A 72,089-nucleotide genomic window follows, 5' to 3' on the forward strand; every position below is an offset into this window, starting at 1 on the left:
GGGCTACACAGAGAAACCCTGTCTCGGGATAAAAAAAAACATTAGGGATTTTTTTTGTTCCTTCCTTCTCAACCTCCTGAACAGGTCGCTAAACTTTAGCACAACTGACTCCATGGTGGAAGTACAATTCATGCCACAAAATCAGCTTGTACACAGCACATCACCCAAGCATACAAGAAGTCCTTGTTTTCACCAGTATCTCAGTTCATTCTTTCCTGCAATGAGATCTTATCAACATAAGCACAGTCTATTTACATACATATCTACATGGACTGGAGGATTACTGAGGCCCAACTGTACTTTCTACTCATCATGGCAATGATTCCATTAAAAGCCAACATGGTACAGAAATGCAAGGGGGTGGCCAGGCATTGGTGGCACATGCCTTTAATCCCAGTACTTGGGAGGCAGAGGCAGGTGGATTTCTGAGTTCAAGGCCAGTCTGGTCTACAAAGTGAGTTCCAGGACAGTCAGGGCTACACAGAGAAACCCTGTCTCGGGGAAAAATGAAAGAAGAAAGAAAGAAAGAAAGAAAGAAAGAAAGAAAGAAAGAAAGAAAGAAAGAAAGAAAGAAAGAAAGAAAGAAAGAAAGAAAGAAAGAAAGAAAGAAAGAAAGAAAGAAAGAAATGGGTAGAGGAAATAAAATAAGGAAGGAAGGAAGGAAGGAAGGAAGGAAGAAAGGAAGGAAGGAAGGAAGGAAGGAAGGAAGGAAGGGAAGAAAAAAAGAGAAAGAAAGAAAGAACCCCTAATGTTTTCTCAGAGACTTGAAGAATGCATAATGAGGGCCGGGCGTTGGTGGCACACGCCTGTAATCCCAGTACACTGGGAGGCAGAGGCAGGTGGATTACTGAGTTCAAGGCCAGCCTGGTCTACAGAGTGAGTTCCAGGACAGCCAGGGCTATAGAGAGAAACCCTGACTCAGAAAAAAAAATGCATAATGAGTTCAGGAGAGGCCTAAGTTATAGAGGTTTAATGTAGACAAAAAAAAAAAAAAATAGAAAATCTGAGAGCTCAAACTTTGAGGCAAGGTTTAATGAATACGCTTGAGATTTTGCCAGAACTTCAGATTAGCATTTTACTGATGGAGATATCAGGTTTTAGCAAGAATATATGAAGCTGGTTGTGCTCTCTCTATAGGGTGCATATCATGACACTCTATGAACCTCTGATTCAAAAAGTGTACCAGAATACTGAGAGAGCTCTGGAAATAAATGTATAACTAGATTTCACTCCAAAGTATAAACAGCTTCACCTCTCTCCCTCATGAGAAATTGACTGGTAATGACTTATTTGAAGTGCCTCTCACACTAGACCATGATGAATGGTAGATTCATATTCATACTTGATGCCCCAGTATAAGTGAATACCAGAACAGGGAAGTGGGAGTGGGGTAGCTGGTGAGCAGGGGGAATGGGAGGATGGGATAGAGTGGTTTTGGAGGGAAAACCAGAAAAGGTATAACATTTGAAATGTAAATAAAGAGAATATCTAATAAAAAACCTGGCTGTCTGTGCATGACTCAATCTAAAAAGTCTTTTTTTTCCTGTTTGTTTGGGGTGTTTTGTTTTGGTTTGCTTTTCTTTGCTTTTCATTGTTGTAGTCAAGACAGTTTCTCTGTGTGACCCTGACTGTCCTGGAATTTACTCTGTAGACAAGATTGCCTTGGAACTCATAGATCCAACTGCATCTGCTTAAGGAGTGCCTAAATTAAAGGCACAACCAAACGACTTCAATAAATCAGTTCTTGACATAAGTCTGCCTTAAGTTTCTCCCTGATTATGGATCTGATCCAACAACCTATACCATCAAAATGTGAAAATGGGCAAGTGGGTGGATTCTCAATTATTTAACCAGAGGCCGATTTTGGGTGGGAGGGTGTGACTACAAAGGGAGGGTTCAATGGAAAGGTATATAAGGAGTCAAAGCATCCAGTTGAAAAGTGTACAAAAAGTCTAAGACTCCAGAGAATATCCCAGAGTCCTGGTGCCTGCAGTCAGAGTCTTTCCCTGCCTGGGTTCAGAGACCTATCACCAGTATCCAGATCAGGTAAGTCCCTTAGCTCCATCAGGACACCTCTTCTCATGTAAGCTCATGTATATGGTTACTGATTTGTCTTTTTCTAGATGAGATATTTCTATATAACCTTGCCTGGCCTGGAACTCACAGAGATTCTCCCATCTCAGAAAACTGAGGTTTGGCTAACCATAATATTAATTGGATCAGTATGGTTTCTGTGGGGTTTTTTACACTCACATTAAGATTGTCAGTGTGACCCTGAATTCAAGGCAATCCATGCTGGAATGAGAGCTGACAGTTACCCAAGCGCCTTGACTGCTGATCTTGATGTCACTTTATTTCTGCCATTCTTGGGTGTGCCTTTAATCCCAGCAACAGGGGTGCAGAGGCAAATTGATCTTTGAGTTTGAAGCCAATCTGACCTATGTAGTGAGTTTCAAAACATCCAGTGATAAGACATGTCTCAAAAAATCAAAACAAGCAAGCAAACAAACAAAAACAGTGTTTGTAAGTGCTGAGTGACAATAGAATCTTGTCTGTTCTAATCGAGAGGGCTGGGAAAACTAAGCATAGTTTATCATCAAAATATAGACTGAGGTCTCTGGGTGATCCCTTCCCACTGGGATAAATTCACCCAAGATTAGTTAGAATAAGATAGAGTCTTTGGGAAACAGGATATTTTGGACAGACTTCACAAGATGATAGGAGAATTATAACTTTCATACCAAGACAAAACTTTAAAACTGGACAAAACATTTCTGAATTGGACATGCTGTGGTGGCATTGCTGACCAGTGATAGAACATAACTTTAATCCCAGCACATGGGAGGTAATGGCAAGAAGATTTGTGTGAGTTCAAGGCAAGTAGGGTCTAGAAAGTGAGTTCCAGGGAAGCCAATAATGCAGTGCTTTCTGTAAAACCCATGTTTCAAGAAACAAATCAAAAGAAAAAAAATTCTGGGTTGGAATGATGGCTCAGCCATTAAGAGCACTGAGCATTCCAGAGGTCCTAAGATCAATTCCCAGGAACCACATGGTGGCGCATAACCTCTTCTGTTATGTCTGAAGACATACTGAAGGTGTATACTGTACACAGTATACAGCTACAATATATAAAAATAAATAAATTTTAAAAAACTTCAATTATTAAATGAAACTGAAAAATTATGAGACAAAGAACTGTGACATTCAGAAAAAGTGGCAGCTAAAGAATGGAAAATTGTGTTACCAATTCCCCATCTGATAGAGGACTAATATCCAAAATATAGAAAGAACTCAAAACTAGATAACTAAAATCTAAATAATCCAACTAAAAATAGAGTATAGATCTTTCTTTTTTTTTTTTTTTTTTTGGTTTTTTGGATTTTGCTTTTTTCAAGACAGTGCTTCTCTGTATAGTCCTGGCTGTCCTGGAACTCACTCTGTAGACCAGGCTGGCCTCGAACTCAGAAATCCGCCTGCCTCTGCCTCCCAGAGTGCTGGGATTACAGGCGTGCACCACCACCGCCCGGCCAAAGAAATTCTTAAGAGATAAATCTGAAGAATAAGCAGGCATCTTCTGAATTATTTCTTACTATTTCAATATGCCTAGGTAAAACAAAATGAAACTTACTTTCCCAAGGCAGGGGTTTTTGTATAGCTCTTGCTGTCTAGAAATAGCTATGTAGACCAGAATCAAAACCACAGAGATCTGCCTGCCTCTGGCTCTATGATACTAGAGTTAAATGCATGTTCCTCTACCATTCCACTTAATCATAATTAGTCATTAATTACCAGCATTTTATTCCAGATATGGTCTAGCTTCATTGATTAATTACCTGTGACCTCTTTATGTAGATCAGGATGGCCGCTAACAATTGCCTCTGCTTCCTATGTGCTGGAACAATAAATGAGAATCAATATGCCTGGTTGTTTCTATATTTTTGGTTTAAAAACAAAACAAAAATCCCAGAGTTCCATATAACTAACTTTATTCACAAGGCAAGCCATGAACTTGCAATGGTCTTTCTTTAGCCTTCCTCATACAACACTGAGACTGGATCAATAAAAGATGCTTAATATGCTCATCTGGGGAAGAAAGGAATCTCTCTGAGCCATTTTGGCTACTTGCAATTCTGAGAGACTCTGTGACTGAGATCTGGGTCCTATCTCACTTTGTCAATGACTGAAGATGTAGATCAGCTTGGTAGGATTCTGAGACCCACAGGTGTTCAGAACATGACACCACTATGGACACCTGGGCCTTGGCAGATCCTTTGTGGCTTTTTGTTGCTGTCACCCAGATGTACCCCGCTCTGATACATTACCACTATGTAACCAGACTGCAGTGAAGTTCTTCTGTTCAGCCCTGTGCCTCCCAGAGGCAGGTGTACACCTCCAAGCCTGCCCTCTCCTGAAATAACTAAGGACCTTTGAGGTGACTTATCTGATTTTCAACAATGACTTCGGTACTAGGGCACAAGGCTAGATTACTGAATCCAGGCCCAGCTCATAACCTACTCCATATGCATCCAGCAGATTGAGAGGTGGAGGATAGAAGATGTGGATGTTCATGGCCATTCCTTTTTATATTCTATATGAAACGAGCCTGGAATACAGGTCATCCTGTTTAGGAATATGCAATATTCCTTTTGAAAATGTTCTGTGAGGATTAGTTTAATTGGTTGATATAACTGCAGTGGAAGGTTTAGAAGCCTAGGCCTCAGATGAGTCGGCAAAAATTAGACCCCTGAGAAACCTGTATAGAATCCACTCAAGCTCAGAATACCACAAGTATCCATACACAGTGGTATCAAGATTACCACTCATTGGCCATTGCAGGAATTAGTGGGAAAAGAAGGAGCAGGCTCTAGAATCACCTCCCCATGGAGGTAAGAAATCGGCTAGTCAACAATGTGTAGCCAGACCCAGGGCTCAAAGCACTTTATAAACTGTGAACTGAGACAAATGATAGGGACAACCTGAACCTGCCCCATTCTAACTCCAGTCAAAAGCCAGAAAAAGGTGAAATGACTGTTCTTCATCCATTCACTTGTGATTGCTTCTCAACAATCACTCATATGTAATCTTGTGTGCCTTGATGTCATTCATGCTTCTCCTAAGTACTGCTGCTTCACGAAAAGGCCCTTTCTGATCAGCACAGTAAGTCTCCCATGATGCAATGTGGGAAAGTAGAGCAAAAGAGAATCCAGGTGTTATGGCTCAAACCCACCTAATACTTCAGTTATAAGGAAAGATGATGCAGGGTCTATATAATGAGTTTAAACCAGCCCAGATTGTATGGTGAGTTCCATCTAAGACAGCCACAGTTACACAGGAAAACTCTGTCTCAAACAGAGAAGAAGCTTCCAAAATATGTAGTTCATTATGGTAAGTAATCTCAGAGCTCAGAGTTTGAGGAGAAACATCTTGTAAGCTTTGAGACCTTAACCAGAATCTCTGATTTTAAACATTCCCACATAGAAATGTGATTAAATCTAGCTAAAGATGTAAATGTCAAAATAATTAAATGAGTGGAGGCTTTATGACCCAATCAGGTGGTAGCTTGTTTCTGAGAGGTGGGCCTAAAAAGGTAAGGTGTGAGGAAATGTGCATATAAGGTTCAGTATGGCTGCACAAGACAGTCTGAGGCTTGGAGCCTGGAGTGACTGCCTGTTCCTGCTAGAATGGGAAAACCTGAAAGAAGTGTGAAGGTCAGGTAAGTCATTCAATCCATCAGGATGCCCCATCTCACCCAGCCAGCCAGCCTCCCATTTCATCTTAGTATTTTTAATATTTGGTTATTGTAATTTTTGATTCGTTGTATGGTGTGATTGTTTTGAAGTAGAAAATGTGATTTAACTCAGGTTAGCTTAGAACTCCATATATAGCTGTCATGAAAGACTGATTCTGCTGCCTCCCCTCCTAAGTTCTGAGACCTCAAGTTGTGCCATTTATAGAGAGCCAAGTATGTAATATTCAAGGACTTGGCCCATTGAGGAAGTACCTTATTTTCTTACCAATATCTTCAGTACACCTTAAAATTTCCTAATTCACAATGATTATAGATTTAGAGAGAAAATGAAAATTGTGAAACCCATGGAAGCATTAAATTGACAATTTCCACAGTTCAGTCTTCTAAACAACACACTACAGCTCAGTGTGGCTACAGGGTCTAAAACTTAAGGAAGTCAAAGTAACAAAATCCATATCACAGCTTCTACCAAACTGTTCCATTGATTTAATTCATATATAGATTGGGTATGGGACCTTTAAGTTTGCTTCTTAGGGTTATCAGAGATAATGTAGAGGGGTTCACAAAAAAGTGTGGAGTTCAGATCAACTGTCTTGATACCAGCTTCCCAGCAAGGGAGCTATAGAATGATTGGGTTGAAATGGGTGCTTTTGAATCTCAAGAAGGCCCTTAAGGGAAACGTGGCTCTTAGAAAAATAGATATTGTCTAATGGGAAATACAGGTTTATGATATTGCCTGAACAGTGACTGAGTTTGATTTGAATAATTAGTAGGGAAAGATGCAAGCTAAAATGTGTTTTACCTGAAATCTCCCTATTTCCATAGTATCTCCCCACAAGAAAGTCATAATGAACTTCAAGACCCCTCCCACGATCCAGCAGCTGGCAAAACAAAGCCTGCTGAAAGATGAAGCCTTGACAATCTATGCTCTAAAAGACATGAAAGAGGAGCTCTTCCCACCACTCTTCAAGGATGCATTTAGCAGCAAACAACATAACATCCTGAGGCAGATGGTGGCAGCCTGGCCCTTCCCATGCCTTCCTGTGGGAGCTCTGATGAAGACTCCTGACTTAGAGACCTTGAAGGCTATGCTGGATGGCCTGGATTTGCTGATGAGACAAAAAGTTCGACCCAGGTAAGAGACACCAAGGGAGCATGGGGATGAGAGGGAAGTGTATGGATTGAGGAAAGTATTCACAATGTGGTCCAAGTTGAATCTGAGACTTCTGATGTCACTATCTCTGAGGAGAGAAACTAAGAAAAGGGAAAGTGCTGTGTACAGCATAGCAGAGAAGAGATGCAGCAATATGCAATGAGTTTGTCCCAGTCTCTTCCCTCGAGGAATGGATTTAAGGGTCTTTGTGTTGTAGGTCAAATCTGTTTACACATTGTCTCTTCTGTCATCTGAATATTTTTCCCATTTGATCCACAGGAGGTGGAACCTACAAGTGCTTGATTTACGAGATGCCAACGATAATTTCTGGAATGTGTGGGATGGAATAGAGGATGGTGCCTGCCCTCCAGACTTTAGCGAGACACAATTATTGAGGAATCATCCCATACAATGGGGAACACAGGCTGTGACTGTGTGGATAAACCTTTATGTGAATCCCAGGCATACAATTGAATACAATGAATATTTTTATGAGTGGGCAAAGAAGAGAAAAGATGTACAGGTGAACTGTCAGAAGGTGATGTTTTTGCCCAACCCTCACTACAACCCCTGGCATCTTCTGGAAATAGTTGAGCCAAGTTCTATCCAGGAATTGGAAGTGTATAAACACTTCAACCTGGACACTCTTGCAATGATAGCCTCTGACCTGGGCCAGATGAGAAACCTTCAAAAATTCCTTCTCAATAATGTCCACATATCTTTGGAACAGTCTGGAAATAAAGACATGGAAGACCGGTGTATAAGAATGATCATTCCCCATTTCTCCAAACTCCACAAGCTCCAGCATCTCTATTTGAATGACGTCTGCTTTGTGAATGAACATCTGGATGAAGTGCTCAGGTGAGTAAGGATAGTGAGCTTTATCCAGGGGCCAGATCAAAGCCTATGTTACATGAAAGGTCAGTGCACACCTGTGGCTTCCCTGACAATCTTGGATTTACACAGATTTGACCTTGTGATACTCTACATCCTGAGTTCTCACTTCAGTAAACTCAGACTATCAGGTATGTGTCCATTATTTAGAAAAGTTCTTTGCTAGGATCCAGATGTAGCAAAAACAGATCTATGGAGGCTACAAAAGCTTAAACCACCTTCTGCCCCACGTCAGTTCTGTCCTGAGAACTGTATGAAGACTTTTGATCTGCTTCTGTCTCCCCATGAGTCTGAGGCCATCTAAGCACAGGAAGGGGCTGAGTAATGATTGAGGATCATTGGGGCTTCTGGGAACTCTGTTGACAGGACCAAGTCCATGCCATGGAGGTGGGCCTCATGCTCTCAAGTTTGTCACACACGGGAATGGTTCTAGGTCTTTCCAAGACAGTCCTACTGGGATTCACTTTCTGATATCATTTGTCCTCTGATGTAGTATTATGCTAGTAAGTGCAGAGGGCACTGTAGACCTTCAGGCAAAAGCAGTCATGATGGTGTTGTGTGTCCTCTGCTTATAGTGACAAGACTTATTGGGTACTCTCTATCAGGGAGCACTCTAATCTTGAGTTTCATTATGAGCACATAAAGACCTTAGACATAAATAGCCTCTTTTCTTGGAATCATTGCCCTCTGTGTACCTCTATTGAAGTTTAAGGAGATGATCTTCTTTGTCTCTCTTTAGGTGCTTAGAGAATCCCTTAGAGACCCTTGCAATCACTCGCTGCAAGCTGTCAGAATCAGATATGAGGTGTCTGTCCCAGTGTCCAAGAGTCTATCAGCTCAAACACCTGGATCTGAGTGGCATCGACTTTATAAATTTAAGTCATGAATTTCTAGGAAGACTTCTAAAACGACTGACAGCTACACTGCAGAAGCTAGAGTTGAAGGGCTGTATGATCACGGACTTCCAAATCGATGTCCTCCTGCCTGCTCTGAGCCAATGCACCCAGCTCACTGAGGTTGATTTTCAGATGAACTTCTTATCTAAGAACAGCCTGGAGAAGCTACTGCAGCACACTGCCAACCTGAGACAGCTGACCAAGGAAATGTACTCTGCACCCTATGAGGTCTATGATGAATTAGGTAATGTCCTCCCACAAAAATTTGCACAATATTGTTCTGAGCTAATGGTCACACTCAATGTTATACGTCAGCCAAAAGAGATCTGCTTTGTGAGTAACATTTGTGCAGGTTGTGGAGGACTCTGTGTCTACAACATGGAGGCCACACTATGTTTCTGTTGGCAACGAGAGTGGTCACTTCTGGACTCTGAGAAAGGAAAGCCAGAACTCAAGTGACTCATTCCAGATAAAGCATGTGTATTTCAGCATTTTTTGGAGGTACTTGGGAATGACGATTGTTTCATTGGGTCATAGTTGAAGGAGAAATACTGATCTGGAGAATGAGGGCTTAAATTCTGTCCAAGGTTAACATTACAGACCCACCTTGACACACTCATAGAGATTTGAATATGGTATTCACTGTTGGGTTTGCCCTTCACATATTCTTGTGTAATCTTCTCTCTGTCCCTTTCTTCCCAGAATTTTCAGAATAACATGCCCCATGTTTCAAGATTATATACACTTCAGCTTCCTGAAATCCTGATCAAAACACAACAAAGATTCTCTTGGAGAGATGGCTCAAAGTTTAAGATTGCTTGGTGCTCTTCCTGGGGAGGATTGTTTTATTTTTCATTCCCATGACCACCTGTAACTCTAGCTTCAGATGATCTGTCATTTTTTGGTCTCTGGGAAGACGTGTTCATTTCTGCACATAGACATACCATAAACATGATGAAAAAGAAATAAAAATTAATATATTTTAAATAATAAAATGAGTAACATTGTGGTGGTACATACCTTTGACTCCAGTACTAGGTTGGTATAGACCGCTGGCAGATATTTGAATTTTTGGCTGGCAGTGGAATTTGCTGGAAGATTTCAAGTGTTTTTGGTTGACAACTGTGGTTGCCTCTCAGGATATATACGTCCCTTGGGTTAGGGAATGTATGGATTCTTGCCATGACCTCAAAGAAAAAAGACTTAAAGTACCTTTGGACACAAGGTTCCTCCACTCTTGTTTTTTTCTTTTCTTTTTCTTTTTTATTAACTTATTTTTTAAACTTATTCACTTTACATCCCACTCACTGCCACCCTCCTGGTCATCCCTTCCCACAATCATTCCCCCATTCCCTTCTCATATGAATGGGTGCCCCCACGCCATTATTTGTCCACCCTGGCATTTGAAGTCTCTTCATGGCTAGGTGCCTCCAATCCTACTGAGTTCAGATCAGGAAGCCAAGCTAGAAGAACACATCCCAATACAGGCAACACATTTTGGGGTAGCCCCCATTCCAGTTTTGGGTATCACATGAAGACAAAGCTGCACATCTGCTCATATGGGGGTGGGGGGGGCTAGGTCCAGCCTATGTATGTTCTTTGGTTGATTGTTCAGAAACTGAGAACCTCAAAGGCCCAGTTAGTTGACTCTGCCCTTCATGTGCAGTTCCTATCCCCTTCTAGGCCCATAAGCCTTCATAATTTTCTTCCATAAGAGTCTCCAAGCTCCATCCACTATTTGGCTATGGGTGTCTGTATCTGTCTGAGTCAGCTGAAAGGTAGAGGCTCTCAGAGGACGAGAAGAACTTGTCTGAAAACCTAACAGTGTATCATTAATAGTGTTAGGGACTGGTGCTTCCCATGGAATGGGTCTCAAGATGGGAAGGGTATTGGTTGACCATTCCCTCAGTCTCTGCCCCATCCCCTGTGCCTGCATTCCTTTTTGTTGTTTTTGTTTGTTTGTTTGTTTGTTTGTTTTTGAGACAGGGTTTCTCTGAATAGCCCTATCTGACCTGGAACTCACTCTGCAGAACAGGCTGGCCTCGAACTCATAAATCTGCCTGCCTCTGCCTCCCAAGTGCTGGAATTAAAGGCGTGCACCACCACTGTCCAACACCTGCATTCCTTTTAGACAGGATACATTTTGGGTCAAATTTTTGCTGGGCAGTGGTGGTGCACACCTTTAATCCCAGCACAGGTAAGTGAGATGGATTTCATAGTTCAAGGCCAGCCTGGTCTACAGAGTAAGTTTAAGGACAGCCTATACCACACACACACACACACACACAAATCCCTGTCTCATAAAACCATAAAAATAAAATGGTTTTATTTCCTGGTGCTGCCGAAATGGCTCAGCAGGTAAGACTGCTCTTCCAAAGGTCCTGATTTCAAATGCCAGCAACCACATGGTGGCTCACAATGATCCACAATGAGATCTGATGCCCTCTGGTGGGGTGTTTGAGGACAACTACAGTATACTTACATATAATAAGTAAATCTTTTTAAAAAATGTTTTGTTGGTGGGTTGATGTCTCTATTGCTCCACTGGGGTTCCTGCCTGGCTACAGGAAATGCCCTCTTCAAGTTCCATCTCCCCAATGTAGTGAGTCTCAAATAAGGTCACCCCCATTGATTCTTGGGTGCCTCCATCATCTCAGAACTCTGTCTCCTCCTAGAGATGCCTCCCACCTGCTCACCCCTTTAGTTCAGTCCTCTACTCTTGAGGAACATCAGCACCTATTCAGAAAGCTCTTCCCAGTCTTTCTGGTCTTAAGACCTTCAGGAGAATAAATCTTCACAGCCATGTTTTCAGTATATGCTTTGATTTGTTATCATTCAGTGTATGACTTGTGTGACTCTGTGTGTGTGTTTCTCAGAGTATGTGAGTTTGAGTATGTATGTACTTATATAAGTCATGGTTCTTTAGAGTCACAGATTTTATGGAATATCTCTATATATTAAAGGAATTTATTGTGATGACTTACAGTCTGTAGTGCAACTAACCCAAAAATGGGCAGCCGTGAATGGGAACTCCAAGAATCTACTAGTTTCTCAGGCCCATGAGCTACTTGCTTGCACTAGTCTTCTGTAGAAGTATGTTTCTAGAGCTGTGCTGTCAAGTAAGTACAAGCAAACAAACAAGAGTGAATCTTCCTTCTTCTAATGTCCATATGTAGGCCTCCAATAGAAGGTGTGGCCCTGATTAAAGGTGTGTGTCACCACACCTGGATCTAGGACTTACTTTGCCCAGGGCTGCCTTGAGTTCAGAGACCTCTTTGCTTCAGTCTCCTGGGATTAAAGGTGTGATTTACCTTGCCTGCACCTAAGCTTTTCTTTCCCCCTCTCCCATACAGGGTTTCGCTGTGTAGCACTTGCTGTCCTGGAACTCACTCTGTAGACCAGGCTGGCCTCAAACCCAGAAATCCACCTGCCTTTGCCTCTCAAGTGCTGGGATTAAAGGTGTGTACCACCACTGCCTGACTACCTAGGCTTTACTTATTCACCATGCCTCTAGATCCAGGTCAGAAACTTCTGTCTTCCAGCCTCAAGATCTGGATCACAGGTGTTCCCTCAGAATCTTGATTGTAGTTTGTTCTAGATAAAATGAAGTTGCCAAACTGTAATAGCCATTACAGTGCTTATGTTAGTATGTGTGTGAGTATATATGAGGTTTAAGTGTGTGTGTTATGTATGTGAGCATTTCTCTGTGTGAGTTCATGTGTATGTGTTCTTATGTGTGGTTATATGTGAGCATTTGTGTGTGTGTGTGTGTGTGTGTGTGTTTGCATGTGCATGCCTTCCTGTGTGTCAGAAAAAGACTTGAGAGGGCCAGTTTTTCTTTCCATAGGAGGTTTCAGGGATCACACTATAGGCTATGAACTTGTGTGGCAAAGTCTCACTCACTGAGCCATCTTAGTGTTCCACAATCAGACTTTGTTGTCTAAGTGAAGAGCAGGTGAAAACTTTTCCCAGCAAATATTTTGGATGCTCTACCCACATGTCAGTAATACTCAGTCAGTGCTCAAGGAGTATGTGATCAAGGTGTTCCTGCATTTACCACATCCCTAATATCTGTAACCTAGTAATGGCACATTTGATGCTGTCAGTTTCATTAACCTTCTTGGACTAATGTGGGTGAGCATGGTGAGTGTATACAAATCTAATCTGTCACTCCTTGGGACAGTCAGTGTTTTATTAGAAGACCTGTGACTCCAACGGATCTTAAGAACCTTAAGGGTGGGGCAGTGGTGGCGCACACCTGTAATCCCAGCACTCTGGGAGGCAGAGGCAGGCAGATTTCTGAGTTCAAGGCCAGCCTGGTCTACAGAGTGAGCTCCAGGACAGCCAGTGCTATACAGAGAAACTCTGTCTCAAAAACCCAAAACCAAATCCAAAAAAAAAAAAAAAAGAACCTTAAGAGTCTTAGTCACAGTAGCCATCAGTCATGTAGAATGATGGATGCTGCAGTTTCTGGCTGATTTGAATGTTCTGACATCTGGTCCATATGTGATAATATATAATCTACAAAGAAATCCAGTACATTTTCAAGCAATATCCAGGAATGACTGTAGTCTAAAGTGGCACACAGAACATTAATTCCTTTTGTCTTTCCAGATAAAATATATTAACAATTGGTTTGAGTAAGTATAGAAAAATAAAAATAAAAACAAATGTTAAAATAAGGATTTGATGAGGGCAGGACTTGTGTATAAAAGGAACCTAGGACACCCAGTGCTGTTATACAGAGAAACCTTGACTTGAAAAACAAAAATTGAAAACAAAAATACATTGGATTTGAGAAGGGTATGGTTGTTTGGTATTGGAATCCAGAGTTAAGACAATGGAATCAGGTGTTCCAGAGCAACTGAAGCAAAATAGAGAGGTCCAAACAAAAGTTGATCGCATGTACCACTGTCTTAGGGAGTGTAGTGTCAAATGGCAGAAAGAAGCTTCTGGAAATAGACCACCAGCAAATCTTAGGCCATTAAGAGTTCATCTGGGAAAGGGCTTTTATGTGTGCAAGCTTGCTGAGGGGCCATACCGCAATGGTTAGAGGAGTCTCTCTAACTCCTCCTACAGGCTTGGGGAAAAGGTCCAATATGAACTGTAAGATGTAGGATGCTGACATTTTAACAACTTGACACAAAAGAGAGTCATCAGAGAGGAAGAAGCTCATTAGTGAAATGTCTTCATGAGACCCATGTATAAAGCACTTCTCAATTACTGATCAATTTGAAAGGGCCAAGTCTATTGTGGATGGTACTATCCTAACTTCTATAAGCAAGCAGGCTGTGCACGTTATGAGGAGCTAGCCAGTAAGCAACACTCCTCCATGGCCCCTGCATCAACTCCTGGTTATAGATTCCTGTCATATTTGAGTACCTGTCCTGATTTCCTTTGGTGATGAATAGTAAGTAATATGGAAGTGTAAGCCTAACAAAATCTTTCCTTTCCTACTTTGGTTTGGTGCCTAATATTTCTTCACACTAACAAAACCTCTAACTAAACAAGTTGATACCAGCATATTGGGGTACTGCTGAGATATACCTGACCATGTTTGGGGGAGAATTTTCGGTGGATTTTTTTAATATAGGGCTAGCAAAGCTATTGAGTGTTGAGAGCTCAATGGTAGGTTATTGAGGAGAATGAAAGACAAGATTAGGATGTTGAAACACTGCAGAAGACAGACAACTAGCATGTAAAGATTTAGAATAAAATATAAAGTTTCTATCAGGACTCCGTTATTTTGAATTGAGATTCTATGGTTCTAGTGAACTGAGGCAGAAGTGTTATTATTTGTGATTTAAAAGTTACCAGAACTACTAAAGTGAGTCTTTGCTTTGCTGGGATAATTGATGCTGGTCAGCTAGAGGTAAGAAATTTATGGTAAATGCCTAAAGAAATAGAAGGAGTCATAGAAAGTCTTCCAACCAAAAAAAGCACAGGATCAGATGGCTTCAGTGCAGAATTCTACCAGACCTTCAAAGAAGAGTTAACACCAATACTCTTCAAACTATTCCACAAAATAGAAACAGAAGGAACACTACCCAATTCCTTCTACGAAGCCACAATTACGCTGATACCAAAGCCACAAAATGATCCAACAAAGAAAGAGAACTTCAGACCAATTTCCCTTATGAACATCGATGCAAAAATACTCAATAAAATTCTTGCCAACCGAATCCAAGAACACATCAAAATGATCATCCACCATGATCAAGTAGGCTTTATCCCGGGAATGCAGGGTTGGTTCAATATACGGAAATCCATCAATACAATCCACTACATAAACAAACTCAAAGAACAAAACCACATGGTCATTTCATTGGATGCTGAAAAAGCATTTGACAAAAATTCAGGATCCCTTCATGCTTAAAGTCTTGGAGAGAACAGGAATTCAAGGCCCATACCTAAACATAGTAAAAGCAATATACAGCAAACCGGTAGCCAGCATCAAACTAAATGGAGAGAAACTTGAAGCAACCCCACTGAAATCAGGGACCAGACAAGGCTGCCCCCTTTCTCCTTATCTTTTCAATATTGTACTTGAGGTACTAGCTCGGGCAATTCGACAACATAAGGAGGTCAAAGGGATGCAAATTGGAAAGGAAGAAGTCAAACTATCATTATTTGCAGACGACATGATCGTCTACCTAAGTGACCCAAAGAGCTCCACTAGAGAGCTCCTACAGCTGATAAACAACTTCAGCAAAGTGGCAGGTTATAAAATCAACTCAAGCAAATCAGTGGCCTTCCTATACTCAAAGGATAAGCAGGCTGAGAAAGAAATTAGGGAAATGACCCCCTTCACAATAGCCTCAAACAGTATAAAGTATCTTGGGGTGACTCTTACCAAACATGTGAAAGAACTGTATGACAAGAACTTCAAGACTCTGAAGAAGGAAATGGAAGAAGACCTCAAAAAATGGGAAAACCTCCCATGCTCATGGATCGGTAGAATCAATATAGTTGAAATGGCCATTTTGCCTAAAGCGCTATACAGATTCAATGCAATACCCATCAAAATCCCAACTCAATTCTTCACAGAGTTAGAAAGAGCAATTATCAAATTCATCTGGAACAACAAAAAACCCAGGATAGCTAAAACTATTCTCAGCAACAAAAGAAAATCTGGGGGAATCAGTATCCCTGACCTCAAGCAATACTACAGAGCAATAGTGTTAAAAACTGCATGGTATTGGTACAGTGACAGACAGGAGGATCAATGGAACAGGATTGAAGATCCAGAAATGAACCCACACACCTATGGCCACTTGATCCTCGACAAAGAGGCTGAAAACATCCAATGGAAAAAAGATAGCCTTTTCAACAAATGGTGCTGGTTCAACTGGAGGTCAGCATGCAGAAGAATGCGAATTGATCCATCCTTGTCTCCTTGTACTAAGCTCAAATCCAAAAGGATCAAGGACCTCCACATAAAGCCAGACACTCTGAAGCTAATAGAAAAGAAACTGGGGAAGACCCTTGAGGACATCGGTACAGGGAGAAAGTTTCTGAACAGAACACCAATAGTGTATGCTCTAAGATCAAGAATTGACAAATGGGACCTCATAAAATTACAAAGTTTCTGTAAGGCAAAGGACACCATCAAGAGGACAAATCGGCAACCAACAAATTGGGAAAAGATCTTCACCAATCCTACATCAGATAGAGGGCTAATATCCAATATATATAAAGAACTCAAGAAGTTAGACTCCAGAAAACCAAACAACCCTATTAAAAAATGGGGTACAGAGTTAAACAAAGAATTCTCACCTGAAGAACTTCGGATGGCGGAGAAGCATCTTAAAAAATGCTCAACTTCATTAGTCATTAGGGAAATGCAAATCAAAACAACCCTAAGATTTCATCTTACACCAGTCAGAATGGCTAAGATTAAAAATTCAGGAGACAGCAGGTGTTGGAGAAGGTGTGGAGAAAGAGGAACACTCCTCCACTGCTGGTGGGGTTGCAAATTGGTACAACCACTCTGGAAATCAGTCTGGCGGTTCCTCCGAAAACTGGGCACCTCACTTCCAGAAGATCCTGCTATACCACTCCTGGGCATATACCCAGAGGATTCCCCACCATGTAATAAGGATACATGCTCTACTATGTTCATAGCAGCCCTATTTATAATTGCCAGATGCTGGAAAGAACCCAGGTATCCCTCAACAGAAGAGTGGATGCAAAAAATGTGGTATATCTACACAATGGAGTACTTTTCAGCCATTAGAAACAATGAATTCATGAAATTCTTAGGCAAATGGATGGAGCTACAGAACATCATACTAAGTGAGGTAACCCAGACTCAAAAGGTGAATCATGGTATGCACTCACTAATAAGTGGTTATTAACCTAGAAAACTGGAATACCCAAAACATAATCCACACATCAAATGAGATACAAGAAGAAAGGAGGAGTGGTCCCTGGTTCTGGAAAGACTCAGTGAAACAGTATTCGGCAAAACCAGAACGGGGAACTGGGAAGGGGTGGGAGGGAGGACAGGGGAAGAGAAGGGGGCTTATGGGACTTTCGGGGAGTGGGGGCGGGGCTAGAAAAGGGGAAATCATTTGAAATGTAAATAAATTATATCGAATAAAAAAAATTAAAAAAATATCTTTTTTTAAATCCATAGGATTTAGAATGAAACTATAACACATTCTAGACCATACCTGTTGTGTAGACTATTTGTCCAGCTTGAGGTTTTGACTAAACTGCACAAGGAATCCATGTTTGGTACAGAAAGAGATGCAAAAGAGAAAACTGAAAAGCTAAAGTAAACTTAAATTCCCCCACCAAAATTCACTTTAATATTTTATTATTGATTCTACTTGTTTTCCTAATGCTTTTATATACATATAAAAAACAGAAGTGGATAGAAAAAAGGTCACATGAAAACATACATTCCCTTTAAAAAGGGAAGAGGGATTATGGGACTTTCAGGGAGGGGGGATCCAGGAAAGGGGAAATCATTTGCAATGTAAATAAAGAATATATTGAATAAAAAAAAGCCCAGGACCAGATGGGTTTAGTGGGGAAGGAGAGCTTCAGAACAATTGATGCAAGAATACTGAACAAAATCCTGGCCCAGTGCAGACTGCCCTGCCCATTGCATGGGAGAAGGACAGTGCCATTATGGTGGAATCTGCCTGCCTTGGTGTGCGGGCTCCTGAGTGAGGAGGCCAAAATAAAACACAAATGAGTTCTAGCAAAACTTTTTACAGTCTATTTTCCACTGAATAATATGACCTCAATTTCCTCTGGCTGAATTACTGTCAAAACTACAATCTTCCAGGTCCTATGAGAACAAACAATTAAACACCGTGTACAGCTTTCTATTAGTTTTGCTATCTCAGTTTTTCATATTTTCCACATTCCTCCAAAAGAGAGTATAGATTCTGTCCATCAGAAAAATCACATTTTGCTACCATTTAAGGTTGTTTTTGTTGTTGTTCTAACTTGCTACTCTGCTACTATGATAGAATCCTTTCAGCAAAAGCATCTCAGGGAATAAATGGTTGTTGTGCATGTTTCTGTGAGATCCAAGTCCATCATTCTGAGAGCTTAGAATAGAAACTGAAGGTCGAAAATGAAGCTATAAAACTGAAGGATAAACACTGTTTCCTGGCTTGCGCTATTGCTTGGTCACTGTCCCATGCCCAGGCCCACTTCCTTAGCAATATATCACCACCCTAGGTGGAAGAACCTTCCCACAACAATCATCAATATAATCTCTCACAGATATAACAACCAGCCATTCTGATGAGAGTACACACTCAACTGAGGCTCCATCAGATGACTGCAGCTCTGAAATGTTGAGAAGTGAACACAATTAGGACACAGAGAAAATAATGAGTGAGGAAGTTGTAAGAACACAAAACCAGTGATCTAGCCAAATCTATTACAGGAGCCCCTGCTACCGCAGGAGGGAGTTGGAGTTGGGGCTGAGACAGAACAAAATGGGAACTGTACCTTGTTCATGGCAGGAAAGGATACACTAGAATGGGGAGTTCAGAGGCTGTGCTGCCCTAGGATTTGGCGTATTTAACCCCGTGATCTCAAGACAGTGTGACCAGAGATGTGGCTAAAACAGCTGGAAGGTGATGGAAAAAGCAGATTCCCCCACAGACGTGGAAGTAAGATTGCTATCCCAAGGAAGATATGCTGACTTTGCTGGAATGGATGAAGAACAACATTCCATCTACTGACAGTTCCAAGTTCAAAACTACAGAGTCACATATGGGAACAGTGTTGATCAGGAGAGTGGAATATAAAGTCTTTGTCCTTTCCACCCTGCAAAACAGGGTAGGGAGAGCCTGATTTCACCCTGGATGCTGACTTGAGCTTTCTGTCATGGGTTATATAGAGTGGATCTAGCTGTTAAATGAGAGCCTGGGTCTAAACTAAGCCTGAGTCTAGAGGTGCTGAAAAATTACTTTAGCAACAGCAAGACTGAGGAATTTCAATAAGGTTCAGCAACTTAATATTTTCAAAATTGCATGTCCGGCATTATCTGAAGGAACTAAACTATGGGGCAAAACCATCTGATAACCATGATGGGTTGGCTATATTTCTTTTTTTTTTCTGTATGATATCTTAGTTACCTATGTGTAGTTTAACCCTACTATTTTTATCTTGACTGGATGTTGACAAGTAAGGTTTGTCATGAGATGTTTACTCAAGTGGACTTAGTGCACTTTCAAAAACAAAATAGTTTGGACTTTACAAACTCATCTCTGTGCTGAGACATTCCTATTGGCAGATCCTCCCTGTTGAATCACAGGCCCTGACTGCCAGTAGACTAGTTACTCTGTAGAAAGATCAACCCCACTCTCTATTACAGTAGATTCAAGTCTCATCTGCCCTTAGCATTGTCCCAGAATAGTAGATGAAGATTCCTCTCCCCTTGTGCATGCCTCCTTGTTGATACAACAATCCCCACCTGCCTTTCTTTTCTCCCTCATTTCCTTGTCACAGTCCCCACAAAGGCAAAAACTTCCTGCTCAACAACATCAATGTGTGCCAGAAGACAAGGAAGGGAGTTCACAGAGTACCATACGATCTCTTATCACAGACCAAATTTTCACAGTTGCCTCTACCACAGGACTGTAACACAAGAAGTATCTTAACCTTTCTCCTGAGTATGTCTCCTTGTGGATTACTAATATCATCTCTTACTGGCCTCTTCTTCCTCCAGCTTTCAACACTAGCAAGCATTCCCCCTTGAACATACCCAACAAAGAGGTCTTTAAAAGAGGAAACACTCAGCCAACACTCTGCAAATCCACACATCAAACAGTAACCCAGAAACAAAACTAGCACCCAGACAAGACAAACTGAGAAACTGGTACCATGACCAATAATCACATCAAACACAGAGGTCTAGACTGCTTTGTTTCCAGATTCTGGCTATTACAAACAAGGCTGCTAAGAACATAGAGGAACAAGTGTCCTTGGAGTATGGTGGGGCATCTTCTATGTATATGACCAGGAATGGTAAAGCTGACTCATCAAGTGTTTCCAACTTTCTGAGGAACAGTCAGATTGATTTCCAGAGTGGTTGCATCAGTTTTCAATCCCACCAGAAATGGAGAAGCGTTCTATTTCCCGACAACCTCACAAGCATGTGTAGTCACTGGAGTTTTTTATCTTAGCCACTCAGATTGTTGTAAGGTAAAATCTGAAGATCATGGTTATTTGCATTTCACTGAAGACTAAGGACTTTAAACCTTTCTTTAAGTGCTTCTTGGTCATTGAAGACTTTTGTAACTTTGTATTAGGGGAAGGGTTGAAGAAGCTGAAGAGGAGGGAGACCCCATAGTAATTCTATAAGTCTCAAATAACCTGGAATCCTGGAAGTTCCCAGAGACTAAGTTGCCAATCTTGGCAGCATACACAAGCTCCTCCAGAGTCCCAGTACATATACAGCAGAGTTCCACTGGTCTAGCTTCAGTGGGAAAGAATTGAGACCCTTGATAAGGGGAATTCCTAAGGGTTTAGCGGGTAGCAACTTCTTAGAGGAAAGCTGGAGTAGAAAATGGATGAGGAACTGGATGAGGGAGCAGTGGATGAAATGTAACTTAAGAAAAGATTGCCAGGCCTTAAACTCACAAAGATTCTCCTTCCTTATTCTCCTGAGGGCTGCTTAACTAGAATATCCAAGTGTGTTCTCAATTACATCTGATTATTAACTGGGTCTTAGTAGTTTCTGTTGAGAATTTTTAAAAGATATTTATTGTTATATATAAGTATACTATAGCTGTCTTCAGACACTCCAGAAGAGGGCATCAAATATCATTTTGGATAGTTGTGAGCCACCATGTGGTTGCTCGGATTTGAACTCAGTACCTTTGGAAGATCAGTCAGTGCTCTTAACTGCTGAGCCATCTCTCTAGCCCTCTGTGGGGATTTTTAATTTTATTTAGTTTTGTTCTTCTTTCTTGAGACAGTCTCACTAAAAATGTCAGGCTGACCTTGAATTCTAGGCCCTCTACACTGGAGTGTCAGATGTGAGTTACTCAAAGTGCCTTGAGTGATGATCTTTATGTCACTTTAAGCCTGGAATTCTTTGGTGTGCTTTTAATCCCAGCAACAGGAAGGCAGAGGAAAGCTGTGAGTGTCAAAATAGTCAGATATTATATGCATCTTTTAAAAGGGCAAAACAAGTCTGGAGAAATGGCTCAATTGTTAAGAACACTCAGTGTTCTCCCAGAGGTACTGTGTTCAATTCCCAGAAACTACATGATGGCTCACAACCACCTATAATGGGATTTGATTCCATTTTCAGGGGTGTTTGAGGACAGGGACAATACACTCATATATATTAAATAAATTGATAGATATACAACTAGATAACTAATGTAAAACTAGCAAACATATAATACCAAAAAAGAAATGGTATTTGCATCTCCTCATTGATAAGTAATCTCTTATTTTAATGGAACTCAAAATGTCCTCAAACTTGAAGGAAGAAACCTGTATATACACATACGTGCATATATGTGTGTGTATATAGAGTATAGTTCTGTGTATATGTTTATGTACATTTCATCTTAATGGACATTACATCACAACCACAGTCTCCCTCCCTCGTCTCTTCTCATACCAACACCTGACTGCAACAGTAAGGCAGAGGGTGGATAGTATATAAGTTTAATGGCAGCCTAATTTATATAGCAAGTTCTAAACAGCTATAGATATGCTCTTTTGTCTCAAAGAAGCAAAACAAAGCACACCAATTAACAAACAAACCCAAGCAAAATATTTCTATCAATTGATACATGGTATATTCTTTTAATGAACCCAGGATGTATTCAAAATTTCAGGAAGAAGCCAGCCTTTCTTAATTAACTATTCAATAAAAAATTGAATATAACTTACAATGTAAACTTCAGGTCCTTTTTCTTACATTTTTTTGGTTTTCATTTTGTTTCTGCATGTCTCAGGCTAGCTGTTCTGCTGCTGTAGAAGTAACCAATTAAGTATGACATTGAGCTAGTGTTGTTCTGTTTTTGGCATGTGAATTATGATATGTACCTCATAATCTCTTCTTTCTGGTTGCTTTATAAGGAGTTACAGACCACGCCAATGGCTACTGAAGGATTACTAACTTTAGTGTTTCTTTCCTACTCCACCTCTGTAGTTTGTGGACCTCAAGCTTGGAACTTTACCAACACCTTTTCTTTTCTCTTTTTTTCTTTGATATATTCTTTATTTACATTTCAAATGATTTCCCCTTTCTTAGATCCCCCCTCCCCAAAAGTCCCAAAAGCCTTCTTCCATCCCCCTGTTCCCCAATCCGCCCCTTCCCACTTCCCTGTCCTGGTACTCCCCTACACTGCTGCACTGAGCCTTTCCAGGACCATTGAACACTCCTTCCTTCTTCTTGAGCATAATTTGATATGTGAATTGTGTCTTGGGTATTCCAAGCTTCTAGGGTAATATCTGCTTATCAGTGAGTGCATACCATGAGTGTTCCTTTGAGACTGGGTTACCTCAATTAGGATGATGTTCTGCCATTAATTTGTCTAAGAATTTCATGAATTCCTTATTTCTAATGGCTGAATAGTACTCCATTGTGTAGTTATACCACATTTTCTGTATGTATTCCTCCGTTGAGGGACATCTGGGTTCTTTCCAGCTTCTGGCTATTATAAATAGGGCTGCTATGAACACAGTGAAGCATGTATCCTTTTACATTCTGGGGAATCCTCTGGGTATAGGCCCAGGAAAGGTATAGTGGGGTCCTCTGGTATTATCATTCCCAGTTTTCTGAGGAACTGCCAGACTGATTTCCAAAGTGGTAGTACCAGCTTACAACCACACCAGCAGTGGAGGAGTGTTCCTCTTTCTCCACATACTCGCCAGCACCTGTTTTCTCTTGAGTTTTTGACCTTAGCCATTCTGACTGGTGTGAGGTGAAGTATCAGGATTGTTTTGATTTGTATTTCCCTGATGACTAAGGATCCAACACCTTTTCACAAGTCCTGTATGGGTCATGATCAAAGATTGATGTCAGTAACTAATGATGGGAATTACAAAGATGCTGGAACTCATTCCAGGCAATGTATCTGGATAAATGGAAATTATGGAGAATTTGGAATTTGGTTTTTTTTAGTTTTCTTCGAGGGCCTAGAGAGCTAAGCATAGTCTATTTATAATCCAACTCTTGACTGAGGATTAAAAGTTCCTTTTGGTCCCTTCCCAGAAGGATGTATGTTCCCCAGCTGTGGCTGCATTTGGATGTAGCCATTGGGAACTAGAATACTTTGGAGACACTTCACACTACCAGAGATAATTATGGCTTTAAAACCAGCACAGGCCGGATCAAGCATTTTTGGATTAGACATGCTATGTTGACACAGGCTGAGCAATAATGGAACACATATGTACTTTAGAGCACTTTGGAGACAGAGGCAGGCAATTAATTGTCTGTGAAGTACAGGCCACTGTGGACTATACAGCAAGTTTCAGGACAGTCAAGGATATAGCAAGTTCTGTAAAGACATTATCTAAGCAAACAGACAAACAAAAACAAAAACAAAAGCAAAACAACTGAGTGTGCTCAAATTGGTAATCTGAATTCTGTAAACTCAGCTCTAGTGATCTCGCCCCCACACCACACAGTGTTGGCAGAAAGGCTTCCTAAGTTTATTGTCATTAATGGTATATTTTCCCCCTGCTCCCATAGGATGACAATTTAGAAAAAGACACAATGAATGTCTACTCCCCACCCACCCTGGTGAAACTGACAAGACAGAGGCTACTGAGTGAGGAGGCCTTGGACGTTTCTTCTCTCAAGGATCTGCCCAATAGGCTGTTCCCAGTGACACTTGAGGAGGCCTTCATTAATGGTCATACAAAGATCTTAACCACCATGATACCTGTGTGGCCCATCCCATACCTTTCTGTAGGAATGTTGATAAAGACCCTCTGCCTAGACACTTTGCAGGTTGTTCTTGAGGGGCTAGATATACTGATTTCAAAAACAGTTCACTCCAGGTAGGCAGGATCACCTGGGGTTGGAGAAAGTTTCTCTGAGTACTGAGAATGAGCAATTAGGGACAGAGGATATTTGGCCAACTGTGGATGAGAGGCTTCTGATTTTCAAGTTTTTCTTTACGCCATTGTCAGGAAAGTTCTTTACTGGGAGAAGAGGCTTAGAGTGGTGTAGAGCCTTGGGCTCAGGCTCAGCTATCTGGAAAAATAATGGCTAATATAGGAGATAGAAAATGTAGAAAAATCCAGTGAGGAATGGTCCTTTTCCTGAATCCCTAAAAGTTTAATGTGAAATGAGGTTGGACTGGAATTAAGGGAAGTAGGACAGGGCTAAAGATGCCCTTTTTGCAAAGAATGCTATTCATTTTCTCAGCATGAGGCTCTGGGTTTGATTCTAGGCAGAGGAATAAAACATTGTGGTAGAAAAAGCTGAAGTGTGAGATGTGGAAGGGAATCAAACTGTAAGATGTGTTGTCCTTTACCTTCTAAAAATTATACTCATTTCTCCCTCATTTTCTAGATAAAAATTCAGAGATATGAATTGGAGGGATAGAGACTACTATTTCTGTGGGATATGGGCTGGATTCCCATGAAGGTGAAGGCATATAAGAGTTCATAAAACAGAAACAGGCATTGGAAAACACTCCTGACTGTGGGATGAAGAAAGAATTGAGATGGGAAGGGGGGAACCTGGAAAGGGAAAATCATTTGGAATGTAAACAAAAAAATATAGAAAATAATAAAAAAAAAAGAGAGAGAGAGAATTGTGGGTGACATCTCAACTGCAACTCATGGAGCGCAGCCTTGAAGAATGTGCCACATACTTGTTGCAGTGGCCCAGCAGAGAAAAGATTCCATTCATTTATGCTGTAGAACGCTGAAAATTCAGGGCTTAACCAAAGCCACAATCATAGAAATCTTCAAAATTGTACATGCAGACTATCCAAGATCAGGAGCTATGCTGTCTTTGCCTAGAAGATTTGGCTTTTCTTTTTATTCGATATATTTTTTATTTATTTTTCAAATGATTTCCCCTTTTCAGGTTCCCCACTCCCCGAAAGTCCCATAAGCCCTCTTCCCTCCCCCTGTTCCCCCACCCACGCCTTCCCATTTCCATGTTCTGGTATTGCCCTATACTGCTACACTGAGTCTTTCCATAACCAGGGGCCACTCCTCTGTTCTTCTTGGACATCATTTGATGTGTGGATTATGTTTTGGGTATTCCAATTTTCCAGGCTAATATGCACTTATTAGTGAGTGCATACCATTATTGATCTTTTGAGACTGGGTTATCTCACTTAGTATGACGTTCTCCAGCTATATCCATTTGTCTAAGAATTTCATGAATTCATTGTTTCTAAAGGCTGAATAGTACTCCATTGTGAATATATACAACATTTTTTGAATCCGTTCTTCTGTTGAGGGATACCTGAGTTCTTTCCAGCTTCTGGCTATTATAAATAGGGTTGCTATGAACATAGTGGAGGATTTGGCTTTTCTTAACACCTACCTGAAAGAGATGAACAATCCTCTCTCATTCAGTCTAGATGAAATCAAAGGTACCATCAGTATGGGTTGTACTGAAAAGATTGATGAGGAGGAAGTAATCACAGTGATTTCTCTACTTCCCACACTCCACCATCTTCTCTGGGAACTCTATGTATATGATGTCCCTTTTTTAAAGGGCAACCTGAAAGAATTCTTCAGGTAAGGAAGGATTGAGAGTGTACAGAGAAGTAGACAAGAGAAAACAGACCTCTTTTCATTGCTGTTCTCTTTCCTTGTCTTTTGTTTTGTTTTGTTTTGTTTTGTTTTGTTTTGTTTTGTTTTGTTTTGCAAGCTGGGGAGTCCATGTCAGACTGGACACCATAAATCTAGCAAAGTTAAAGACATAGCCTATCTGAGGAGATGAGCTATATGATAAGATAAATATGACCAGGCATAAGCATTGCTCTTTTTGTTCATGTTTTGAGTCAAGAAATTGGTTGAGTAGATGAGTAATATGCAACACTGGGTTTCATGATGAAGACAGGATCATGGACCTTGCAGGAACAAAACCTCTGAGAACTCTTAAAAATAGCACTAGGAAGTTATTGAATTTTATTTGGGATAGATAGGCCTTCCTATATGCACCAAGTTGGCCTGATATAACCATTGGTGTGGTTTCCTGCAATATCCTGAATCATGTTGCTATTTACTAGCATGGTATAGGTTGTGTGAGCAGACAAATGAAGGCCATGTCTTGGGTTGTGGTTGACCTCACTATATAGTCAGAATGAGTTTGGGAGAAAGTCTTCTGCTTACCGGCCAATCATATCAACCCTCTGCAATACTATTTGCCAGAAATCAATCATTTCTTCTCTCCCCAAGTGCCTAAAGAAGCCCTTGGAGACACTTTGCATCATAAGATGTTACCTCTCACAATCAGACTTGGATTACCTGCCCTATTGCCTGAATATATTTGAGCTCAAATGTCTGAATCTTATTGATAAAACTTTGTCATTTACTCCTTGAACCTCTTGTGTGTCTCCTAGAGAGAGGTAGATATACCCTGGAATACCTGCATTTGAAGTCATGTGGAATGGGAGAACATCAGATTGATGTCTGCTGCCTGCCCTAAGGCAATGTTCCCATCTCACAGAAATCAATTTCTATGATAATGAACTTTCTGTGCTTTTACTGAACAAAAGTTCTACACCACACAGCCAAGCTTAGGCAACTAATGGATGAACTGTACCCTCTGGAGTGCTATGATATCAGGGATATAATACTATCAGACATATTAGAAAATTTTTGACCTGCACTCCTGGATATACTCAGGGCCAAAAGAAAGCCCAAAAAGGTCACTTTTGCCTTCACAAACTGATGCTCTAAGTGTGGTGGGTCCTATATTTATGATCTGGATACCCAATGTTGCTTTTTTGAAAAGAACCTACGTGGTTGATTGTTGAACAGACAAATTGAGTCTTAGCACTGGGGATCGATGAAATCCTAAACGAAAATCCTTTTCTGAAAGGAGCATGAAAATGTCAATCACCTAAAAGTCTGAGACACAGAGGAAATACAAGATTGTCCTCACAGCTTGTGAGTGAGTTTTTCATCTGCCAAAGGTTTCAAGTACTCTTTTCTCCTCTAGGATTTTTATAGTTTGAGTGTGTTACAATAAAAGTATCCTTCCATAAAGACATTGTTCCCCTCTGTTGACTGCACACAATACAGGTGTTGACTTACTGAGGTACTGGTATGTCTCTATCAGAGCACAGAGCTAATGATTCCCAGCATTTCTGTATCTGTGTCCAGTTTCTTCATTCCTCATCACCATAATTAGGTCAATCTCAGATTTGTGCAGTTCCTTTCATCTCAGTAACTGGTCTAATAAATGGGATCTATCGGAGCTCCGGGATGACAAGTATCTCACACAGGAGACAGAGGAATCGACCACTAGGCTTGGAAACCAGGGGTCTACATAGGAAAAGTCAGGGGGATTTGGCCCATTTACACACGATTGGCTGATTCAAACATTGGCAGGAGAAATTGGCACGTGGTTACATCAGCAAGCAGTACATGCAGATCGGGGCATCAGCAATGTAGGGAGGGAGGCTTATCTTTGTTAGCAGGAAGTCTGGTCAACGTTAAACTACACCATTCGTCCCTTTAACCTTAATTATGGACTCTGAGGAGTTCTAATTCCTTTCAAACTCCCTTCATTCTCCTCTTCTTCTGCTAAATAATTCTAATCTTTTAATTTTAAAAATTGGTGTCTTCCTATGGGGAATGGTAATCATATTCTCCTTCTATTTTAACTATGGGTTGATACTGGTATTGGAGAGCTATAAGCTGCACTGCATTTACCCTATCCCTAATGAAAGCAAGTCCTTTATTTATTAAACAAGGGCCAAAGATTAGAACCAAACATATAACAAGACTTGGTCCGGTGAAAGCAGAGAATAAAGTGGTCACCCATGGAGACTTAGAGTCCCAGGATCTGAGCCATCCCTGTTGTGCTTCTCGATCTCGCTTTCTCTTTTCAAGTCTCTCTCTTAATTTCTGCATAGAATCCCTGACTACTCCTGTGTGGTCTGCATAAAAACAGCATTCTTCTTCTAAGGCTGCACACAGTTCTCCTTCTTTTAAAAATAACAAATCTAAACCTCTTCTATTCTGTAACACTGCTTCAGATAAGGAGGTCAAAGATTTCTCAAAGGCATCCATGGATTTTGGCAGCATCTCTAAGTCTTCATTTATAGCTTCCTTTAGAGACTGAAAAGACTGAGCTCCTTGTCTACCTTCAATTAGGGCTGTTATGCCCGTCCCTACTCCCACCTCAAGACCAGCTCCCAGCATCATAGCTAGGGTTAGGGAAACTGGTTCCCTTTTTAGTCTCTTGCTGGTATACTCATCTTCTAGGTAGGAAGCAGGGTGATAAGTCATTCGGGGTAGAAGCTGAACCATGACACAGAAATCATGAGAGGGGTCAAAAACACTAGTTGATACGGAGGGGGTAAGTCCTGTGTTGCAGGCCCATTGGAGAAGGTACCAACTAATAGTTGGTTTCTGTCCTGCTCACGGAGTGAGTCTGGCCACATAGATGACGATCGGAAGGGAGAAGGGTCCCTATGCAAAGACTGGGACTCTCCTCTGATACTGTTACTTCAATCAGGGTTAATTTCTTTCCTATCCCCCATGAGCAGGAAGCATGATTACTGGTTTTATTGAAATCCCCATTATAGGTGACTCCTTCATAATAGGGGGACCTGAGGATAAGCATAACCAGCAATCAATAGTAGCATCTGGATCAGTGTTGTTAAGGGCATAGACAGCTCCTCTAACCAGGTTGAACAGTCTCTGTCCCATAGAGGGATATGTACAGATTGTGGTCCAGGGTCCATGAGGAATGATGGTGTTAAGGGATCTCACAGTTCTCGGGATAGATGGGGCAGTTACAGGAGTCTGGGCCTTGGGCCTGGCAGGAGGGCCTTGCTCTAGGAGGATCTTGTTAGGTCCTATTGGAACTGGGGGTGGTATTTCTATTTTGAATCGGATTGATATCAGGGACCCAGGTTTACTCCCATGGTTATAGTAAACCATTCCCCAGTACAACCCTTGGAGCCAGGTAGTCAAGGGGGTTCATTTCCTGTGTCAGTGAACTGAGCTCTTATGTAGTCTAGGTCCCTAGGAGAACAGGGCTTGCCTGCATATAGAGGAATGGTGGCATGCCACCCAGATCCTGGATTTGCAAAAGAAAGGGTTATTCGATCAGTTGAATCAACTGACTATTTCCAATCCCCATCATTGGAGGTTACACAGCTCCAACTCCTACAAAAGAACTCATCTGGCCTTCCACAACCTCTAGAGTTAGTGGCTCCAGGGCAGGCATAAAACCCCTTGCTTTGAACAATGTTAGGAGGACTACTCCTGGCAGTGGGGTTTGTGGGTCGAAAACAAAACCCAAGACGTGGCCACCAGATGCCCGCAGGCACAAAGGTTTGGGTGCTACTTATAATTTTTCCCGTGTTGGTATCCATTACTTGCCAAGTCAGTGTCCGAGGGGCATGGGGATTGTCAATCTTCGGAGGTATGCAAGAAACGGAAGCACAGTTTAGAAGGATTATCAGTCTTTTCCAAGATCCACTCATCTTGATCAGTCCCTGGGGGGACCTTCTTGATGTGTGAAGCATGAACCCAGGTGGGGATTCCCTCTATCTTCACAGCGGTGGGTGTAGTCAACAGCACCAGGTAGGGTCCTTTCCACTGTGGCTTGAGGTTCCCTGCTCAGTGCCTTCTCACCAGGACCATGTCTCCCACTTCAAACTGATGCAGCACCAGCAAGTCCCGAGCGATGTAGGTTTCTTTCAACTGCTCCGAGATTTCTTTTCTCATGATCTCGAGCACCTTCACCCAAGCTAGGAGGCAAGATGGGGGAATGGGGGAGGGGAAACAGGACAGGTTTTCTCTCTGCAGTCATATAGAAGGGCAGGGGCACCCAAAAATTAGTTCAAAGGGTGTAAGACCTGAGGCTCCGGGAATATTTCAGACCTGGGATAGGTCGTAAGGGAGAAGGACTGTCCAATCATTCCCGCAGGTCTCTAAGGTCAATTTAGTCACGGTCTCTTTTAGAGTTCTATTCATCCTCTCTAACTGCCCTAAACTCTGGGATCTGGAGGCATGATGTAATTTCCAATTTATCCCCAGCTGTCTGGCCAATCCCTGACTTACCTAGGCGACGTAAGCAGGTCCGTTGTCTGACCCAATTACTTTAGGTATCCCAAAACGGGGAAAAATTTCTTCAAGTATCTTCTTGACCACCATGTTACCCATCTCTCTTTTGGTGGGGAATGGTTCAGCCCACCCTGAGTAGGTATCTACAAAAACTAGAAGGTATTTATTTCCATATCTGGCTGGTTTGACCTCAGTAAAGTCAATTTCCCAAAAAGTCCCTGGCCTGTTTCCTAACAAGCATCTTCCGATATGAGTCCTGTTCGACCCAGCATTGGTAAGCGCACATGCTCAACAGTTCTTTATTAGGTCCTCTACTGCCTTCTGTAGTTGAGGAATATAGTGAGGGGATCTATTAACTAGTTTCATCATCTTTTAGGTTCCCAGGTGAGTGAGGTGGTGTATATTAGTCAAGTACTCCAGCCCCTCTAATTTTGTGAGGATCCATTTTTCTGGGATCTCTTCGACTGGATGGGGTTTGGTTTTAATTACCAAGTCAGTGGCCTTTGTGCTGCCTCTTTAGCTACCTGGTCTGCCATCTGATTTCCACTTTCTATTGCTCCAGTTCCCTTTTGATGCCCTGGGCAATGGATGATCGCCACCTTGCGGGGCAAATGAACAACTTCTAGCAAGCTAAGAATTTCTTCTTTATTTTTGATGTCTTTCCCAGCGGAAGTCAGTAGTCCACATTGTCAGTAAATCGCCCCATGAACGTGAGCCATTGCAAAGGCATACCGTATGTCTGTATAAATATTGACAGCCTTCCCTTCTGCTAGTCTCAAAGCCTGAATTATGGCAATAAGCTCTGCTTTCTGGGCTGATGTCCCTTCAGGCAGGCTGCTGGCCCATATGATAGTCTTCCCATCCACTACTGCTGCCCCGGCTCTGCGCTTACCTTCTACCACTAAGCTGCTTCTGGCAGTGAACCAGGTCATCACCCCTGGCCATGGTTGGTCAGTTAAGACTGGCCAAGTCCCAGTTTCATCTGCCAGTATCTCTTCACAGTAATGTATGGGGGTTTCGTCAGCTTCAGGCAGTAAGGTGGCGGGGTTAAGAATGGCAGGTGGAGCGAAGGTCAACCATAAGTCAACAACAAACTCTGGTAGTGGGTCATGGAGCATTAGTCATCCAGTGGTCTGGGAGTTGTCGAATGACACTCTCAAGGGTGTGGGGGGTCACCACTGTCACATTCTGGCCCATAGTCAGTTTATCAGCATCTTTCACCAACACAGCAGTAGCTGCTATTGCCTGTAGACAGGAGGGCCATCCACTAGCCACAGGATCCAGTTTCCCTGACAGGTAGGCTACAGGGCGCCTCCAGGGTCCTAAAGTTTGAGTGAGGACCCCCCTGGCCACTCCATTTCTCTCATCAATGTATAGGGTGAAAGGTTTTTTTAAAATCAGGCAGTTCTAGGGCAGGGGCCTGTAGCAGCATCTTTTTGAGAGTCTCAAAAGCCAATTGATGTTCCATAGTCCAAATGAATTACCTTTTTTCTTTTGTTAGAGGGTATAAGGGGGCTGCCAAGGTAGCAAACCCTGGGATCCAGAGTCTGCAGAATCCTGCCATCCCCAGGCATTCTCTTACCTGGTAAGGGGTGGTTGGGGTCATGATCTGTGCCACTGTCCATTTCCTAGCTTCTGTGAGCCATCGCTGCCCATTCTTCAGGGTATATCCCAGGTAGGTCACCTCAGTCCGGCATAGATGTGCCTTTTTAGCCAATATCTGGTACCCCAACTCACCTAACTTGGCCAGGAGATTTTGAGTCATGAACTTCTAAAATTACATCAGAACAACCAGACTAATTTTTGACTAAGTGTTGGTAGGAAGTACCTAGGGAGTAACTCTGGCCAAGGACAGCAGTGGGGGCCTTCTGGGTACTTGGGTGTAGCTCAGGTCCAACTGTGGGTCAACGTCTCAGGTCTTCTTTTTAAAAATGAAGGCAGGAGAGCTGGAGAGATGGCTCAGGGGATAAGAGCACTGACTATTCTTCCCAAGGTCTTGAGTTGAAACTCCAGAAATCATATGGTGGCTCACAACCATCCATGAAGAGATCTGACGCCCTCTTTTGGTGACTGAAGACAGCTACAGTGTACTTACATAAGGTAAATAAATCTTTTTTTAAAAAATGAAGGCAGGTCCGAACATGAAGTATATTTGGCCTTCAATATGTTCAGTCTGATCCTAAAACTGAGGGAGTACCTGAACAGAATACCAGAGAGTATTCAGGTTCTTACTCTGCCCATAAATGTATGACTCCCATACAGGGGAAGCCACTGGTGATCCTCTCTTGATCAAATCACATTTGGAGAAGTCTTTCTAAGAACATAAGAGACCTGTCCTCACTATCCCACTCTTCTTCATTTCAAGTCCACCTACAATGTCTCATCCACTGAACACTATTTTGGTCTGTGTATCAAACAGTGTCTGAAAGTCACATTTTCTCAGATGCCCTGGTGAAAGTCCAATCCCTAGGCAGTCATTTTTCAGTATCCAAGAGTCACCTGCCCATGTTGACTTAAGGTCAACAAGGACAAACCTAGTCTTTCCATCAGACACACAGTGCTGACCACAAGGAAGATAGATGTCACTGCAAAGTGGCTGATGATGTCTGCCTTTAGGCTCTGTGCATCTTGGAATTCAGGAAATCATTCAGCAAATCTGGCCACAAAGACACACGCTAATCAGATAGGGCCTGCATTCATAGGTCTTGTATTCATCCCATGCCTTAGGAATCTGTAAATCTCATCCATCACAAAAATCACCAGATGCCAGAATGTTACAGGATGTTATTTCACACTGCAAACTTTGAGATTGTGTTATATTCAGAAAAACAAAATAAAATTTTTCTTGTATTGTTATTACTCAGCCCTTAGCACCCACTTTAATCCCTCTGTCTGGAATACAAACATGATATTAGTATATACCTTAAATCCCAAACAATGAAGTTAAAGTTGTTTTGTAGAATGAACCTACAAATTTGAAAAAAATTGTAGTTGAGTGGGAGACAAAGTGAAGAATCAGAGAAAGATTTAACAGAATGGGTTCTTTACAACTCTCCCAAGAAGAAAAAACAAAATGCAACTCCTTGGAAGGTAAGTGCAAGGAAAGAGAGAAGGCAGTTTTATCTGGAGAGTTTTACAGAGACAGGCTGAAGAGATAACAAGCTAGGCCCAGGTGAACACAGATAAGACAGAGAGTAAGAAGGATTCAGATTAGAAGAGATTGTAAAAATTAGTATGAGGCCAAGCAGAGCAATTCAGGAGAGGCTTAGAGAGATACACCAGACAGACATCACAAAGGAGAAAAAAGGGTGAGTTTATTTAGGAATGAAGTCTCAGAGGCTCAACTCTTTGTAAGCCTAGATTAGATTGTATGGAGGCTAGAAGCTTGCCAAGGTTAGCAGACAGGGGCAGTAAGCCTCTGAGATTACAGTTAGGTCAAGAGAATAAAATATACTTTTACATCTAGCAAGTAAATGTTATATTTACACCAGAGTCCCTGCCCTGGAATAGTAGAGAACTCAGAGTGCCCTACTGTACATTCTAGTTGCCTCAAGTCAAAACCCTCATCTGAGAGAAACATGGAACTTCACACCACGCCTTAGGGAAGGTACCTAAGTCTTCCTCCCTTGCCCAGCCAATTATCCAGACACCTGGAGACTGGGAAGGTCCTTGAGTTCGCATCCCTGCCCAGTCAATCAATGTAAAGACCATCAGGACCACCAATCCTTATGTATCTAGTTGCTATTGCTATAATCTGTCCTAAAACAATTTTATAAAGGCTTATGAAAGAAAGGATTCACCTCTCTTTTGGGTGCAGGGCAACCCCAGCATTCTAGAAAGATAAGCCTCTTGCTTTTGCATTGAACTCCATTCTTGAGTCTCATTTGGGATTCTCCTGGTAGCTAAGACTCACTTTGAGTCTTACATTTGGTGCACTGGCTGGGAAGCCAGAGAGCCTCAATGATGGCACGAGATATGGTGGTCTCAGGACCTGCTAGAGCCTAAAATGTCAGGTACGTCAGTTGTCTGTCTCTGTTTCTTGTGTTTTCCTTTTGGTTTGATTGTGAGTGTCTGTAAGGCTTTTAGAGAAGCCTGTGGTCGGTGGTTGGTTGTTTACGGTGGGCAGAGGTGCCTTACCACAGTGACTGCAGGGTGACTGGAGGAAGCTTCCGCTACCACAGAGGGTAATGTGAGGACACTGCTCCTTTTGGAACCTTCTAGACTGTCTCCAGTGGGAGCTGGCTGAGTCACCTGGTTACTGGGTTGTTTCACCTGTGGCAGGGGCAAATTATCTGTCTTCCTCGTGACTCTTTGTGTTATTGGACTGGGACTGATGACATTTTTGGACATGTGACAGGCAGAATCAACCCCCCCTTGAACTAGTAGTTAATTATTTGGTGAGGTCAGTGACCTCCTTTTGGGGAGACCCCACTCCATTCTCGGGTTAGCGTATACCCAAGGAAATGCAAGAGACCGACTTGATGCAAACGCTGGAGGCAGTTTATTATCAGAGCTCTGGGCCTACACATATCTCACACAGGAGACAGAGGAGTCACCCCTTATCTTTTATGGCTGGTCTGTTTGTGGAATGACTAAACCACAACTTTGCTTCAAGCTTGTCCAGCATGCCCGGGCTCTAAGACTGCTTGCTGCCTCAACTATGGATTCTGAAAAGTCCCAACTCCCTTCAATTGCACTCATAACTTGTCAGTGATAATTTTAAAAACGAGATTGATAACTTTGTGTTCCTCAGAATGACTCCCTTTCAGAGTCGGTTGGCTTGAGATTGGGACCTTTGATCTCCCAGTTGTTATGGCATTCAAGAAGATATTCAAGGTCGGGTCAGCCAACTAACCTAACCAGGATCCTTATATTGTGATTGGGAAGGAATTCGATACTGATCCCCCTTTGTGAGTTAAGGCCTTTCTTACCATCAAGCCTTCACAGGTCCTGCCCATCCAGGAATGAAAAGAATCATCACCTAGTGAGTCAACTCCAAAGAAAGTCTTACATGAACCTGGAGCTATGGGCCTACTCCTCTTAGAGCCCCTACCTCTGCCTCCCTACCGCCCTATGGTGGCTCCCAAGGTCCCACCACAAGGTATCATGGCTGGAGCCAAGGCAACTCCCACCCACTTCCAGACCTGCCCTTCCCCTGGGGATTTACCCACACCTCCCCCACTTAGGTGAATATCCAGGACTCAATAAGGGAGCCCAGAGCAGGAGAAGCCCTTTCCCTGATAAAAATGCAGCCCTTCCTCTGCAGGCTATTGGGCCCTTAGATGCAGCTGGCAACCAAGCCATGCAGTATTGGCCTTTTTCTTCTTCAGATTTGTACAATTGATAGTCACAACACTGACCTTTCTCTGATAACCCTAAGGGGCTTACTAACTTGATAAAGTCTATTCTTTTTACTCATCAGCCCACCTGGGATAATTGTCAACAGCTCCGTCAGGTTCTTTTCACCATGGAGGAGAAGGAGCAGACCCTCTTGAAAGCTAGAAAGAATGTTCCAGGAGTGAATGGTGCTCCAACCCATAATCCCTCTGAGATCAATGAAGGGTTTCCTCTTCAAAGACTGAACTGGGATTTTAATTCAGTTGGAGGTAAGGAACACTTAAAGGTCTATCACCAGGCTCTTTTGTCTGGTCTCAGGTGCGACACACTTTTGACTAAGGTAAGAGAGGTTAAGCAGGGACCCATGGAGTCACTGGAGGTTTTCTTAGAGAGACTTATGGAGGTATTCTGCCAGATATGCCATATGACCCAAGCAGTGAAGAATGTAAGGCTACAATGAGTATGGTTTTATAGACTAGGCTAGTAGAGATGTCTAAAAGAAACTTCAGAAGTTAGAAGGGTTGCAGGATAAATTGAGAGATTTAGTGCAAGTGGCAGAAAAAGTCTATCGAAATAGGGAAACTGAGGAAGAGAAAGAAGCAAGGTTGAATAAAGAGGAGGATAAAAGGCAAATGAAATGGGAAAAGAGTCGTGAGGGAAAGCAGGGAAGAGGGAGCCACACTGGAAGGAGTGGAAGCAGCTGGACAAGGAACAATGAGAACACTGCAAGGAAAAGGTCCACTGGGCCCAAGAATGTCCCAATAAGTATAAAGACATCTGGTGAGCCTTGGGAAGGGTAATCCAAAGACCCCAAGATCCTGTCCATGGGTGGAGACAATGAATAGGAAGGATGGGGTTTGTAATCCCTCCTGGAGACCAGAAAGTAGAAGGAAAGAATACCCAATTCTTAGTTGATACAGGGGCTCAATATTCCAACTTGCTACACTCTGATGGGCCACTGTCAAGCAATAAGCCATGGGTCCAAGTGGCTACTGGCACCAAACTATATTCATGGACTACCCAAAGATCTGTTGACATAAGCTACACTAGGCTAGTAGAGATATCAAAAAGAAACTTCGGAAGTTAGAAGTGATGCAGGATAAGTTGTTGAGAATTTTAGGGCAATAGGCATGGGCTGGGTATCCCATTCTTTTATGGTCATTGTCAATTGCGCCTACCATCTATTAGAGAGAGACCTACTCTCAAAGATGGGTGAAAAAATTAATTTCCTCCCAGAAGGGCCTCAAATCAAAGGACCAAGTAGGGAACCAATTCAAGTGCTCACTATTAATTTAGAAGATGAGTACCAGTTATTTGAACAAATCCCCAAAGGGTCTACACCAAAGGAAATGGACTGGTGGCTGGAGGCTTTTCCCCAAGCATGGGCAGAGACAGCTGGGATGGGGAAATAAAGGCACCAGCCTCTAGTCGTGGTTAAGCTAAGGGAACAAGCCTCTCCTATCTCTGTCTGGCAGTACCCAATGTCCAGGAAGCCCAGGAAGGGAAAATACCCCTTATTAATAGATTCTTACAGCTGGGAATTTTGCAGAAGTATTGATTGGCCTAGAACACCCCGCCTTCCCCATGAGAAAACCTGGAACTAAGGATTACTGGCTAGTACAGGATTAAAGAGAAGTGAATAAATGGGTGGCTGACATCCACCCCACAGTACCCAACCCATGCACTCTCCTGGGCTCTTTATCATCCTCCAGGACTTAGTATACAGTTCTATAGGAAAAGGATGTGTTTTCTCTGTCTTCCACTAGCAGCCAAGAGTCAAGAATATTTTCCCTTTGAATGGAAATTCCCTGATAAATGGATCACAGGGCAGTTGACTTGGACTAGATTGCCCCAAGGCTTTAAGAACTCAACAACCATCATTGTTCAAGAGAATCTATGGCCACAAATTTCTGCCCTGTGTACCCCAGGAACATCATCCATACACAACATCTAATCAGGGGATGTGGACTACATCTGGAGACATCTAGCAGGAACACTAGACTCCAGGTGGAAAGGACCCTATGTCATGTTGCTAACCATGCCAACTACTGTCAAAATAGATGGAGTTGCTGCCAGGGTCCACATCACCCATGGAAAACTGGGTAGTGGACCTACATCGGTTCAGTATCATAACACTGGAAAGCACAGCAAACCTCAAACACATTGAAGCTTAAACTCTCCAGATGGCCAAGTGATCAGGCTTCTTCTTCCTGACCACTGTGCTTGGACTCCTTGCCTAGAAGACTCGAGCCAGGCCAGGCAGCCCTCATCAACCTCCAAGACTAACCTGGCAGGTAGTCCTAGCCACCAGGGATATGGTCTGGTCAAACACTGGGGAACACCCTCCAAATACTTCTTGGCCTACTTTATCCTCTGATCTGTGTAGCCTGGAAGGCAGACTGGACACCTGGGATAAATGGAGTGGGGGGGCTGCCTGAGTGCCACGGAAAAAAGTTCAAGCTCACTGACACCTTGCACATGCAGGGGAGTATGGGATAGGGACATAGGTTGTGGATATCCCCAGCTAAGCGATAACCTTCATCAGGTTCTAATTTATGTGTGACCCAAGAATGGGAGATTCAGGTCTATGGCTCATTGATGCAGAGGACCAGAGAACATTTACTGGAAGCACAGCTCTAGCTGGGACTTGATTACAGTAAGCAGGGCCTTGAAGGGAAGGGGACTTATAAGCAGCAGCTGTGGGAGATATCATAGTTTGACAGAAAACCTCCACTAAGGAATCCATCCTGATGACACCTGGGGAAACCAGCATCTATCAGGGACTTGGACAGAAAAGTGTCCCTGCCTTAACTTTTTTTGCAACACTATTACCATATAGTTCACCCCAAAGAGAAAAGAAGCTCACAACTTGGGAGTTGGTAGCTCCTGGGGGTTAAGATTATACCAGACATGATATGATGATGACCTACTGTTTACTATCATGTTAAAGATAGAGACCCTCATGACCCCAATTGGACTAACAGAATCCTAAAGATGGCTTCCAACCCAGCACTTCTGCACAAGGCCCAGGATTTATCCTTACTATTCCCCAGTTAGGAGTAACTCTCACCACCAGGGTCACCCCTCCTCCTGACTTCCTTACATTCTATAGAAGCAAGGTCAAGACAGTCTCCCATCACAGGGAACTAATTGTAAAAAAAAAAACAAAAAAAAAAAAACCTTTTTTGTGATCAATCGATATCCCACTAAATACTAAAGACTAAACCTGATCTAACCAGATCTTGTTAGTTATGTTATCATATACCTCCCCCTATTATGAAGGTATAGCTTTCCATACATACATTATAGCATCTAATGACTCCAATACTTGTAGATGGGTAGAGAAATCTGGAGTTGGCCTCAATTTTCAAGCTGTGTCTGAAAAGGACTATGTCTAGGAAAGGTACTCAGCTCTCACTCCCATTTGTGTAGCCAACATTGGTTAACAGCATAGAGTGACACATATTACATCACCCCAGAAAATGGATGATGGGCCTGCTCTACATCCATTGACTCCTTATGTTCACTCCACTGTTTTTAACACCATCAAAGATTTCTGTGTCATAGTGCAACTGGTCCCCCACCTCATTTATCATCCTCATAGGGAACTCCTGAATCATTGGAATGGAGACACTTAGTGTCAGAAAAGAAAACCTCATATTGCTCACAGTTCCCCTACTCTAGGGTCTAGAGAGAGGAGGTACTGCTACTGGAGCATCAGCACTTGCCTTCAGGGGGGAAAAATTAGTAGAGCCTACTGACTGCCATGAATATAGATATCAAGAGGTTTGAAATTCAATCTCTCATCTCCAGGAGTCACTTATTTCCCTCTCACAAGTGGTGCTCCAGAACTGCAGGGGGTTAGACTTATTGTTCATTCAACAAAGAGGTTTATGAGGTGCTGCACTCAATGAGGAGTGCAGTTTCTACATAGAGTACTCAGGGGTAGTTAAAGACTTAATGGCTAAAGTACAAAATGGGATGGCCTGAAGAAAGAGAAAGAGAACAAAACCAAAGATGGTTTGAATCCTGATTTAATTTGTCCCCATGGTTAACTACTCTAGCTGGACTCTTGATTATCCTACTTTTGCTGCTAACCTTTGGACCCTGCATTTTAAATTGCTTAGTTAATTTTATTAGAGTACAGCAGATGCTACTTAGACAACACTATAAAGATAGACCTCTCAATGTTTCTGTCTATACGTTAACTTGCTTATAGATTATGGTTAATTGCTTCACGATTGAAGCACTAAGCACTCACAAGAAAAGGGTGAAATAGAGAGCCCTGACATAGAACTTCCCACCAGGCCTTAGGGAAAGTCTCCCTCCCCTGCCCAGCCAATCATCCAGCAACCTGGAGATAGGGAAGGTCCTTGAGTTCCCCTCCCTGCCCAGCCAATTAATGTAAAGATCACCAGTGCCAACAACCACTACATGCCTAGTTGCTGTTGCTATAGTCTGCCCTCAAAAATGCATAAAAAGCTTATGAAAAGAAGAGAAGGGGTCTCCACTCCTCTGGATGTAAGATGACCCCAGCACACTAGAAAAATAAACCCCTTGATTTCACATAGAACTCCATTCTCAATGTTCATTTGGGGGTCTTTCACTAGCTAAGGCTCACTTTGATTCTTACACATCCATCTCAGCATGTGGAGTCTGACAAGAACCGATACAGACACAGGTAACCTTTTTGCCACCAGGTTACTATAGCCTGCTCATTTCAATCTTATTCCTCTTTGGAAAGTCTATGTGATCAGCCTCTTGTCCTGGCAAAAAAGACACTGGTAATCTGTCATGGGCCTTAAAGAGACAGCATCAATGCCATATGCCTAGGTTACCCAGGCTCTTATTTCCATAGGTTGAGTTTGCCAAGGATGGACTGAGGAGAATCTCAGAATTTGTCTGGCATCACTCTTTATTTTGAATTCATTATAGTGTCCTCTGAGACACTGGACTTTATTACAATAATCTAGGGAATGAGTAGAATCCCTGCTAACTAGTGTCCACATGGCTGCATATCCAGACTTTGTCTCAAATGTAAAAGTGAACCAAGATGTGTAAGTTTCCCCAAAGCAGATATAGAGCCATGTGACTGCATGAGAATACCCTAAATGGCTGTGAGTCTGAGATAGTCGAGGCAATATATGGCATGCCTTCTGCATACATCAGTTTCCCTCCTCTCGCCCCCTTCCTTCTTTCTACATTTTGCTATGGTTGGAAGAGAAGTAATACTTTTGTTACAGCAATAGGATTGCTCTAGATTTTAAGATATGGCTGGGCTATGTTGTAAGACCCCAGTGTCACAAAACAAAAAGAAAGAAAGAAAGAAAGGAAGAAAGAAAGAAAGAAAGAAAGAAAGAAAGAAAGAAAGAAAGAAAGAAAGAAAGAAAGAAAGAAAGAAAGAAAGAAAGAAGGAAAGAAAGAAAGAAAGTCAAATGAGTGCAAAGTCACACTGGACACAAGAAAAAGCATCACCCACTTGGTCAATCTCATTTTATCGGAGTGCTGGAGCATGCAGGAGAAAATATAGCAATCACTGTGTGGGGACTGGATTATGGGAGTGCTTACCTAGGATTCAGGAGGCCCAGAGGAAATCCACAGGACTTGAGCCAGGATTAGTGTAGCACACATGCAAGCAAGTCTAGAATTTGAGAAGTAGTATACAAAAGGAGTGCCAGGGCATCCCAGGCTAAAATGGTTCTTACCCGAATAAAATCAAAACACACAAAATCCTTGGGTCATTTCAAGCTATTTAGTTTGCTTTATTTATAAATTAAATGGCATACTCTCCCATGCAACATTGTGAGGTATCTCTGTTTTCTGGAGTTTTTTTCACCACTTTTTATTTTCAGTTTTTTTTCTGTATAGACTCATCACTATTATTTAATCTCTGTATGTTGTAATGAGTATTAAACTCAATACATGCCAGATGCATGGTCAACCCTGGAGCTATATGCTAGACCCTTCCAAAGGGCTTTTTGAGAGATGATGAACTATAATGAATCTTGACCTGGGACAGGTTCTTTCACTGCACCAACAAAGCCTCATCCAGGATCCTTTCTTACTGCTTGGAGCTAAGTTCCCATGACACTGTCCTGACCAAACTGGACATGATGGGCTTAATTGCCCACCATACTCTACCTATCACCCTCTGCATCTCCTGGACCCACATACTTTCATGCCATACCTAGATCTCAAACTGTCAAAAAGTATGGAGCTTCTTTGCAATGGTGTAGCAGGTCAGGACTTGGCTTCAGTCTCTGGAAGGAGGTCACTGAGTCTGTAAAATTTCCTTTTGACCTCTGTAGGAGTGCTGTGGCATGCTCACATGCATTGAGAGACCAGAATTTTTAAGTTCAGACTCCATTTTGGGAACTTGAACTCAGGTAAACTAACAGGCTGGTAAATAACATTAGTATCCTAGTTACCCACCCAACAAAAACCCAAGGCTAGCTCCAGTCTCTAGGCTAACCCTCAATAAGATATGCATCTACAGGCTACCCACCCCCCAAAAACCAACATCTAACACCAGTATCCAGGTGATTCTCTCAACAAATCTGCAGTCCCAGGTTACAAGCCTGCCCCTGCCTAATGGCTATCAATGCAGAGAAAAACAAAAATTAAGTTTATGGTTTGATTCCCCGCACCAGTCAATTATGTTTCAGGCTTCAGTAGCTTTCAAATTAGATGCTTGTAACTCACCCCTTGCCTGCTGCTTTCTATAAAAACTTACCCCAAAAGGTGTTCTGGGCTCATCTCCATCAAACCTGTCCTACTGTGTCAGGGCTGGCAGGTGGGGTGGAGTGCCCAAGCTCTATCTTGTGAATGAAGTCCCTGTTGTGATTTTCAATAGATCAACTCCTGTCTGTTTTTTTTAGTTTCACTAACACTTCCCTGGCATTACAGCATCAAAACCCAAAAATAAGAAACAAATTTAGTTTTCATTGAACTAAAGTAATAATTTGAATTTAGGAACTGAGAGGTGGCTCAGTGGTTAAGAACACTATTTGTTTTCCCAGAGGACCTGTTGTGGATACACATTTCCAAACAACTTTATTTCCAGGGAATCTATTGCCCTTTTCTATCTTCCACGTGCTTCAAGCACACATATGGTGCACAAATATTAAATACAGGCAGGCAGACACTCATGCACATAAGGGAAACAAAAAGAAAGAGTCAAAGCATGGTGAGAATCCCACAGGGTCTTAGAACCTAGGGTATCAGCTTTCCCCTGCCTGGATTTGGAGATCTCTCAACATTGTCCAGATTAGGTAAGTCCCTCATATCTGTCAGGATACCTCACCACATACAGCCTAGTCTATCTTTGTCCTCAGTTTAAATATTGTATATAGTTATTGATTGGTCCTTTTTGTGAGGAGATCTTTCTTTCTGTATGACCTTGTTACTGTCTGACCTGGTACTCACAGAGATACTCCTACCTCAGAAACATGAAGGCTGCTTAACCATAATATCCAAGTGTGTTCTCAATCATATCCAATTATTTATTGGGTCACTGTGGTTTTCTTTCTTTAAGACAGTCCCATTAAGAATGTAATGCTGACATTGAATTCAAGGCAATCCATGCTGGAATGACAGCTCTAAGTTACTCAAGTTCCTTAAGTGCTGATCTTGATGTCACTTTAAGCCTGGCATGCTTGGCTGTGCCTTTACTTCCAGCAACAGAAATGGATGCAGAGCCTTAAGCATGAAAGGAGAAAGAGGAACACTCCTCCACTGCTGGTGGGGTTGCAAATTGGTACAACCACTCTGGAAATCAGTCTGGCGGTTCCTCCGAAAACTGGGCACCTCACTTCCAGAAGATCCTGCTATACCACTCCTGGGCATATACCCAGAGGATTCCCCACCATGTAATAAGGATACATGCTCTACTATGTTCATAGCAGCCCTATTTATAATTGCCAGATGCTGGAAAGAACCCAGGTATCCCTCAACAGAAGAGTGGATGCAAAAAATGTGGTATATCTACACAATGGAATACTATTCAGCCATTAGAAACAATGAATTCATGAAATTCTTAGGCAAATGGATGGAGCTACAGAACATCATACTAAGTGAGGTAACCCAGACTCAAAAGGTGAATCTTGGTATTCACTCACTAATAAGTGGATATTAACCCAGAAACCTGGAATACCCAAAACATAATCTACACATCAAATGAGGTACAAGAAGAAAGGAAGAGTGGCCCCCTGTTCTGGAAAGACTCAGTGAAGCAGTATTCAGCAAAACCAGAACGGGGAAGGACAGGGGGAGAGAAGGGGGCTTACGGGATGTTCTGGGAGTGGGTGGGCTAGGAAAGGGGAAATCATTTGAAATGTAAATAAAACATATATCGAATAAAAAAAATAAAAAAAATAAAACAGGGAAAATGGAAAAAAAAAAAAAAAGAAATGGATGCCGAGGCAGGCCAATCTCTTGGTTTGATGTCAAACCAGGGATAATATGTGTCTTAAAAAAGAAAAATAAGCAAGCAAGCAAATAAACAAAACCAAAAAGTATTTGTAGATGCTAATTTATACATAGTCCATTCTTTTCATGAGGGCTAGAAGAGCTAAGCACAATTTATTTATCATCAAAATATAGGCTGAGTTCTCATGCTTCTTAGTGATCCCTTTCCACTGTGAAGAATTCACCAAAAACACTATGGGAATGAATTAGATGGGGTCTTTGGGAACTAGGATAGTTTGAACATGCTTCACAAGTCAACAGAAGAATTATAATTTTAAAACCAACAAAGGCTGGACCAAACAGTCCTGGATTGGATATGTGGTGTTGCCACTTGCTGAGATGTTATAGAACATACCTTTAATCTCATCACTTGGAATGCACAGGCAGGAAAATCTGTGTGAGTTCAAGGCCAGTGTGATATATCAAGTCAGTTCCAGGACAGTGAAAAATACAGGTGTCTCTGTAAAGATGCTGTCTCAAAAAAAAAAAAAAAAAAAAGGCAAAAGAGTTATATAAAGGTCACTAATTAATCAATGGGACCTCATGAAACTGAAAATATATTAAAAGGCAAAGAACACTGACATTCAGGGAAAGTGGCAGCCTAAAAAAAAAAATAGAAAATTTATGTTACCAATACCCTATCTGATAGAGGACTAATATCCAAAATATATGAAGAACTTAAAAAACTAAACATCTAAAATCTAAAGAATCTAATTGAAATCAGTGTACAGATTGAAAAAGACTATTCTTCATTTTTTAAAACTATTTATAGCCAAGCAGGTGGTGGTGCATGCCTTTAATCCCAGCACTTGGGAGGCAGAGGCAGGCGAATTTCTGAGTTCCCGGCCAGCTTGGTCTGCACAGTGAGTTCCAGGACAGCCAGGACTATACAGAGAATCCATGTCTCAGAAAAAAAAAAGAACTATTTATTGGGGGCTGGAGAAATGGCTCAGTGGTTAAGGGCACTGACTATTCTTCCAAAGATCCTGAGTTCAAATCTCAGCAACCCCATGGTTACTCACAATGGTCTGTAATGTAATCTGACACCCTATTCTGGTATGTCTGAAGACAGATACAGTGTACTGAGACGTAACAATGCATATAATCTTTAAGCCAGAGTGAGTGGGGCATACTGGAGTGAGCAGGGGTCCTGAAATCAATTCCCTGCAACCACATGATGGCTCACAACCATCCACATAACTTCAGTGTATGCATATACAAAATAAATGAATAAATCTTTAAAAATAAAAATATTACAGGATCTTTGTGATTTTCTTTTTTTAAATTAGATATATTCTTTATTTACAATTCAAATGATGTCCCCTTTCCTGGTTTCCTCACACACACCAGAAAATCCCCTAACCCATCCCCACTCTGCCTGCTCACCACTCTACCCACTCCTACTTCCCTGTACCAGCATCCCCCTGTACTGGGGCATTTACCCTTCTCAGGTACACGGGCCTCTCCTCCATTTGATGTCCAACAAGGCCATCCTCTACTGCATGTGCATCTGTAGCCATGGGTCCCTCCATGTGCAATCCATGGATCGTGATTTAGTCCCTGGGACCTCTGGAAGTGCTGAGTGGCTCATATTGTTGTTTCTCCTATGCTGCTGCAAACCTCTTCAGCTCCTTGGGTCCTTTCTCTAGCTCCTCCACTGGGGACACTGTGCTCAATTCAATGGTTGGCTGAGAGTGAAACCTTTGGTATTTGTCATGCACTGGCAGAACGTCCCAGGTGACAGCTATAACAGGCTACTATCAGCAACCCTTGTTGGTATCCACAATAGTGTCTGGGTTTTGTAACTATACGGGATAGATCCCTAGGAGGAGAAGTCTCTGTATACCACAGTCTCTGCTCCACATTTTGTCTCTGTATCTCCTCCTGTGGGTATTTTGTACCCCCTTCTAAGAAGGACCAGAGTATCTATACTTTGTTCTTTCTTCTTGAGCTTTATTTGGTTTGTGAATTGTATTTTGGGTATTCCTGGATTCTGGGCTAATATCCACTTATCAGTGAATGCATACCATGTTTATTTTTTTTGATTGGGTTAGCTCACTTTGCCCTGCAAAGTGACCAGAACTTGGAAGGGGTCCCCGCAGCCTCTGCCATCTTCACTGCTGGACAAACCAGGCAGGCAACACCAGGTACACAGAGACAACCGAGTATAGCATTGCTTGGAACAAGGCACACCAGGGCTCCAACAGAATCCAAGAGTAGGGCAGCCTATCAGCAGCCTGTGCCAGGGAAAACCCAGTCATCCAGAGGTGCGGAAATAGCATTATAGGCTCACAGGTGGTTCAAGTACCAGCCAGTGACAATAGGACCAACTAATGCCAGAGATAACCAGATGGCAAAAGGCAAATGTAGGAATGTTACTAACAGGAATCAAGGCAATATGGCAGTATCCAAACCCAGTTCTCCGACAACAGCAAGTCTTGGATACCCCCCAACACATGAGAAAAACAAGATCTGGATTTAAAATCACATATCATAATGCTGTTGGATTACAAGAAGGTCATAAATAAACCTCTTAAAAAAGTATAGGAGAAAATGAATCAAAAGATAGAAACCCTAACAAAGGAAACACAAAAATCATTTAAAGAAAATCAGGAAAATATGGGTCAACAGACAGAAGTCAATAAAGAGGAAATGCAAAAAACCCACTTTAAGAAATACAGGACAACTTGGGTCAACAGGCAGAAGCCATGAAAGAGGAAACAAAAATCCCTTAAAGAATTACAGGAAAACACAAACAAACAAGTGAAGGAACTAAGCAAAACCATCCAGGATCTAAAAACTGAAGTAGAAACAACTAAGAAATCAAAAAGGGAAACAACTTTGGAGATAGAAAACCTTAGGAAGAAATCATGGGTCATAGATGCAAATATCAATAACAACAGAATACAAAAAAATAGAAGAAAGAATCCCAGATGCCAAAGGTACCATAAAAATTATTGACTCAACAGTCAAAGAAAATGCAAAATACAAAAAGGTTGTAACCCAAAACATCTGGGAAATCCACAGCAAAATAAGAAGACCAAACATAAGGATTATAGGTATAGATGAGAATGAAGATTTACAACTTAAAGGGCCAGTAAATATTTTCAACGAAAGTATGGAAGAAAACTTCCCTAACCTAAAGAGAGAGATGCCCACAAACATACAAGAAGCCTACAGAATTCCAAAGAGACTCGACCAGAATAGAAATACCTCCTGTCACATAATAATCAAAACTCCAAATGTACTAAAGAAAGAATATTAAAGGCAGTAAGAGAAAAAGTCCAAGTAACATATAAAGGAAGACCTATCAGAATTACATCAGACTTCTCACCAGAGACCATGAAAGCTAAGATCCTGGACAGATCCCATGCAGACTCTAAGAGAACACAAATGTTAGCCAAGACAACTATATCCAGCAAAACTCTCAATTACCATAGATGGAGAAACCAAGATATTCCATGATAAAAACAAATTTACACAATATCTGTCCACAAACTCAGCCCTACAGAGTGTAATAGGTGGAAGACACCAATACAAAGAGGGAAATTACACCCTGGAAAAAGCAAGATAGTCATCTTTCATGAAACCCAAAAGAAGATAACAACTCGAGCATAAAAATAACATCAAAAATAATGGGAAGTAAAAATTACTATTCCTTAATATCTCTTAACATCAATGGACTCAATTCCCCAATAAAAAGACATAGACTAACAGACTGGATATGTAAACAGGGCCCAACATTTTGCTGCATACAGGAAACACAACTCACTGTCAAAAGCAAACACTACCTCAGAGTAAAAAGCTGGAAAACAATTTTACAAGCAAATGGTCTCAGGAAACAAGCCACTGTAGCCATTCTAATATCAGGTAAAATTGAATTTCAACCTAAAGTCATCAAAAAGGACACAGAAGGGCACTTCTTACTGGTCAAGGGAAAAATCCACAAAGAAGAACTCTCAATTCTGAACATCTATGCTGCAAAAGCAATGGCACCCTCATTCATAAAAGAAACTTTACTAAAGCTCAAAGCACACATTGCACCTAACATAATAATTGTGGGTGACTTCAACACTCCAGTCTCCTCAATGGACCAATCAGGAATGCAGAAACTAAACAGAGACACAGTGAAATTAATTGAAGTTTAGGATCAATTGGATTTAACACATATATATTCATCCTAAAGCAAAAGAACATATCTTTTTCTCAGCACCTCATGGAACCTTCTCCAAAATTGACCATATAATTGGTCACAAGACAGACCTCAACAGATATAAGAAGATCGAATTAATCCCATGCCTCCTATCAGGTCACTATGGAGTAAGGGCAATCTTCAATAGCAACAAAAATGACAAAAAGACCACATACACATGGAAGCTGAACAATACTCAATGATACCTTGGTCAAGGAAGAAATAAAGAAGAAAATGAAAGACTTTCTAGAATTTAATGAAAATGAAGGCACAACATACCCAAATTTATGGGGCACAATGAAAGCAGTGCTAAAATAAAAACGCATAGCCCTGAGTGCCTCAAAAAAGAAACTGGAGAGAGTATATACTAGCAGCTTAATGGCACACATGAAAGCCCTAGAACAGAAAGAAGCTAATTCACCAAAGAGGAGTAGAATTCTTGAAATCATCAAACTCAGGGCTGAAATCAATCAAGTAGAAATGAAGAGAACCATACAAAGAATAAAAATAAAAAAAAAAAAAAAAAAAAAAAAAAAAAAAAAAAAAAACAGGAACTGGTTCTTTGAGAAAATCAACAAGATAGATAAACCTTTACCTAGACTAATCAGAGGGCACAGAGACAGTATCCAAATTAACAAAATTAAAAATGAAAAGGGATAAATAACAACAGAAACTGAGGAAATTCAAAAACTCATCAGATCCTACTACAAAAACCTATACTCAACACAACTGGAGAATCTGGAGGAAAAGGAGAATTTCCTAGATAGGTACCAAATACCAAAATTAAATCAAGATCAAATAGATCATCTAAACAGTCCCATTACCCCTAAAGAAATAGAAGTGGATATTGACAGTCTCCCAACCAAAGAAAGCACAGGACCAGATGGTTTTAGTGGAGAATACTATCAGACCTTCAAAGAAGACATAACACCAATACTCTTCAAGCTATTCCACAAAATAGAAGCAGAAGCAACACTACCCAACTCATTCTATGAAGCCACAATTGCGCTGATAACAAAACCACACAAAGATCCAACAAAGAGAACGTCAGACCAATGTCCACAATGAATATCGATACAAAAATACTCAATAACATTCTTGCCAATCAAATCCCAGAACACATCAAAATTCTCATTCACCATGTTCAAGTAGGCTTCATGTCAGTGATGCAGGGATGGTTCAATATAAGGAAATCCATCAATGCAATTCACTATATAAACAAACTCAAAGAAAAAAACACATGGACATTTCATTAGATGCTGAAAAGGCATTTGACAAAATTCAGCATCATTTCATGATAAAAGTCTTGGAAAGAACAGGAATTCAAGGTCCATACCTAAACATAATAAAAGCAATGTACAGCCAACAGGTAGCCAACATCCAACTAAATAAAAGCTTGAAGCAATCTCATCAAAGTCAGGGACTAGACAAGGCTGCCCCCTCTCTCCATGTCTTTTCAATATAGTACTTGAAGTTCTAGCTAGAGCAATTAGACAACATAAAGAGGTCAAAGGAATACAAATTGGAAAGGAAGAAGTCAAATTATCACTATTTGCAGATGATATGATAGTCTACTTAAGTAACCCAAAAAACTCCACCAGAGAACTCCTACAGCTGATAAACAACTTCAGCAAAGTGGCTGGTTATAAAATCAACTCAAGCAAATCAGTAGCCTTCCTATACACAAAAGATAAGCAGGCTGAGAAAGAAATTAGGGAAATGACACCCTTCACAATAGTCACAGACAATATAAAGTGTGGTGTGACTCTAACCAAACAAGTCAAAGATCTGTATGACAAGAACTTCAGGACTCTGAAGAAGGAAATGGAAGAAGACCTCAGAAAATGGAAAAATCTTCCAAGCTCGTGGATTGGCAGGATTAATATAGTAAAAATAGCCATCTTGCTAAAAGAAAAATACTGATTTAAAGAAATCCCCATTAAAATCCCAACTCAGTTCTTCATAGAGTTAGAAAGAGCAATTCTCAAATTCATCTGCAATAACAAAAAACCCAGGATAGCTAAAACTTTTCTCAACACTGAAAGAACTTCTAGGGGAATCAGTATTCCAGACCTCAAGCACTACAGAGCAATAGTGTTTAAAACTGCATGGTATTGGTACAGTGACAGTCAGGTCGATCAATGGAATAGAATTGAAGAACCAGAAATGAACCCACAGCTATGGTCACTTGATCTTCAACAAAGGAGCTACAACCATCCAGTGAAAAAAAAGATAACTTTTTCAACAAATGGTGCTGGTTCAATTGGAGGTCAGCATGCAAAAAAAATGCAAATTGATCCATTTTTTATCTCCTTGTACTAAGATCAACTCCAAGTGCATCAAGGACCTCCACATAAAACCAGACACACTGAAACTAATAGAAAAGAACCTGGGGAAGACCCTTGAGGGCATGGGCACAGGGGGAAAGGTCCTGACCAGTAGTACACCAATAACTTATGCTCTAAGATCAAGAATTGACAAATGGGACCTCATAAAATTACGAAGTTTCTGTAAGGCAAAGGACACTTCCAATTGGACAAAATGGCAACCAACAAATTGGAAAAGAGCTTCACCAACCCTTCATCTGACAGAGGGCTAATATCCAATATATACACCGAAATCAAGAAGGTAGACTGCAGCTGGGCGGTGGTGTTGGACATCTTTAATCCCAGCACTTGGGAGGTAGAGGCAGATGGATTTCTGAGTTCGAGGCCAGCTTGGTCTACAAAGTGAGTTCCAGGACAGCCAGGTGTACACAGAGAAACACTGTCCTGAAAAAGTAAAAAAAAAAAAAAAAAGATAGACCCAGGAGAGCCAAACATCCCTATTAAAAATGGGGTACAGAAACAAAGAATTTTCACCTGAGGAATTTCGAATGGCTGAGAAGCACCTTAAGAAATGTTCAACATCATAAACAACCCTGAGATTTCACCTCACACCAGTCAGAATGGCTAAGATTAAAAACTCAGGAGACAGCAGGTGTTGGCCAGGATGTGGAGAAAGAGGAACACTCCTCCACTGAGTGGGATTGCAAGCTGGTACAACCACTCTGGAAATCAGTTTTGCAGATCCTCAGAAAACTGGGAGTGACAATTCCGGAGGACCCTGTTATACCACTCCTGGGCATATACCCAGAGGTTCCCCCAACATGCAATAAGGACACATGCTCCACTATTTTCATTGCAACCTTATTTATAATAGCCAGAAGCTGGAAAGAACCCAGATATCCCTCAATGGAGGAATGGATACAGAAAATGTGGTATATTTACAAAGTGGAATACTACTCAGCAATTAAAAACAATAAATTCATGAAATTTTTAGGCAAGTGGTTGGAACTGGAAAATATCATCCTAACTGAGGTAACCCAATCACAAAAGAATACACATGGAAGGCATTCACTGACAAGTGGATATTAGCCTAGAAGCTCAGAATACTGTAGACACAATTAACATATCAAATGATTCTCAAGAAGAAGGAAGGAGAGGGCCCTGGTCCTGGAAAGGCTTGATGCAGCATTGTAGGGGATTGCAAGGACAGAGAAATGGGAGGGAGTGATTGGGGAATAGGCTGAGGGAAGAGGGCTTATGGGACTTATGGGGAGGGGGGAACCAGGAAAGGGGAAATCATTTAGAATGTAAACAAAGAATGTAGAAAATAAAAAATAAGAAAAATATAGAAATAAATCTTCAAAAATGTATTTATGCTAGAGCAACCGCTGGGTATATGCCCAGGAGTGGTATAGCAAGTGGTATAGGATCTTTGTGAGTTTCCTTTTTTAAAATTAGATATTTATTTACAATTCAAATGTTGTCCCATTTCCTGGTTCCCTCCAACACACCAGAAAATCCCCTAACCCACCCCTGCTCTGCCTGCTCACCACTCTACCCACTCCCACTTCCCTGTTCCAGCGTCCCCCTCTACTGTGGCATTTAGCCTTCTCAGGTCCACGGGCCTCTCCTCCCTTTGGTGTCTGTCCAACAAGGCCATTCTCTGTTGCATGTGCATCTGGAGCCATGGATCCCTCCATGTGTAATCCATGTACCTCACTCAGGATGATATTTTCTATTTCCATCCATTTGCTTAAGAATTTCATAAATTCAATGTTTTTAATAACTGAGTAGTATTCCATGTTGTAAATGAACCACATTTTCTGTATACATTCTTCTGTTGAGGGACACCTGGGTTCTTTCCAGATTCTGGCTATTATACATAAGGCTACTGCACATAGTGGAGCATGTGTCCTTATTACATACTGGAGCAACCTCTGGGTATATGCCCAGGAGTGGTATAGCAAGTTTTTCAGTCCCACTCATCTCCTAGACCATTCATATCCACCTTCTGCCTTTGCATCCTCCCTCCCCAAAAGAAAACAGAAACATGAACAAAGAAAACAAAAACAAAGCATAGAAAAGAGTCTGTGTAGCTGTAGTGTGTCACAATGTGTCACACAGTATACTACCCTGCCCACAATTCTTCACTTGCAAAGGTTCATTGTAATGAGACATAAGTCTGGTTCTAGGCCTCTGGCTTCTGCTACACCATCCATCATATTGGATCCTCAAGAGACTCCTCCCAGTTGTCCTGACGTTGGCTGGTGTCTTGAAGATCCTGCAGTTTTGGATGAGCGGGACTATTTATGTACTACTGACCCTCTTGCCTCCATCTGGAAGTATACTCCACACACCATATGCATCTTAAAACCAAAATTAAATGTGTCCCTTTTTTATTTATTTTTATATCACCTCAAAGAAATTCTTAACAGTTTACACCTGGAGAAAAACCAAGCATCTTCTGAACTATTTCTTACTGTATTTTTGTGCTAGGGATATATTAGTAGTCCCACAAAACACACACAGATGCCAATCTGATGCAACTAAAAGCAGGGTCTTTACTTTAGTTAAGCTAGCTGGGACTCCACCCCACCCCAATGCACCACTATAGCTCAGAATAGTTTTGGTCAGGGGAGGGAAAATCCCCAAATGTCTACAGGGCAAGGCTACTTTAGTAAGCAGCAAGCAGAGAGTGCTCGTGCAAGCATCTAATTTGAAAGCTCCGGTGGCCTTTAACATAATTGGCTGGTGCTGGGAGTCATATCATAGACTTAACTTCTCTTCCTCTCTGCATTGTTAGTTGTCAGGCCAGGGGTGGGCTTATAACCTGGAGTGCATGTTTGTTGGAGAAATAACCTGGAGACATTGTTCTTGGACATTGTAACCTGGAGATACTAGTTTTGTTGGGGGGTATAACCTGGAGATGCTGTTCTTGTTGGAGGTTTAACCTGGAGATGAGAGCTAGGCTCCAGTTTTGTTGGGGGCAACTTGGAAACTAATGCTAGATACCAACCTGTTAGTTTCCCTGAGTTCAAACTTAAGTTAGGTTCTCTAAAATGAAATCTGAATTTAAAAGATTTTTCTTTTTTCATTTTTTTTATTTTCATTTATTTATTTTTTTAATTCGATATTCTTTTTATTTACATTTCAAATGATTTCCCCTTTTCTAGCCCCCCACTCCCCGAAAGTCCCGTAAGCCCCCTTCTCTCCCCCTAACCAGCCTGTTACTTTCCCTGAGTTCAAACTTATATCAGGTTCTCTAAAATAAAGTCTGAATTTAAAAGATTTTTATCTCACTATCACCACACCTTGGCAAAAGAAAATACAATCTTTTTTCCAAAACAGGGTTTCTTTGTGTAGTTCTTACTGTCTGGAACTAGCTCTGTAGACCAGGCTAGTGTCAATCCCTCAAGGATCTGCCTACCTCTGTTTGAACAAAACACCAATAGTTCAGGCTCTAAGATCAACAATTGAAAAATGGGATCTTGTGAAACTGGAAAGCTTCTGTAAATAAAAGGACACTCTCAGTATGACCAAACTCAAAACTGCACATAGGGAATGATTGTCTCTGGCCCTACATCTAATGAAAGGCTAATATTGAAAATGTATAAAGAACCCAAGATATTAGATTCCAAAAAGACCAAATAACCCAATTTAAAAATGGGGTACAGTGCTAAACAGAGAATTCTCAACAGAGGAATCTTGAATGGCCTAGAAGCACTTAAAAAATGTTCAACATCTTTATTCATCAGGAAAATGAAAATCAAAATAACCCTGAAATTTTACTTTATATCAATCAGAATGGCTAAGATCAAAATCTTGGGCAACAGCAGATGCTGGGAAGGATGTGGAGAAAGTGGAACACTCCTCCATTGCTGCTGGGATTGCAAGCTGGTATAACCACTTTGGAAATCAAAATGTCAGTTCATCAAAAAAATGAAAAATTAATTTTATCTGAATAGCCATCTATACAACTCCTGTGCATAAACCCGAAAGATGCTCTACCATGTCACGAGGACAGTTGTTCTACCATGCTCATAAAAGCCTTATTTGTAACAGACAGAGGTTGTGTGTGACTTGCATATTCCACTACATGGTGATCCATAACTAGTGATTGTTTTGTGTTTGGTTGGCTTTTGAGACAAGCCCTCACTATGTAGACCACAAACCTTTCAATTCCTGGCAGATCTCTTGATTTGCTTTCTCAAAATCTGGGATTCTTGATCAGATATTCTCAAGTGTCATGAATAAAGCTTTGCTTAGTGCATATTGAATCTTGTTTCTTTGCTCTTTGAAATATGATTTAGGGCAGTGGTGGTGCACGCTTTTAATCCCAGCACTTGTAAGGCAGAGGCAGGTGGGTTTCTGAGTTTAAAGCCAGACTGGTCTACAGAGTGAGTTCCAGGACAGGCAGGGCTACACAGAGAAACCTTGTCTCAGAAAAAAAAAGAACTATGATTTAGTTTATAGTACAGGCTAATCATAAATGTGTGGGAACTTATTATCCTCATCTTCCCAAATGGAAATATTAATATGCTGAGTTTATTTTAAAAGCCTTAGTATTTGGTGACATTACCTGTCACTATGAAAAATACTGATTTTGAAACCGTAACAGCAGATGACTTTGACCCATTGTCATGCCTCAATTGTTATGACCCAAAACCTTTCTGGCATTGTTTTCCCACTTGTATATCTATCTGCATATATAAAAATAATTGCAAATTATCCAATAGATTCAAAGTTAAAAAGTGGATGATCACTGTATTACCATCCTGGTACTCAGGCTAGGGGGAGCTTGTGTTCATCTAAGTTGGTTGAAACAAAACAAAAGAGCACAAAAATGTGAAATAAGCATCATCCTTCCTAGCCGGGCAGTGGTGGCACATGCTTGTAATCCCAGCACTTGGGAGGCAGAGACAGGTGGATTTCTGAGTTCGAGGCCAGCCTGTTCTACAAAGTGAGTTCCAGGACAGCCAGGGCTATATGGAGAAATCCTGTCTCAAAAAAACCAAATCCAAAAAAAAAAAAAAAAAAGCATCATCCTTCCTAAAATTAGTTTATTTATTCACTTTACATCCCAATTTCAACTTCTCTCTCCTACCAGACCCTCTAATGCATTTCTTCCCCATCCTTCCCCAAGCATCTTTCTTTGCTTGTCCTTTCTTTCTTTTTACTGGTGTCATGTAGTGCAGGCTGGCCTTCAATTCATCATCTTCTATCCATCAATTTCTAAATGATTGCTGGAAGCCTGCCTGACCTTTTGTGTTTTCAAGCTGAAGTTTGACACAGAGGAAGGAGGAGTGACGGATAAGGGACTGGAATGAGCAGTGTTTGGGATATAAATAAATAAATAAGTTAATAATCAATCAAACAAACAAAACCAACAACTGAAAGAAACCAAACAAACAAACAAATAAAAATCAAAGAGATTAAACTACCAAGCAGATCCCCACTTGAATTTCAGGATGAGCCCTGGAGGCACTCATAGACAGAAGGATCTGGACTTCAGGGACAGCTCTAATAACCTGTCACAAAAGTTTTCAAGTGAAGCTTCAAGAGCTAGCTCAAGCCTTTAATCCCAGTGCTCTGGATGAAAGACCTTGCCAGAAGGGCTCAGTCCCTTACCTTGTCTGTATGGAGATCAACTTAATGTGAACACACCCTATATACACCCCAGGCAGTCACTCCATGCAAGCCACATAGGTCTGTTCATATTTTTTTCCACCATTGGAACACAAGATGTCTTATAAATTGCCCAGGCTGGCCTTGAGATCACATTTAATCCCAGTACTTGGGAGACAGAGGCAGGTGGATTTCTGAGTTCAAGGCCAGTCTGGTCTACAAAGTGAGTTTCAGGACAGCCAGTGCTACACAGAGAAACCCTGTCTCGGGAAAAAAAAAACATTAGGGATTTTTTTTGTTCCTTCCTTCTCAACCTCCTGAACAGGTCCCTAAACTTTAGCACAACTGACTCCATGGTGGAAGTACAATTCATGCCACAAAATCAGCTTGTACACAGCACATCACCCAAGCATACAAGAAGTCCTGGTTTTCACCAGTATCTCAGTTCATTCTTTCCTGCAATGCGATCTTATCAACATAAACACAGTCTATTTACATACATATCTACATGGACTGGAGGATTACTGAGGCCCAACTGTACTTTCTACTCATCATGGCAATGATTCCATTAAAAGCCAACATGGTACAGAAATGCAAGGGGATGGCCAGGCATTGGTGGCACATGCCTTTAATCCCAGTACTTGGGAGGCAGAGGCAGGTGGATTTCTGAGTTCAAGGCCAGTCTGGTCTACAAAGTGAGTTCCAGGACAGTCAGGGCTACACAGAGAAACCCTGTCTCGGGGAAAAAAGAAAGAAGAAAGAAAGAAAGAAAGAAAGAAAGAAAGAAAGAAAGAAAGAAAGAAAGAAAGAAAGAAAGAAAGAAAGAAAGAAAGAAAGAAAGAAAGGAAAGAAAGAAATGGGTAGAGGAAATAAAAGAATGAGGAAATAAAAGAAGGAAGGAAGGAAGGAAGGAAGGAAGGAAGGAAGGAAGGAAGGAAGGAAGGAAGGAAGGGAAGGAAAAAAGAGAAAAAAAGAAAAAACCCCTAATGTTTTCTCAGAGACTTGAAGAATGCATAATGAGGGCCGGGCGTTGGTGGCACATGCCTGTAATCCCAGTACTCTGGGAGGCAGAGGCAGGCGGATTACTGAGTTCAAGGCCAGCCTGGTCTACAGAGTGAGTTCCAGGACAGCCAGGGCTATAGAGAGAAACCCTGACTCAGAAAAAAAAATGCATAATGAGTTCAGGAGAGGCCTAAGTTATAGAGGTTTAATGTAGACAAAAAAAAAAAAAGAAAACAAAATCTGAGAGCTTAAACTTTGAGGCAAGGTTTAATGAATAGGCTTGAGATTTTGCCAGAACTTCAGATTAGCATTTTACTGATGGAGATATCAGGTTTTAGCAAGAATATATGAGGCTGGTTGTGCTATCTCTATAGGGTGCATATCATGACACTCTATGAACCTCTGATTCAAAAAGTGTACCAGAATACTGAGAGAGCTCTGGAAATAAATGTATAACTTAGATTTCACTCCAAAGTATAAACAGCTTCACCTCTCTCCCTCATGAGAAATTGACTGGTAATGACTTATTTGAAGTGCCTCTCACACTAGACCATGATGAATGGTAGATTCATATTCATACTTGATGCCCCAGTATAAGTGAATACCAGAACAGGGAAGTGGGAGTGGGGTAGCTGGTGAGCAGGGGGAATGGGAGGATGGGATAGAGTGGTTTTGGAGGGAAAACCAGAAAAGGTATAACATTTGAAATGTAAATAAAGAGAATATCTAATAAAAAACCTGGCTGTCTGTGCATGACTCAATCTAAAAAGTCTTTTTTTTTTCCTGTTTGTTTGGGGTGTTTTGTTTTGGTTTGCTTTTCTTTGTTTTTCATTGTTGTAGTCAAGACAGTTTCTCTGTGTGACCCTGACTGTCCTGGAATTTACTCTGTAGACAAGATTGCCTTGGAACTCATAGATCCAACTGCATCTGCTTAAGGAGTGCCTGGATTAAAGGCACAACCAAACGACTTCAATAAATCAGTTCTTGACATAAGTCTGCCTTAAGTTTCTCCCTGATTATGGATCTGATCCAACAACCTATACCATCAAAATGTGAAAATGGGCAAGTGGGTGGATTCTCAATTATTTAACCAGAGGCCGATTTTGGGTGGGAGGGTGTGACTACAAAGGGAGGGTTCAATGGAAAGGTATATAAGGAGTCAAAGCATCCAGTTGAAAAGTGTACAAAAAGTCTAAGACTCCAGAGAATATCCCAGAGTCCTGGTGCCTGCAGTCAGAGTCTTTCCCTGCCTGGGTTCAGAGACCTATCACCAGTATCCAGATCAGGTAAGTCCCTTAGCTCCATCAGGATACCTCTTCTCATGTAAGCTCATGTATATGGTTACTGATTTGTCTTTTTCTAGATGAGATATTTCTATATAACCTTGCCTGGCCTGGAACTCACAGAGATTCTCCCATCTCAGAAAACTGAGGTTTGGCTAACCATAATATTAATTGGATCAGTATGGTTTCTGTGGGGTTTTTTACACTCACATTAAGATTGTCAGTGTGACCCTGAATTCAAGGCAATCCATGCTGGAATGAGAGCTGAGAGTTACCCAAGCGCCTTGACTGCTGATTTTGATGTCACGTTATTTCTGCCATTTTTGGGTGTGCCTTTAATCCCAGCAACAGGGGTGCGGAGGCAAATTGATCTTTGAGTTTGAAGCCAATCTGACCTATGTAGTGAGTTTCAAAACATCCAGTGATAAGACATGTCTCAAAAAATCAAAACAAGCAAGCAAACAAACAAAAACAGTGTTTGTAAGTGCTGAGTGACAATAGAATATTGTCTGTTCTGATCACGAGGGCTGGGAAAACTAAGCATAGTTTATCATCAAAATATAGACTGAGGTCTCTGGGTTCCTGGTGATCCCTTCCCACTGGGATAAATTCACCCAAGATTGGTTAGAATAAGATAGTGTTTTTGGGAAACAGGATATTTTGGACAGACTTCACAAGCTGATAGGAGAATTATAACTTTCATACCAAGACAAAACTTTAAAACTGGACAAAACATTTCTGAATTGGACATGCTGTGGTGGCATTGCTGACCAGTGATAGAACATAACTTTAATCCCAGCACATGGGAGGTAATGGCAAGAAGATTTGTGTGAGTTCAAGGCAAGTAGGGTCTAGAAAGTGAGTTCCAGGGAAGCCAATAATGCAGTGCTTTCTGTAAAACCCATGTTTCAAGAAACAAATCAAAAGAAAAAAAATTCTGGGTTGGAATGATGGCTCAGTCATTAAGAGCACTGAGCATTCCAGAGGTCCTAAGATCAATTCCCAGGAACCACATGGTGGCGCATAACCTCTTCTGTTATGTCTGAAGACATACTGAAGGTGTATACTGTACACAGTATACAGCTACAATATATATAAAATAAGTAAATTTTAAAAAACTTCAATTATTAAATGAAACTGAAAAATTATTATGAGACAAAGAACTGTGACATTCAGAAAAAGTGGCAGCTAAAGAATGGAAAATTGTGTTACCAATTCCCCATCTGATAGAGGACTAATATCCAAAATATACAAAGAACTCAAAACTAGATAACTAAAATCTAAATAATCCAACTAAAAATAGAGTATAGATCTTTCTTTTTTTTTTTTTTTTGGTTTTTTTTGGATTTTGCTTTTTTCAAGACAGTGCTTCTCTGTATAGTCCTGGCTGTCCTGGAACTCACTCTGTAGACCAGGCTGGCCTCGAACTCAGAAATCCGCCTGCCTCTGCCTCCCAGAGTGCTGGGATTACAGGCGTGCACCACCACCGCCCGGCCAAAGAAATTCTTAAGAGATAAATCTGAAGAATAAGCAGGCATCTTCTGAATTATTTCTTACTATTTCAATATGCCTAGGTAAAACAAAATGAAACTTACTTTCCCAAGGCAGGGGTTTTTGTATAGCTCTTGCTGTCTAGAAATAGCTATGTAGACCAGAATCAAAACCACAGAGATCTGCCTGCCTCTGGCTCTATGATACTAGAGTTAAATGCATGTTCCTCTACCATTCCACTTAATCATAATTAGTCATTAATTACCAGCATTTTATTCCAGATATGGTCTAGCTTCATTGATTAATTACCTGTGATCTCTTTATGTAGATCAGGATGGCCGCTAACAATTGCCTCTGCTTCCTATGTGCTGGAACAATAAATGAGAATCAATATGCCTGGTTGTTTCTATATTTTTGGTTTAAAAACAAAACAAAAATCCCAGAGTTCCATATAACTAACTTTATTCACAAGGCAAGCCATGAACTTGCAATGGTCTTTCTTTAGCCTTCCTCATACAACACTGAGACTGGATCAATAAAAGATGCTTAATATGCTCATCTGAGGAAGAAAGGAATCTCTCTGAGCCATTTTGGCTACTTGCAATTCTGAGAGACTCTGTGACTGAGATCTGGGTCCTATCTCACTTTGTCAATGACTGAAGATGTAGATCAGCTTGGTAGGATTCTGAGACCCACAGGTGTTCAGAACATGACACCACTATGGACACCTGGGCCTTGGCAGATCCGTTGTGGCTTTTTGTTGCTGTCACCCAGATGTACCCCGCTCTGATACGTTACCACTATGTAACCAGACTGCAGTGAAGTTCTTCTGTTCAGCCCTGTGCCTCCCAGAGGCAGGTGTACACCTCCAAGCCTGCCCTCTCCTGAAATAACTAAGGACCTTTGAGGTGACTTATCTGATTTTCAACAATGACTTCGGTACTAGGGCACAAGGCTAGATTACTGAATCCAGGCCCAGCTCATAACCTACTCCATATGCATCCAGCAGATTGAGAGGTGGAGGATAGAAGATGTGGATGTTCATGGCCATTCCTTTTTATATTCTATATGAAACGAGCCTGGAATACAGGTCATCCTGTTTAGGAATATGCAATATTCCTTTTGAAAATGTTCTGTGAGGATTAGTTTAATTGGTTGATATAACTGCAGTGGAAGGTTTAGAAGCCTAGGCCTCAGATGAGTCCGGCAAAAATTAGACCCCTGAGAAACCTGTATAGAATCCACTCAAGCTCAGAATACCACAAGTATCCATACACAGTGGTATCAAGATTACCACTCATTGGCCATTGCAGGAATTAGTGGGAAAAGAAGGAGCAGGCTCTAGAATCACCTCCCCATGGAGGTAAGAAATCGGCTAGTCAACAATGTGTAGCCAGACCCAGGGCTCAAAGCACTTTATAAACTGTGAACTGAGACAAATGATGGGGACAACCTGAACCTGCCCCATTCTAACTCCAGTCAAAAGCCAGAAAAAGGTGAAATGACTGTTCTTCATCCATTCACTTGTGATTGCTTCTCAACAATCACTCATATGTAATCTTGTGTGCCTTGATGTCATTCATGCTTCTCCTAAGTACTGCTGCTTCACGAAAAGGCCCTTTCTGATCAGCACAGTAAGTCTCCCATGATGCAATGTGGGAAAGTAGAGCAAAAGAGAATCCAGGTGTTATGGCTCAAACCCACCTAATACTTCAGTTATAAGGAAAGATGATGCAGGGTCTATATAATGAGTTTAAACCAGCCCAGATTGTATGGTGAGTTCCATCTAAGACAGCCACAGTTACACAGGAAAACCCTGTCTCAAACAGAGAAGAAGCTTCCAAAATATGTAGTTCATTATGGTAAGTAATCTCAGAGCTCAGAGTTTGAGGAGAAACATCTTGTAAGCTTTGAGACCTTAACCAGAATCTCTGATTTTAAACATTCCCACATAGAAATGTGATTAAATCTAGCTAAAGATGTAAATGTCAAAATAATTAAATGAGTGGAGGCTTTATGACCCAATCAGGTGGTAGCTTGTTTCTGAGAGGTGGGCCTAAAAAGGTAAGGTGTGAGGAAATGTGCATATAAGGTTCAGTATGGCTGCACAAGATAGTCTGAGGCTTGGAGCCTGGAGTGACTGCCTGTTCCTGCTAGAGTGGGAAAACCTGAAAGAAGTGTGAAGATCAGGTAAGTCATTCAATCCATCAGGATGCCCCATCTCACCCAGCCAGCCAGCCTCCCATTTCATCTTAGTATTTTTAATATTTGGTTATTGTAATTTTTGATTCGTTGTATGGTGTGATTGTTTTGAAGTAGAAAATGTGATTTAACTCAGGTTAGCTTAGAACTCCATATATAGCTGCCATGAAAGACTGATTCTGCTGCCTCCCCTCCTAAGTTCTGAGACCTCAAGTTGTGCCATTTATAGAGAGCCAAGTATGTAATATTCAAGGACTTGGCCCATTGAGGAAGTACCTTATTTTCTTACCAATATCTTCAGTACACCTTAAAATTTCCTAATTCACAATGATTATAGATTTAGAGAGAAAATGAAAATTGTGAAACCCATGGAAGCATTAAATTGACAATTTCCACAGTTCAGTCTTCTAAACAACACACTACAGCTCAGTGTGGCTACAGGGTCTAAAACTTAAGGAAGTCAAAGTAACAAAATCCATATCACAGCTTCTACCAAACTGTTCCATTGATTTAATTCATATATAGATTGGGTATGAGACCTTTAAGTTTGCTTCTTAGAGTTATCAGAGATAATGTAGAGGGGTTCACACAAAAGTGTGGAGTTCAGATCAACTGTCTTGATACCAGCTTCCCAGCAAGGGAGCTATAGAATGATTGGGTTGAAATGGGTGCTTTTGAATCTCAAGAAGGCCCTTAAGGGAAACGTGGCTCTTAGAAAAATAGATATTGTCTAATGGGAAATACAGGTTTATGACATTGCCTGAACAGTGACTGAGTTTGATTTGAATAATTAGTAGGGAAAGATGCAAGCTAAAATGTGTTTTACCTGAAATAATTCCCTTATCTCCCTATTTCCATAGTATCTCCCCACAAGAAAGTCATAATGAACTTCAAGACCCCTCCCACGATCCAGCAGCTGGCAAAACAAAGCCTGCTGAAAGATGAAGCCTTGACAATCTATGCTCTAAAAGACATGAAAGAGGAGCTCTTCCCACCACTCTTTAAGGATGCATTTAGCAGCAAACAACATAACATCCTGAGGCAGATGGTGGCAGCCTGGCCCTTCCCATGCCTTCCTGTGGGAGCTCTGATGAAGACTCCTGACTTGGAGACCTTGAAGGCTATGCTGGATGGCCTGGATTTGCTGATGAGACAAAAAGTTCGACCCAGGTAAGAGACACCAAGGGAGCATGGGGATGAGAGGGAAGTGTATGGATTGAGGAAAGTATTCACAATGTGGTCCAAGTTGAATCTGAGACTTCTGATGTCACTATCTCTGAGGAGAGAAACTAAGAAAAGGGAAAGTGCTGTATACAGCATAGCAGAGAAGAGATGCAGGCAATATGCAATGAGTTTGTCCCAGCCTCTTCCCTCGAGGAATGGATTTAAGGGTCTTTGTGTTGTAGGTCAAATCTGTTTACACATTGTCTCTTCTGTCATCTGAATATTTTTCCCATTTGATCCACAGGAGGTGGAACCTACAAGTGCTTGATTTACGAGATGCCAACCATAATTTCTGGAATGCGTGGGATGGAATAGAGAATGGTTCCTGCCCTCCAGACTTTAGCCAGACAGAACTATTGAGGAATCATCCCATACAATGGGGAACACAGGCTGTGACTGTGTGGATAAACCTTTATGTGAATCCCAGGCATACAATTGAATACAATGAATATTTTTATGAGTGGGCAAAGAAGAGAAAAGATGTACAGGTGAACTGTCAGAAGGTGATGTTTTTGCCCAACCCTCACTACAACCCCTGGCATCTTCTGGAAATAGTTGAGCCAAGTTCTATCCAGGAATTGGAAGTGTATAAACACTTCAACCTGGACACTCTTGCAATGATAGCCTCTGACCTGGGCCAGATGAGAAACCTTCAAAAACTCCTTCTCAATAATGTCCACATATCTTTGGAACAGTCTGGAAATAAAGACATGGAAGACCGGTGTATAAGAATGATCATTCCCCATTTCTCCAAACTCCACAAGCTCCAGCATCTCTATTTGAATGACGTCTGCTTTGTGAATGAACATCTGGATGAAGTGCTCAGGTGAGTAAGGATAGAGAGCTTTATCCAGGGGCCAGATCAAAGCCTATGTTACATGAAAGGTCAGTGCACACCTGTGGCTTCCCTGACAATCTTGGATTTACACAGATTTGACCTTGTGATACTCTACATCCTGAGTTCTCACTTCAGTAAACTCAGACTATCAGGTATGTGTCCATTATTTAGAAAAGTTCTTTGCTAGGATCCAGATGTAGCAAAAACAGATCTATGGAGGCTACAAAAGCTTAAACCACCTTCTGCCCCACGTCAGTTCTGTCCTGAGAACTGTATGAAGACTTTTGATCTGCTTCTGTCTCCCCATGAGTCTGAGGCCATCTAAGCACAGGAAGGGGCTGAGTAATGATTGAGGATCATTGGGGCTTCTGGGAACTCTGTTGACAGGACCAAGTCCATGCCATGGAGGTGGGCCTCATGCTCTCAAGTTTGTCACACACGGGAATGGTTCTAGGTCTTTCCAAGACAGTCCTACTGGGATTCACTTTCTGATATCATTTGTCCTCTGATGTAGTATTATGCTAGTAAGTGCAGAGGGCACTGTAGACCTTCAGGCAAAAGCAGTCATGATGGTGTTGTGTGTCCTCTGCTTATAGTGACAAGACTTATTGGGTACTCTCTATCAGGGAGCACTCTAATCTTGAGTTTCATTATGAGCACATAAAGACCTTAGACATAAATAGCCTCTTTTCTTGGAATCATTGCCCTCTGTGTACCTCTATTGAAGTTTAAGGAGATGATCTTCTTTGTCTCTCTTTAGGTGCTTAGAGACTCCCTTAGAGAGCCTTGCAATCACTCGCTGCAAGCTGTCAGAATCAGATATGTGGTGTCTGTCCCAGTGTCCAAGAGTCTATCAGCTCAAACACCTGGATCTGAGTGGCATCGACTTTATAAATTTAAGTCATGAATTTCTAGGAAGACTTCTAAAACGACTGACAGCTACACTGCAGAAGCTAGAGTTGAAGGGCTGTATGATCACGGACTTCCAAATCGATGTCCTCCTGCCTGCTCTGAGCCAATGCATCCAGCTCACTGAGGTTGATTTTCAGATGAACTTCTTATCTAAGAACAGCCTGGAGAAGCTACTGCAGCATACTGCAAACCTGAGACAGCTGACCAAGGAAATGTACTCTGCACCCTATGAGGTCTATGATGAATTAGGTAATGTCCTCCCACAAAAATTTGCACAATATTGTTCTGAGCTAATGGTCACACTCAATGTTATACGTCAGCCAAAAGAGATCTGCTTTGTGAGTAACATTTGTGCAGGTTGTGGAGGACTCTGTGTCTACAACATGGAGGCCACACTATGTTTCTGTTGGCAACGAGAGTGGTCACTTCTGGACTCTGAGAAAGGAAAGCCGGAACTCAAGTGACTCATTCCAGATAAAGCATGCGTATTTCAGCATTATTTGGAGGTACTTGGGAATGGTGATTGTTTCATTGGGTCATAGTTCAATGAGAAATACTGATCTGGAGAATGAGGGCTTAAATTCTGTCTAAGGTCAACAGTACAGACCCACCTTGACACACTCAAAGAGATTTGAATACGGTATTCACTGTTCGGTTTGCCCTTCACATATTCTTGTGTTCTCTTCTCTCTGTCCCTATTTCTTCCACAGAATTTTCAGAATAACATGCCCCATGTTTCAAGATTATATACACTTCAGCTTCCTGAAATCCTTATCAAAACACAACAAAGATTCTCTTGGAGAGATGGCTCAAAGTTTAAGATTGCTTGGTGCTCTTACTGGGGAGGATTGTTTTAGTTTTCATGCCCATAACCACCTGTAACTCTAGCTTCAGATGATCTGACATTTTGTGGTCTATGGGAAGACTTGTTCATTTCTGCACATAGACATACCATACGCATGATGAAAAGAAATAAAAATTAATATATTTTAAATAATAAAATGAGTAACATTATGGTGGTACATACCTTGGACTCCAGTACTAGGTTGGTATAGACCACTGGCAGATATTTGAATTTTTGGCTGGCAGAGGAATTTGCTGGAAGAATTCAAGTGTTTTTGGTTGACAACTGTGGTTGCCTCTCAGGATATATATGTCCCTTGTGTTAGAGAATATATGGATTCTTGCCATGACCTCAAAGAAAAAAGACTTAAAGTACCTTTGGACACAAGGTTCCTCCACTCTTGTTTTTTTTCTTTTCTTTTTCTTTTTTATTAACTTATTTTTTAAACTTATTCACTTTACATCCCACTCACTGCCACCCTCCTGGTCATCCCTTCCCACAATCTTTCCCCCATTCCCTTCTCATATGAATGGGTGCCCCCACCCCATTATCTGTCCACCCTGGCATTTTAAGTCTCTTCAAGGCTAGGTGCCTCCTATCCTACTGAGTTCAGATCAGGAAGCCAAGCTAGAAGAACACATCCCAATACAAGCAACACATTTTGGGGTAGCCCCCATTCTAGTTTTGGGTATCACATGAAGACAAAGCTGCAGATCTGCTCATATGTGGGGAGGGTCTAGGTCCAGCCTATGTATGTTCTTTGGTTGATTGTTCAGAAACTGAGAACCTCAAAGGCCCAGTTAGTTGACTCTGCCCTTCATGTGCAGTTCCTATCCCCTTCTAGGCCCATAATCCTTCATAATTTTCTTCCATAAGAGTCTCCAAGCTCCATCCACTATTTGGCTATGGGTGTCTGTATCTGTCTGAGTCAACTGAAAGGTAGAGGCTCTCAGAGGACAAGAAGAACTTGTCTGAAAACCTAAGAGTGTATCATTAATAGTGTTAGGGACTGGTGCTTCCCATGGAATGGGTCTCAAGATGGGCAGGGTATTGGATGACCATTCCCTCAGTCTCTGCCCCATCCCCTGTGCCTGCATTCCTTTTTGTTGTTTTTGTTTGTTTGTTTGTTTGTTTGTTTTTGAGACAGGGTTTCTCTGAATAGCCCTATCTGCCCTGGAACTCTGCAGACTAGGCTGGCCTCGAACTCAGAAATCTGCCTGCCACTGCCTCCCAAGTGCTGGGATTAAAGGTGTGCACCACCACTGCCCAACACCTGCATTCCTTTTAGACAGGATACATTTTGGGTCAAATTTTTGCTGGGCAGTGGTGGTACACACCTTTAATCCCAGCACAGGTAAGTGAGATAGATTTTAGAGTTCAAGGCCAGCCTGATCTACAGAGTAAGTTTAAGGACAGCCACACACACACACACACACACACACACACACACACAACCCTGTCTCATAAAACCATTAAAAAATGGTTTTATTTCCTGGTGCTGCAGAAATGGCTCAGCAGGTAAGACTGCTCTTCCAAAGGTCCTGATTTCAAATGCCAACAACCACATGGTGGCTCACAATGATCCACAATGAGATCCGATGCCCTCTGGTGGGGTGTTTGAGGACAGCTACAGTATACTTACATATAATAAGTAAAACTTTTTAAAAAATGTTTTCTTGGTAGATTGATGTCTCTATTGCTCCACTGGGGCTCCTGCCTGGCTATAGGAAATGCCCTCTTCAAGTTCCATCTCCCCAATGTAGTGAGTCTCAGATAAGGTCACCCCCATTGATTCTTGGGTGCCTCCATCATCTCAGAACTTTGTCTCCTCCTGGAGATGCCTTCCACCTGCTCACCCCTTTAGTTCAGTCCTCTACTCTTGAGGAACATCGGCACCTATTCAGAAAGCTCTTCCCAGTCTCTCTGATCTTAAGACCTTCAGGAGAATAAATCCTCACAGCCATGTTTTCAGTATATGCTTTGATTTGTTATCATTCAGTGTATGACTTGTGTGACTCTGTGTGTGTGTTTCTCAGAGTATGTGAGTTTGAGTATGTATGTACTTATATAAGTCATGGTTCTCTAGAGTCACAGATTTTATGGAATATCTCTATATATTAAATGAATTTATTGTAATGACTTAAAGTCTGTAGTGCAACTAACCCAAAAATGGGCAGCCATGGATGGGAACTCCAAGAATCTACTAGTTTCTCAGGCCCATGAGCTACTTGCTTGCACTAGTCTTCTGTAGAAGTAGGTTTCTATAGATGTGCTGGCAAGTAAGTACAAGCAAACAAACAAGAGTGAATCTTCCTTCTTCTAATGTCCATATGTTGGCCTCCAATAGAAGGTGTGGCCCTGATTAAAGGTGTGTGTCACCACATCTGGATCTAGGACTTACTCTGTTCTGGGCTGACCTTGAACTCAGAGACCTCTTTGCTTCAGTCTCCTGGGATTAAAGGTGTGATTTACCTTGCCTGCACCTAAGCTTTTCTTTCCCCCTCTCCCATATAGGGTTTCGCTGTGTAGCACTTGCTGTCTTGGAACTCACTCTGTAGACTAGGCTGGCCTCAAACCCAGAAATTCACCTGCCTCTACCGCCCAAGTGCTGGGATTAAAGGTGTTCACCACCACTGCCTGGCTACCTAAGCTTTACTTATTCACCATGCCTCAAGATCCAGGTCAGAAACTTCTGTCTTCCAGCCTCTGTAGGACACCCCTTTGGGGGAGACCTCACTTAGTCTTGGGATGGTGCACACCCAAGGAAATGTAAGAGACTTGACGCAAGCACACGAGGCAGTTTAATATCGGAGCTCCGGGATGACAATTATCTCACACAGGAGACAGAGGAATCGACCACTAGGCTTGGAAACCAGGGGTCTACATAGGAAAAGTCAGGGGGATTTGGCCCAGTTACACACGATTGGCTGATTCAAACATTGGCAGGAGAAATTGGCACGTGGTTACATCAGCAAGCAGTACATGCAGATCGGGGCATCAGCAATGTAGGGAGGGAGGCTTATCTTTGTTAGCAGGAAGTCTGGTCAACGTTAAACTACACCATTCGTCCCTTTAACCTTAATTATGGACTCTGAGGAGTTCTAACTCCTTTCAAACTCCCTTCATTCTCCTCTTCTTCTGCTAAATAATTCTAATCTTTTAATTTTAAAAATTGGTGTCTTCCTATGGGGAATGGTAATCATATTCTCCTTCTATTTTAACTATGGGTTGATACTGGTATTGGAGAGCTATAAGCTGCACTGCATTTACCCTATCCCTAATGAAAGCAAGTCCTTTATTTATTAAACAAGGGCCAAAGATTAGAACCAAACATATAACAAGACTTGGTCCGGTGAAAGCAGAGAATAAAGTGGTCACCCATGGAGACTTAGAGTCCCAGGATCTGAGCCATCCCTGTTGTGCTTCTCGATCTCGCTTTCTCTTTTCAAGTCTCTCTCTTAATTTCTGCAAAGAATTCCTGACTACTCCTGTGTGGTCTGCATAAAAACAGCATTCTTCTTCTAAGGCTGCACACAGTTCTCCTTCTTTTAAAAATAACAAATCTAAACCTCTTCTATTCTGTAACACTGCTTCAGATAAGGAGGTCAAAGATTTCTCAAAGGCATCCATGGATTTTTGCAGCATCTCTAAGTCTTCATTTATAGCTTCCTTTAGAGACTGAAAAGACTGAGCTCCTTGTCTACCTTCAATTAGGGCTGTTATGCCCGTCCCTACTCCCACCTCAAGACCAGCTCCCAGCATCATAGCTAGGGTTAGGGAAACTGGTTCCCTTTTTAGTCTCTTGCTGGTATACTCATCTTCTAGGTAGGAAGCAGGGTGATAAGTCATTCGGGGTAGAAGCTGAACCATGACACAGAAATCATGAGAGGGGTCAAAAACACTAGTTGATACGGAGGGGGTAAGTCCTGTGTTGCAGGCCCATTGGAGAAGGTACCAACTAATAGTTGGTTTCTGTCCTGCTCACGGAGTGAGTCTGGCCACATAGATGACGATCGGAAGGGAGAAGGGTCCCTATGCAAAGACTGGGACTCTCCTCTGATACTGTTACTTCAATCAGGGTTAATTTCTTTCCTATCCCCCATGAGCAGGAAGCATGATTACTGGTTTTATTGAAATCCCCATTATAGGTGACTCCTTCATAATAGGGGGACCTGAGGATAAGCATAACCAGCAATCAATAGTAGCATCTGGATCAGTGTTGTTAAGGGCATAGACAGCTCCTCTAACCAGGTTGAACAGTCTCTGTCCCATAGAGGGATATGTACAGATTGTGGTCCAGGGTCCATGAGGAATGATGGTGTTAAGGGATCTCACAGTTCTCGGGATAAATGGGGCAGTTACAGGAGTCTGGGCCTTGGGCCTGGCAGGAGGGCCTTGCTCTAGGAGGATCTTGTTAGGTCCTATTGGAACTGGGGGTGGTATTTCTATTTTGAATCGGATTGATATCAGGGACCCAGGTTTACTCCCATGGTTATAGTAAACCATTCCCCAGTACAACCCTTGGAGCCAGGTAGTCAAGGGGGTTCATTTCCTGTGTCAGTGAACTGAGCTCTTATGTAGTCTAGGTCCCTAGGAGAACAGGGCTTGCCTGCATATAGAGGAATGGTGGCATGCCACCCAGATCCTGGATTTGCAAAAGAAAGGGTTATTCGATCAGTTGAATCAACTGACCATTTCCAATCCCCATCATTGGAGGTTACACAGCTCCAACTCCTACAAAAGAACTCATCTGGCCTTCCACAACCTCTAGAGTTAGTGGCTCCAGGGCAGGCATAAAACCCCTTGCTTTGAACAATGTTAGGAGGACTACTCCTGGCAGTGGGGTTTGTGGGTCGAAAACAAAACCCAAGACGTGGCCACCAGATGCCCGCAGGCACAAAGGTTTGGGTGCTACTTATAATTTTTCCCGTGTTGGTATCCATTACTTGCCAAGTCAGTGTCCGAGGGGCATGGGGATTGTCAATCTTCGGAGGTATGCAAGAAACGGAAGCACAGTTTAGAAGGATTATCAGTCTTTTCCAAGATCCACTCATCTTGATCAGTCCCTGGGGGGACCTTCTTGATGTGTGAAGCATGAACCCAGGTGGGGATTCCCTCTATCTTCACAGCGGTGGGTGTAGTCAACAGCACCAGGTAGGGTCCTTTCCACTGTGGCTTGAGGTTCCCTGCTCAGTGCCTTCTCACCAGGACCATGTCTCCCACTTCAAACTGATGCAGCACCAGCAAGTCCCGAGCGATGTAGGTTTCTTTCAACTGCTCCGAGATTTCTTTTCTCATGATCTCGAGCACCTTCACCCAAGCTAGGAGGCAAGATGGGGGAATGGGGGAGGGGAAACAGGACAGGTTTTCTCTCTGCAGTCATATAGAAGGGCAGGGGCACCCAAAAATTAGTTCAAAGGGTGTAAGACCTGAGGCTCCGGGAATATTTCAGACCTGGGATAGGTCGTAAGGGAGAAGGACTGTCCAATCATTCCCGCAGGTCTCTAAGGTCAATTTAGTCACGGTCTCTTTTAGAGTTCTATTCATCCTCTCTAACTGCCCTAAACTCTGGGATCTGGAGGCATGATGTAATTTCCAATTCATCCCCAGCTGTCTGGCCAATCCCTGACTTACCTAGGCGACGTAAGCAGGTCCGTTGTCTGACCCAATTACTTTAGGTATCCCAAAACGGGGAAAAATTTCTTCAAGTATCTTCTTGACCACCATGTTACCCATCTCTCTTTTGGTGGGGAATGGTTCAGCCCACCCTGAGTAGGTATCTACAAAAACTAGAAGGTATTTATTTCCATATCTGGCTGGTTTGACCTCAGTAAAGTCAATTTCCCAAAAAGTCCCTGGCCTGTTTCCTAACAAGCATCTTCCGATATGAGTCCTGTTCGACCCAGCATTGGTAAGCGCACATGCTCAACAGTT

General features: G+C 41.7%; 2 protein-coding genes and 1 pseudogene across 2 annotated transcripts; all 3 read left to right on the forward strand.

Moving 5' to 3' along the window:
* The first annotated feature begins 6,597 nt into the window (after window positions 1-6,597).
* LOC127680421 (PRAME family member 12-like) lies at window positions 6,598-9,151 on the forward strand. Its single transcript, XM_052175880.1, has 3 exons — window positions 6,598-6,884; window positions 7,182-7,763; window positions 8,536-9,151. The coding sequence occupies exons 1-3, from the start codon at window positions 6,598-6,600 to the stop codon at window positions 9,149-9,151; spliced, it is 1,485 nt and encodes a 494-aa protein (XP_052031840.1).
* A 14,740-nt stretch (window positions 9,152-23,891) lies between these two features.
* On the forward strand, window positions 23,892-27,059 carry LOC127680423 (oogenesin-3-like; annotated as a pseudogene).
* A 36,161-nt stretch (window positions 27,060-63,220) lies between these two features.
* LOC127680424 (PRAME family member 12-like) lies at window positions 63,221-65,775 on the forward strand. Its single transcript, XM_052175881.1, has 3 exons — window positions 63,221-63,507; window positions 63,806-64,387; window positions 65,160-65,775. Exons 1-3 carry the CDS (start codon window positions 63,221-63,223, stop codon window positions 65,773-65,775), a joined length of 1,485 nt encoding a protein of 494 aa, XP_052031841.1.
* Window positions 65,776-72,089: the final 6,314 nt, after the last annotated feature.

The sequence above is a fragment of the Apodemus sylvaticus genome, chromosome 3 (assembly GCF_947179515.1).
Source record: "Apodemus sylvaticus chromosome 3, mApoSyl1.1, whole genome shotgun sequence".
NCBI classification, from domain to species: Eukaryota; Metazoa; Chordata; class Mammalia; order Rodentia; family Muridae; genus Apodemus; species Apodemus sylvaticus.

What these genes read in the sequence shown, in the direction of transcription:
- LOC127680421 (XM_052175880.1), top strand. Translation starts at nt 6,598, where the DNA reads ATGAACTTCAAGACCCCTCCCACGATCCAGCAGCTGGCAAAACAAAGC. An exon ending in AGACAAAAAGTTCGACCCAG is followed by an intron (nt 6,885 to 7,181) that starts GTAAGAGACACC and finishes TTTGATCCACAG; the next exon opens with GAGGTGGAACCTACAAGTGC. An exon ending in CATCTGGATGAAGTGCTCAG is followed by an intron (nt 7,764 to 8,535) that starts GTGAGTAAGGAT and finishes GTCTCTCTTTAG; the next exon opens with GTGCTTAGAGAATCCCTTAG.
- LOC127680424 (XM_052175881.1), top strand. Translation starts at nt 63,221, where the DNA reads ATGAACTTCAAGACCCCTCCCACGATCCAGCAGCTGGCAAAACAAAGC. An exon ending in AGACAAAAAGTTCGACCCAG is followed by an intron (nt 63,508 to 63,805) that starts GTAAGAGACACC and finishes TTTGATCCACAG; the next exon opens with GAGGTGGAACCTACAAGTGC. An exon ending in CATCTGGATGAAGTGCTCAG is followed by an intron (nt 64,388 to 65,159) that starts GTGAGTAAGGAT and finishes GTCTCTCTTTAG; the next exon opens with GTGCTTAGAGACTCCCTTAG.